At 37.4% G+C, this 72,089-nt stretch overlaps 2 protein-coding genes across 4 annotated transcripts; both read left to right on the top strand.

Annotated features, from left to right (window-relative positions):
• Positions 1 to 21,404: 21,404 nt before the first annotated feature.
• Positions 21,405 to 31,088, top strand: Casp1 (caspase 1). The gene is made up of 10 exons (XM_032910338.1): positions 21,405 to 21,509; positions 22,061 to 22,327; positions 22,580 to 22,642; positions 25,212 to 25,324; positions 25,766 to 25,939; positions 26,330 to 26,564; positions 26,988 to 27,128; positions 29,863 to 29,972; positions 30,407 to 30,506; positions 30,988 to 31,088. Exons 1-9 carry the CDS (start codon positions 21,503 to 21,505, stop codon positions 30,503 to 30,505), a joined length of 1,209 nt encoding a protein of 402 aa, XP_032766229.1. The 5' UTR covers positions 21,405 to 21,502; the 3' UTR covers position 30,506; positions 30,988 to 31,088.
• A 1,699-nt stretch (positions 31,089 to 32,787) lies between these two features.
• On the top strand, positions 32,788 to 67,679 carry Casp4 (caspase 4). Of its 3 annotated transcripts, none has more exons than XM_032910154.1 (9): positions 32,788 to 32,861; positions 44,727 to 44,981; positions 46,616 to 46,713; positions 47,337 to 47,510; positions 48,498 to 48,732; positions 50,569 to 50,712; positions 56,457 to 56,566; positions 66,247 to 66,350; positions 66,752 to 67,679. In XM_032910154.1, exons 1-8 carry the CDS (start codon positions 32,855 to 32,857, stop codon positions 66,343 to 66,345), a joined length of 1,122 nt encoding a protein of 373 aa, XP_032766045.1. In that variant the 5' UTR covers positions 32,788 to 32,854; the 3' UTR covers positions 66,346 to 66,350; positions 66,752 to 67,679. The 3 variants fall into 3 exon arrangements, 2 of the variants coding, with proteins under 2 accessions (XP_032766045.1, XP_032766046.1); XM_032910155.1 differs by lacking the exon at positions 66,752 to 67,679 and adding an exon at positions 65,651 to 65,773 and having other exon boundaries at positions 66,247 to 66,345; XR_004388809.1 differs by lacking the exon at positions 56,457 to 56,566.
• Positions 67,680 to 72,089: the final 4,410 nt, after the last annotated feature.

The raw sequence follows: 72,089 nt of genomic DNA, 5'->3' as shown, positions 1-72,089 counted from the left end.
CATGCACATATTTATACATGTAATTTTTTCATAATTATTAAAAAGAATAAGTAATGATTAATAGTTCTAAGTTCATTGCTTTTCTTCTGGGGAATCACAAAAATGTTTACCTATCAGTAGATAGCAAAATATTATACTTTTATATATACTCTCACTGTGTAATTTTTAAACTTGTTTTCAATCTTTGATATAGAAAATGACATCATTTAGGTTAAGTTTTGTAAAAGTGCAAAATTATCCCTGCACTGTGACCTCAAGAAATGTGTACATTTAGCAGTCTGTTAATTTCACAGTCATTGAAAACCAAGCTCCCTTCAATACACTGTGCAAATATCCAAATCCAGTTATATTACCTAAAATATATAATTAGCATTAGAGGACTTTGATAATATAAATACTAGTAATTTATTTTCTTTATGAAGTATGTCACTTTCTTTATGCTCACTCCTCTTCCACTTTAATAGCTGAGCAGAACTCATTGACAAAGACAGGAACATAGAATTTTCACAGCACAACTAGGGACTGTAAAGCCTGGAATATTAGAGAAAATGTGAGAAAATGCTAGAAGATATGATGATAACAAATTACAATCATATAAATTCTTTTAGGGAAATATATCTTTCATGTTAATGGGTCAGAAAATTAGGAAATTAAGACATCATTTTAAAAAGTTAGTATTTATACAAATAGATGAAAGTCTCTTGGATTCAAGGACAAAACCTCAAAAGTGTTTTCCACAAAGAATAATAGAGGTATTCTCTTGCTAAGATTTTGAAAAATGAAGAATAATGCTATTAAACAAATTTCTTTTTCCCTCAGGGAATATCTTGGACTAATATCAGTAATTCTGCCTTGGAAATCGATAATACAGTGTAATAAAGCATGACAAGGACATCAAGAAATAAAGTCAAGGGTTGGTTGGATGATCAAAATAAAGAAAATCAAGATACTTTGTACAATGGAAAGGACATGGCTTTCGAGGAGTCATTTCCTTATTAATGTCAATGTGATTAACAGGTCTCCTAATAACCCATCAAGAAGAGTCATCCAACTGTAACTCAGGAGACAACCAACTGTAAAGAAATGGGCCTTTTCTTAATTGTATGTAGAAGTATCACTAAGTGATTGATATAAATTATCACAAACCAATGTTGGCTATTTCTTATTTTGACAGCGCTCCTACTGCTGCCAGATTCAAATGTTTGTACAGGACACAAAGAGGAACTTGAAACCTGAGTCTAAGCACAAAATGACTAGTTCTACACAACGTATATTTTCTGAGCTTTCAAAACCCTTGTGGTCAAAACCTTTCAGATGTGCACGTTGATTAATTTTCAGTGTTTTAAAGAAGCTTAGCACTGTTCTTCACAAAAATTGGTGGTATTTTTTTTTTGAACCTGACATATAGGCTTTCCTGTTTTATCTCTGCTTTTAGCAGCACTATTTTTTCCTTTCCTTTCCTTTTCTTTCCTTCTTTCTTTCTTTCTTTCTTTCTTTCTTTCTTTTCTTTCTTTTTTTTTTTACTTTCTGACAATAGCCATTGTAACTGGTGATGATAGCTCTTTGTGGTTTTGATTTCCATTTCTTTGACCACTAATACAATTAAGGTTTGTTCATTTTTCCCACAAACATGCTGGCTGTTTTCTCTTGAAAACTATTTATTTATAACATTTGCCCAGATTTAATTGTAGTTTTCTTGTAATTGAGCACTTTCCATTGTTTTGTTCATTTATTTTGTTTCTCATTACCTCTTTGATCAGACTTTTATTCAAATAGGCTGTTTTCTCTTGGGAATGAAACAGATTTTGACAGTTCCTGCAGCACACATTGCTCTTGCAGTATGTTCCTTGTCTGCTGGTTGCTTCTCAGCTATTGGTCTCTTAGTAGCTGCATGCCCTTTCTCTCCGCTCTAAGGCATATTTGGCTTCCTGTGACCCACATATGTCTTGCCTATCTTGAACTTTGACTTCTGGGCAGACACCATGTTTGATTTGGTTTGCAGGTTGCTAACTGTTACTTTCACTTTTTTGATTGAAGTTTGTGATATCTGGCCTGGAGATGAATGTCATTCCTGTGTATAGTCTTTGTATAAGGGTCCAGTTTCAACATAAATCTCATGTTTCTCACTTTATTCTTTTTCAAACCTTCTTGGGTGGTCATGAGCAGTGGGCTCTTTGGATCTCTGGGCTTTTTACATTTCTGTTAGTGTCTGTGTTTATCAATCTTGTGCATTTGGAGGTTATCATTTCTCTTGAGGGAATCAACCCTATACCACATTCCTTTCAACTCATATAACTTTTGGAAAGCACTTTTGGTCGAAACACAGCAATGCTCCATAGGCCCACCTGGTGATATTTTAAAATGCTCAGCTTGGGGTTGGGGATTTAGCTCAGTGGTAGAGCGCTTGCCTAGCAAACGCAAGGCCCTGGGTTCGGTCCCCAGCTCCGAAAAAAAAAATAAATAAATAAATAAAATGCTCAGCTTGCTTACATTAAGCAGAATAAAACAAGGGATGTTTCTGAAGCCCCTGCACTGGATATGTGTTCAGGTCCTTATTTTGCCTTGCCTTCTCTCTTTCGCTGAGAGGCACAGCAATAGATGTCAGTCCAAACTTTAAGTTCTTAAGAAGTAGAGCAGCATTTTCAGTCATCTTGAAGTGGTAAGCACCACTTTCAATCTCCAAAATGGTTCAGAAACTTCCTCAACATGATTACATTTTGGGTATCACCAAAGCTAGGAAGACCAAGTCAGCCAAGGAAGAGCAGAGGACTTTGGGGTTGTGTTCACTCTGAGGTGGGAATGACACCAAGTTTCAGTTGGTATCAATTTGTAGCCCTGGCCAGAGCAGTGGGTTTCACCACTTCACACCACAGGATTAAGTACCAGACTGATAGCCTGCTAATTCACTGTCTTACAACAAAGGGCTATTTGTTGTTTTTCTGCCATCTGGTGTGAACAAAGGTCACAAAATCCGGTCAGATGGGATTGAAAACACCTAGCAATGCAACATTTTTGCCAGATAGTTCTGCCTTTTCAGAGTACACCAATGTGAGGAGGCTGGCATAGACTTTGGTGGGAAGAAGAGACATTGTTTTATTTAGCCTTTTAGAGACAGAGCATCACCTTGCAACTTTGTCTGGCTGAAAGTGCCAGGTAGCCCAGGTTAACCCCCAAATGTATATCTTATTCTATCTTGACCTCCAAAGTGTTGTGTGTGTGTGTGTGTGTGTGTGTGTGTGTGTGTGTTTCACTCAAACTCTTGTGACTTCAGTAAACACATTGGTTTACTACATTTAAGTAGGCAATAAACAACAAAAACATAGAACATATAATAAACTGTACTATGCCAGGACAGGGTATGGTAACTATACCACGATAAATTGCATATTTTGTGAGCAATTAGGAGTAATTACCTCTAAGTTTTCAATACTGGAAAATAATGATAAAAGGATAAAAACAGTATGTTAATAAAGAGTTTTTAGTTTAAAGTGTGTATAATAGTGCAAAAAGTAAAGTTAACTTTTGAAATATTTTGATATGTCAAATTATGATATACTACTACACAGTAAATTTGTACAATCAAAATATAAACATACTTATTCTAGTCAATAATTTGTTTATCAGCCCCTGAGATTACATTTATGAAACATATATTTTAGACTTACTAATAGCACACGTATTAGTTGCAGTCCAAAATCAGTATGAAAATTATTAAGTAACCTAATTTTGGCATTAGTTATATATCATCAATCCAGAACATATCATCCCAGCAGAAACCCCACTATTGCTCAGGCAAGATGTGCTTTGTATTCTACTGAGCAGGAAATGCTATAAGGGAGCTCATGCTAAAATTTTCTTTAATCCTTCATTTCAAAATAAAGCAACAGTCCAGTCTCATAGTAATAGAAGCAAATTTTCTGACCTTTGACTTAAATCATTTCTTACTGCATTCCAATAAACCATAAAAGAAAAGAGAACCTAGTGGTTTGTGTTAGTAAGAGGAAACAGCATCATACCAAGGGGCCCAGCAAATGGGAAGGAGAAGTTTGGCTACTTAGTTTACTTTGTTGGGCAGGTCTACTTCAGCTGAGCCAAAATGAAGTAACTGTGGACATTTTCAAGGTTTGATTTTTCCATGTATCCTTTGTGCCTGGCCCAGGCAATTTTCTTATGTTTATTTTTGTCTGATTTATATTTATATTTGATTACTTTTCCTATTGCTGTGGTAAACATTGTCATAAAAGCTACAAAAGGGACAAAAAGTTCAGGCACACAGTCCATCAAGGCAGAGCAGTCAAGGGCAAACAACTGGGCACATTATGTCTACAGCAGGAAAGCAGAGAATAATGGGTAGGTGTACACAAGCATTTAGCTCCTTTCTATATGTATATTGTTCAGGGTGGAAATGGCCCCATCCACAATTAAATAGACCTTCCTACATCAATTAATCTCATCAAGATAACCCCTCACAGCCTTGCTCAGAGGCCATCTTTTTGCTGATTTTATATTTCGTCAAGTTGACAATACTATCATGTCTCATTACTTCTTGAATGATACTAGGGGAAAGAAGCATTTAGACTAGTATTTTAAACCTAGAACATACAAACAAACCCCATTGTGACCTTATCACAATGTCAACCACATGTACAGGTAGAGTCAGAGAATCTTTTTTTTTTTTTTTTTTTTTGGTTCTTTTTTTCGGAGCTGGGGACCGAACCCAGGGCCTTGCGCTTCCTAGGTAAGCGCTCTACCACTGAGCTAAATCCCCAGCCCTTTTTTTTTTAAAAAAAGCTTCTGTAAATTTCAATGTTATATCAACAAACCAGAGCTTAGTGAATGCTATACTTGCTGGGATGCTATTTCAAAAAAAGAGGTATGCTTGGGACTTTCTCTAGCATAATCTGCAAACTGAAGTTCATTGTCCTCTTAGAATTCCTCTCATGTGGTTGCTGCCTTGCTTTAGTGAAGGGATCATGATAAGTTTTCCTGTTTCTTGGTGTTATGAGTATATTTTTCAGGAATATAATGGTATACAGAGCTTGATGGAAGTCAAAGTATGTTCCAACTGACTGTTGGGACTTGCGGTTTTTGAATCTATCTTACTGTCAAGTGACTAAAAACATATATGTGGTTGCATGCTTGACCAGTACCATGTTATGTTTTCAAAGATCTGGCTGTGGATGAGGAGAGAGAGAGAGAGAGAGAGAGAGAGAGAGAGAGAGAGAGAGAGAGAGAGAGAGACAAAGACAGAGACACAGAGAGAGAAACAGAGAGAGAGAGACAGAAAGGCAGACAGAGAGAGACATAGTGTACACTCAAGCACCCATGCCAGTCCAAGGAAGCCAAAAGACTGGCACCCAATTACCCTCCATGGAATGACACTAAGATGTATATAAGTGTGATAGAGAGGGGGGAAAGATAGAGTACATGGTGGAGAGAAAGGAAAGCTTAGTGGATTATACACTGTGGAGACAGAAAGTGAAGACCCTTCAGCTGTGAGAAACAAGCATATATTAGGAGGCCATGATGAGTTCCTTCCCTGGGGTGCTGCCAAGAGCCATGTCTAAGTCCATGGTCTTGCTGCAGCTAGGGTCTGTATTGACATATGTGGCCTAAGTTACTACCAAAGGCTAGTCAGATGTCCATAGTTTGAACTGCCACCAGAGAACATGTGGTTATCTGACAACCATGCTTACTCAGAGGAGACATGCTGACCTTAGTGCTATGCTGCCACCTGTGGGCATGGGGACATCCAAGCACATGCTGTTGTCAGAGGCCATGTCTGAGTCCATTTCCCTATGGCATCTGGGGTTTGTGTTTATGTAACCTGGCCCATGGGAAACAAAAAGGCATACATATATCCCTGATCAGGACTGCTATGCTTAACTGATCCTGTTCCTTGCCAACCACCACACATAGGAGACTAGTCCCTGCACTTCACCTGAGCAGCACAGTAGAGTTGACTCAAGGACATGAAAGCAAGACAGCTGACCCTGTCCATTGCTGGCTGTGGCATCAGGTGAACTAGTACGGGCCTTGCTGCAGAGCTCACCCTGATGGTGCTGGAAGGCTGACTAACTCAGATATTTGACCAGATCCAGATATTTGATTTGGCCCACCCCAGCATTTATTCCATGTATGATCTGCTGGAGAAAGTGAAAGGGTCAGGCCTGTACATCCAAAATTGTGAGATCTCCATGACGTGAAGCAACAAGAGGATAATCAGGAGAATTTCTCATGAAGATCCAGTATTAATAGTGTAGCAGCAGCCAGAGGCCTTAAAACAAATTAATGACTCATTGCAGTGAACATTTGCAAATGAAGAATATAGTGTGACACTATCAAATTCTGCAGTTTCCAGGACATCATTTGGTTGCTATTGATAATGGTGGTGGTGGTGGTGGTGGTGATGGTTTTCCTTATTTTCTCTGTAGGGGGAATATGAAGTGACAGGAAGATGAATGGAATTGTGGCACATGATATGAAATTCACAAAGAATCAATTACTTTTTCCTTGAATTTAGACCCTATCAAGAAAGTTATATCTTTAATATTGAATTTTTTTTGATTTTTTTAAAAAGAAAAAACATGCTAATAATAAAGCCTTTGTCTAAGTTTCTTTTATGAAATATGAGCCTTCTAGGTAATGTGCTTTGTGAATGAATATGTATGGATCAAGAACTTACTGGTATACAGAGAAACACTTCTTCATAGGCTCCAGATGGCCTCATTGATAAAAAGAATACTTGTGTTTGTTTGGGCATTTTATACTTCAACCACAAGGAAGTAGTTGCCTGTACATTTAATGGTGAGATATCAGTGATCTTCATATGCAAATGAATCATGTAACAGAGAAAACTTGGGAAGTTGTGTTATACTCAGTCATAAATGAGGACATTTATCCAGCTAAAATAAAAGTCTTATGGTTACTGAGCTTGGATAATGCAAGTTTTGATTCCACGAGTCAGGAGACAGAGAAAGTTGGTTATCTATGAGTCAAGGTCAGTGTGGTATACACATCTTTCAGGAAAGTTGGGCATTTGGGAGACAGTAAAAAAGAAAAGTTGCTAGTTAAAAGACAGTTTCTAGGCTGTTATTGTGAAATTTGTAGAATATGGCTTTCAATAAGATAAGTAAATAAGGGCATTTGATATTGTTCAACTATGGGTATTATTTCAAGGAACCATGGAGCAGATACACAATAAAAAAGAGAAAAGCAAAGAGTATGAAACAGCAATTTTGCTAATGCTATCTGATTCAGGCCATGATAAAGGGGCTGTGTTTCTGACCTAAACACTCTTTGTGTCCTAAACAGATGACATTCTAAGGGCAAAGAAGCTGTTTGTTTTTTGTTGTTTTTTTTTTTTAATTTCAGTAAGTTTAGTGATGAGTGATGGTTTGCTTGACAAACTTTTGGAATAGAAATTGCTGAACCATGAGGAGATGGAGAAAATAAAATTTGAAAAGACCACTGTCAATGTCTTTGGGAAAGACCTGAGTTTGGTACAAAATGGATCTATTTGCAGTATTCTACATACTGACATCCAGGGTTTCCAGCATCTTCATTTGGTGAAGATGCTTTCTTTTTTCCAATGTATATTTTTGGCTTCTTTACTAAATCAAATATACGTAGGTGTGTTGATCTACATCTAGGTCTTGGATTAGATTTCATTGACTAATCTGGCTGTTTGTATGCCACTACCATACAGTTTTTTTTACTCTTGTTTTACTGGATAGCTTGAAATCAGGGATGGCGATACATCTGAAAGTTCTGTTATTATACAGGATTGTCTTAGCTCTCTTGGGATTTTTGTTCTTCTACATAAAATTGAATATTGACCTTTCAAGGTCTGAAAAGAATTTATTGGAATTTTGATGGATATTGAATTGAATCTATAAGTTGCTTTTGGTAAGTTAACCATTTTTACTAAATTATTTTACCGATCCATGAATATGGGAAATCTTTCCATGTTCTGATATATTTTATTACCCCTGAATATAATATAAGAGAAAGTGAGGAATAGCCTTTATTGCATTGGTACAGAAGACAACTTCCTGTACAGAACATGTGTAGCATAGACACTAAGAGCAAAAACGAATAAGTGGGACCTCTTGAAACTGGAAATTTTCTGTAAAGCAAGCACACCATTAACAGGACAGAATAGCAGCCTGCAGAATGAGAAAAGATTTACCAACTCCACATCTACACAGGGCTAATAGTTAAAATATATTAAAAAACTCAAAAACCAGCTAACAAAAAATCAAATAATCCAGGCCAAGACGCCATGGCAGGACAATGGAGGCTGACGTAAAGATTTCGCTTTGTGTATTTACAGGTTGTTATCAATGTTATTAAGGGATGGATGGTACTGGGCTTTGTATGTTTAGGTGGGCAATTATATCTTATCAATTGAATCTAAGATTATTGTGTTGTGTGATCTTTTATGTGAGGGTTTGAGTGTAGGAAAGTGTGTGGTGGCTGGAGACACTAGGAGGCCCCGGCGGAGTTGGGATATGTTTCCACCAAGATATCTATCAAGTATCTTGGGGCACTGCAGTGCTGAAGCTAGCAAGGTAAAACACAACCATAGTTTTTTTATTTTTTAGATTTTTACAACAACAGATGGTGAACCAGTGTCATGGGCAAGAATCCATTAGTAATCCTAAGAGTTGAGAGAAAGTTTTTATTTTCTAAGAGGAGGCCAGGGCCATGTTAAATCATGTGATACCTCAAGCGTGAGGAAATTAACAAAGAAACAGGGAAATAGCCTGGGCTGTCAGGTTGTCAGTCCTAGGCTGTGTAATAAGTATTGGCAGCTCAGAGAGTTAAAGATTAAAAGCTGCTTTTTAAAGAAAGTTGTTTAGAAAGTCTTTCAGGATACTCATATTCTTTTTAACGTGGGCTCCATGGGAATTTGGGGTTAGTTTCCTGATATCATAGAGTACAAAAGCCTACCAGGCTCATTGTTTAGCTTGCTTCCTTTTTTAAAAAAATTGTTTAGTCTTCATAATGGGTGTGACTTTGAGTTTTATGGTTATATTATTACTCTGGGAGAGAGCAAGATACAAGCTTTTCTGGTTACAGATTAAGGAACACAGTATTTTGGGAGAAAGATTTTGTCTTTGTGTTTTTAAAAAGTGTGATTAGGCTATGGAAACCTCACAGAGTCATACTGATCAGATTTGATAGAGGTAGACTGCCTGAAACATTAATGCAGGAGAATCAAACAAAAAGATATTTCGATTCTAAACTTTTGTCTTGAGAGTTGTATTTTACAGAGTGTGCCTACTAGGATTCTTGGTCTCATGGACTTTCAGCTGGATCCAGTCAGGACACATCGGCTACAACATTTATTTCATTCTTCCTACCCCCTACCTTCAAGGATATCTCAATGCCCATGTACAGCTTGAAGAAGTTATAGAGGAGTCATCACCCCAATTCCCTGAAAGTGGTTATTCTAAGGTTGTTTTTACAAGGAATTTAGAAATGATTGTAATTTAACAGGGAGGAATTAGCTAGATTGAGTTATACGGTCGTAATGTCATTTGTTAACTAAGGTAAAATCATATCTTTGCTTTGATATAAAATTTATTTGTTAAAAGTTTAAAAGTATAAGGTTTAGAGCCACGACTACTATTTATGTCATTACAAACTTCTGAGTTGATTACACATGTGAGTTAAGGGCCAACATATTGCTGACCTTGTAAAAATACTTTCAAGATATTATTAAGATATAAAGACAATAGTCCAGATTGTCTTATATAGGTAGATGGTTCTCAAAAACATCAGAAATCCATAAAATTTGAGATTTAAAGTTATTTATCTTTTGTTGAGACGTATCTGCTCCGAATAGTCCCCTTTGGCGGATATAACGAAGAATTTGAACATCTCTACCTCCAGGTAAGGCAATGCTTTGTGGCTAGGCAGCCACTAGACAAAACTGCCTGTTTCATCTGAAGACTATGCTGTCCAGAAAAGGACAAATTATGCAGAATAGTTGACTGATAAACTCTTACCAAGACAGGGTCATCAGCCCTTCAAAATCTGCATTTCAAGAGTCTGTCAGTTAATTTTGGGCCAGAAAGCTGAAGACTTGCACTCACATGTTGCTAACAGGGACTGTGCTAGTGGAGATTTGTCTTTACAACCTCTCAGTTCTAGAAGCCATGTTAGGCTTCCCATGTGTATAGATATTTGGTCATTCTCAGATTTCTGACGGGATTGAAGACTGGTTATAGTCTCATAGCCTATCAGGCTGTTTAACTCTGAATATACATATTTTATTAGATAGTTATCAGGTAGTATACAAGCTACCCCAGATATAATATAGATTTTAAGCCTTTCTTAAGCTGGAATGGATAACTAAACGTTCTCTTTAACTGATATAGTGTTGGACTGGCTGTTAGATATATTTTATGCTTTTAATTACAAAATGATAATAGTTGTATTCAGCTTATATTTGAGAGAAAAGTTTGTTGTTTTTTTTTAATTAGACAGAAAGGGTAAAATGTGGGATGATGTCACAGGTGAGGCAGGTACAAGATAGAAGGAGGCCTGTCATTGGATGAGAAGGAAGGATGGGTGGGAGAAAATTCTGAAGGAAGAGGAGGAGACTGGAATGAAGAGACAGGAAGAGAGGAGGAGGAGAGGCTGAGAAGCCATGACAGGAAAATGGAGGCTGACATAAAGATCTCACTCTGTGTATTTACAGGTTGTTATCAATGTTCTTAAGGGATGGATGGTACTGGGCTTTGTATGTTTAGGTGGGCAATTATATCTTATCAATTGAATCTAAAAAAAATTAAATAATCCAAGTAAAATAGGGTACAGTTCTAAAAGAGAATTCTAGAAAGAGGAATTTCAAATACCCAAGAAATACACAAAGTAATGTTTAACATCCTTAACCATCAAGAAAATGTAAATCAAAACTACTTGAAGATTCATTCTTATACCTGTCAGAATGGCTAAGATCAATAACACAAGTGATATCTGAAGCTGATGAGAACTTGAAGAAAGGGGAACACTTGTCCATAAGATTAAGCTCATGAGAATGCAAACTTGTACAGCCAGTATGAAAATCAATATGGCAGTTCCTCAGAATGCGGGAATCAATCTACCCTGCTATACTACTCTTAGGTATATATCCAAAAGACATTCCACCCTAACACAAGGATACTTGTTTAGCTAGATTCATAGAAGCTTTATTCATGGTAGTCAGAAACCGAAAATAACCTTGATGTCCTTCTATCAAAGGATAGAATAAAAAATGTGGTAAATTTACAAAAAAGGAGTATTACTCTGCAGTCAAAAACGATAACATCATGAAATCCACTATGCACATAAATAGAACTACAAAAAAATTATAATAAGTAAGGTAACCCAGGCCTGGAAGACAAACATGTACTACCTTATACATGAATATTAGCCAATAGAGGATAATTATGTTATAATGCACTGACCCAGAGGTGGTAAGTAGCAAGGAGGGCTCAAGATTGGACTCCTAGTTCACCCATGAGCTGAGAAATAGATTTTAAGTATGGACTTGGAATAGATGAGGATTAAAGTAGGAGATATAGGGCAAAGGGTAAAAAGAAAAGAACACTGGTTGACATAATTGGAATATATACATATCCACATATATGTATATTACTTCAATTCCCAGTTATTCTGCTCCTGCTTTGTGTCATGGAGATCCTGTCAATTATCAATGCCATTATTGGTCCTCTGTTTCTAATAATTTCTGATTCTTTTATACATTGTTTCTTATGTTTCAAATTATTACTCCCATCAAGATAAACTAGTATCAGTACAGTCTGTAAGGGACTGACAAACATTTGTTAGTCCTCTAGTCTGTCTTTGTGTCTTTTTCAGGATTCTCTTACAATCTGAAGACATACCAACTGTCTGCTTTGAGATTTTTAGGCAGTGTGAGCTACAGCCTGAAAAACAACTAGTCTTCATTCTGAATTTTCAGTAATGTGTACGTAGACATAGATACACACACACACACACACACACACACACACACACACACACATACAAACAGAGAGAGAAAGAGAGAGAGAGAGAGAGAGAGAGAGAGAGAGAGAGAGAGAGAAAGAGTCTGATATAATGTTTTAGATCTGGGTCTACAATATTTATTAAATACTTAACTATAATTAACAAACCTTACTTGGAATCCAACAGAGTAAACCCAAGGAATCCCTTGTCAGAAGCAGACTATCTTCAAAATATATGATTTTGAATGTATGAATGGGAGGGTACTCCTGATGCAGCATGCTCTCTGGGGAATACAAATAGACAGAGTTAGTATAGCATGGTGACTGACTAAGACGCCACATCCTTCCTAGGAGAAAAATCAGCATAATTTTGCTTAGTCTGACCTCTATTTGCCTATATTCCAAAGCATGATCTTGTAGAAAGCTCAAGAGAGTTTCTAACTCATTAATTCCTGCCAATTTCAATTTTTTTCTAGCACAGAGTATCATATATAGTATGTGGATGGTACTAGAAATGAAGACTAACACATTTACTGGAGTTTTCAGTTACTGAACTTCTGATGAGCTCTTCATAGAGCTGAAATAAAATTCAATGTGTTTCCTATTGTATTGAGTTTCCCTACTATGATGGTTTGTATATGCTTGTATATGTTCAAGGAATGGTAATGTTAGTTGTGGCCTTAGTGTATCATTTTGAGCATGGGCATGGGCTTAAGACCCTCATCCTAATTGCCTGGAAGTCAGTCTTCTATTAGCAGCATTCAGATGAAGATGTAGAACTCTCAGCTCTGCCTGTACCATGCCTGCCGAGTGCTGCCGTGTACCCACCTTGATGATAATAGACTGAACTTTTTTTTTTTTTCCTTTTTTTTTTTATTAACTTGAGTATTTCTTATATACATTTCGAGTGTTATTCCCTTTCCGGTTTCCAGGCAAACATCCCCTCCCTCCCCTTCTTTATGGGTGTTCCCCTCCCCATCCTCCCCCCTTGCCGCCCTCCCCCCAACAATCTAGTTCACTGGGGGTTCAGTCTTAGCAGGACCCAGGGCTTCCCCTTCCACTGGTGCTCTTACTAGGATATTCATTGCTACCTATGAGGTCAGAGTCCAGGGTCAGTCCATGTATAGTCTTTAGGTAGTGACTTAGTCCCTGGAAGATCTGGTTGCTTGGCATTGTTGTACATATGGGGTCTCGAGCCCCTTCAAGCTCTTCCAGTTCTTTCTCTGATTCCTTCAACGGGGGTCCTATTCTCAATTCAGTGGTTTGCTGCTGGCATACGCCTCTGTGTTTGCTGTATTCTGGCTGTGTCTCTCGGGAGAGATCTACATCCGGCTCCTGTCGGCCTGCACTTTTTTGCTTCATCCATCTTGTCTAATTGGATGGCTGTATATGCATGGGCCACATGTGGGGCAGGCTCTGAATGGGTGTTCCTTCTGTGTCTGTTTTAATCTTTGCCTCTCTATTCCCTGCCAAGGGTATTCTTGTTACCCTTTTAAAGAAGGAGTGAAGCATTCACATTTTGATCATCCCTCTTGAGTTTCATTTGTTCTAGGCATCTAGGGTAATTCAAGCATTTGGGCTAATAGCCACTTATCAATGAGTGCATACCATGTGTGTTTTTCTGTGATTGGGTTACCTCACTCACGATGATATTTTCCAGTTCCGACCATTTGCCTACGAATTTCATGAAGTCATTTTTTTTGATAGCTGAGTAATATTCCATTGTGTAGATGTACCACATTTTCTGTATCCATTCCTCTGTTGAAGGGCATCTGGGTTCTTTCCAGCTTCTGGCTATTATAAATAAGGCTGCGATGAACATAGTGGAGCACGTGTGTTTTTTATATGTTGGGGCATCTTTTGGGTATATGCCCAAGAGAGATATAGCTGGATCCTCAGGCAGTTCAATGTCTAATTTTCTGAGGAACCTCCAGACTGATTTCCAGAATGGTTGTACCAGTCTGCAATCCCACCAACAATGGAGGAGTGTTCCTCTTTCTCCACATCCTCGCCAGCATCTGCTGTCACCTGAGTTTTTGATCTTAGCCATTCTCACTGGTGTGAGGTGAAATCTCAGGGTTGTTTTGATTTGCATTTCCCTTATGACTAAAGATGTTGAACATTTCTTTAGGTGTTTCTCAGCCATTCGGCATTCCTCAGCTGTGAATTCTTTGTTTAGCTCTGAACCCCATTTTTTTTTTTTTTTTTGGTTCTTTTTTTCGGAGCTGGGGATCGAACCCAGGGCCTTGCGCTTCCTAGGCAAGCGCTCTACCACTGAGCTAAATCCCCAACCCCTGAACCCCATTTTTTAATAGGGTTATTTGTTTCCCTGTGGTCTAACTTCTTGAGTTCTTTGTATATTTTGGATATAAGGCCTCTATCTGTTGTAGGATTGGTAAAGATCTTTTCCCAATCTGTTGGTTGCCGTTTGTCCTAACCACAGTGTCCTTTGCCTTACAGAAGCTTTGTAGTTTTATGAGATCCCATTTGTCGATTCTTGATCTTAGAGCATAAGCCATTGGTGTTTTGTTCAGGAAATTTTTTCCAGTGCCCACGTGTTCCAGATGCTTCCCTAGTTTTTCTTCTATTAGTGTGAGTGTGTCTGGTTTGATGTGGAGGTCCTTGATCCACTTGGACTTAAGCTTTGTACAGGGTGATAAGCATGGATCAATCTGCATTCTTCTACATGTTGACCTCCAGTTGAACCAGCACCATTTGCTGAAAATGCTATCTTTTTTCCATTGGATGGTTTTGGCTCCTTTGTCAAAAATCAAGTGCCCATAGGTGTGTGGGTTCATTTATGTGTCTTCAGTTCTGTTCCATTGGTCTATCAGTCTGTCTCTGTACCAATACCATGCAGTTTTTATCACTATTGCTCTGTAATACTGCTTGAGTTCAGGGATAGTGATTCCCCCTGAAGTCCTTTTATTGTTGAGGATAGTTTTAGCTATCCTGGGTTTTTTGTTATTCCAGATGAATTTGCAAATTGTTCTGTCTAACTCTTTGAAGAATTGGATTGGTATTTTGATGGCGATTGCATTGAATCTGTAGATCGCTTTTGGTAAAATGGCCATTTTTACTATATTAATCCTGCCAATCCATGAGCATGGGAGATCTTTCCATCTTCTGAGGTCTTCTTCAATTTCTTTCTTCATAGTCTTGAAGTTCTTATTGTACAAATCTTTTACTTGCTTGGTTAAAGTCACACCGAGGTACTTTATATTATTTGGGTTTATTATGAAGGGTGTCGTTTCCCTAATTTCTTTCTTGGCTTGTTTCTCTTTTGTGTAGAGGAAGGCTACTGATTTATTTGAGTTAATTTTATACCCAGCCGCTTTGCTGAAGTTGTTTATCAGCTTTAGTAGTTCTCTGGAGGAACTTTTGGGATCACTTAAATATACTATCATATCATCTGCAAATAGTGATAATAAGAGTAATTGTGGCTTCATAGAAGGAATTCGGTAGTGCTCCATCTGTTTCAATTTTGTGCGTTTGGTGTTTTGACTATTATGTGACGGGAGGTGTTTCTTTTCTGGTCCAATCTATTTGGAGTTCTGTAGGCTTCTTGTTTGCCTATGGGTATCTCTTTTTTAGGTTAGGAAGTTTTCTTCTATGATTTTGTTGAAGATATTTACTGGTCCTTTGAGCTGGGAGTCTTCACTCTCTTCTATACCTATTATCCTTAGGTTTGATCTTCTCATTGAGTCCTGGATTTCCTGTATGTTTTGGACCAGTAGCTTTTTCCGCTTTTCGTTATCTTTGACAGTTGAGTCAATGATTTCTATGGAATCTTCTGCTCCTGAGATTCTCTCTTCCATCTCTTGTATTCTGTTGGTGAAGCTCAGATTCTACAGCTCCTTGTCTCTTCTTTTGGTTTTCTATATCCAGGGTTGTTTCCATGTGTTCTTTCTTGATTGCTTCTATTTCCATTTTTAATTCCTTCAACTGTTTGATTGTGTTTTCCTGGAATTCTTTCAGGGATTTTTGTGACTCCTCTCTATGGGCTTCTACTTGTTTATTTATGATTTCCTGGAATTCTTTCAGGGATTTTTGTGACTCCTCTCTATGGGCTTCTACTTGTTTAATTATGATTTCCTGGAATTCTTTCAGGGATTTTTGCGATTCCTCTCTGTAGGCTTCTACTTGTTCTCTAAGGGAGTTCTTCACGTCTTTCTTGAAGTCCTCCAGCATCATGATCAAATATGATTTTGAAACTAGATCTTGCTTGTCTGGTGTGTTTGGATATTCCCTGTTTGCTTTGGTGGGAGAAATGGGCTCCAATGATGCCTCTGATGGTTTCTGTTGCTTCGGTTCCTCTGCTTGCCTCTCGCCATCAGATTATCTCTAGTGTTACTTTGTTCTGCTATTTCTGACAGTGGCTAGACTGTCCTATAAGCCTGTGAGTCAGGAGTGCTATAGACCCGTTTTCCTGTTTTCTTTCAGCCAGTTATGGGGACTGAGTGTTCTGCTTTCGGGCGTGTAGTTTTGTCCTATCTACAGGTCTTCAGCTGTTCCTGTGGGCCTGTGTTTGTTGTTCACCAGGCAGGTCTCTTGCAGCAGAAAAGTTGGTCTTACCTGTGGTCCCGAGGCTCAAGTTTGCTCGTGGGGTGCTGCCTACGTGGGGTGCTGCCTACGACCTCTCCGTGGCGGCAGCAACTGGGAAGATCTGCGCCTCTCTTTCCGGGAGCCTCCGTGCACCAGGGTTCCAGATGGCTTTTGGTGTTTTCCTCTGGCGTCTGAGATGTGTGCAGAGTGCAGTCTCTTCTGGTTTCCCAGGCGTGTCTGCCTCTCTGAAGGTTTAGCTCTCCCTCCCAGGGGATTTGGGTGCAGAGAACTGTTTATCCGGTCTGTTCCTTCAGGTTCCGGCGGTGTCTCAGGCGCCGGGGTCCTGCTGCTCCTGGGCCCTCCCCCACGGGAACCTAGAGGCCTTATACAGTTTCCTCTTGGGCCAGGGATGTGGGCAGGGGTGGGCAGTGTTGGTGGTCTCTTCCGCTCTGCAGCCTCAGGAGTGCCCACCTGACCAGGCGGTGAGGTCTCTCTCCCACGGGCTTTGGGAGCAGAGAGCTGCTGCGGGCTGGGATCCAAACTAGACTGAACTTCTAAACCTGTAGCCAACCACAATTAAATATTGTCCTTATAAGAGTTGGCTTGTTCATGGTATCTGTTAAGAGCAGTAAAATCCTAAGATACTCACCAGAAGTCTTAGTGTGAAATCACTTTAGTTTGAAGCCAAATACAATATTGAGTATTTCCAATATTTGTTCCATAGAAGGTTGTGACATTAACAGTGAATTTGAATTTATCTGAGAAATATTCGACAGTATGTTGAAAGTTTTACTAATGACATGAGTTCTTTGAAGAACATCAAATATCATTTCCAGGATCAAGAGTTCTGTCTAGGTTCAACGCAGGATAATCATAGGCTGTGTGGCCATGTGAAGTTTTCTCACCCTAATTTATCCATGTGTAAAATGGAATTAACACTACAGTCCACATGCAGTCCCTTAGAGAACTACAAGATCTTTTAAAGGCCCAACCCATTGCTTGATAGAAGCAGAATCAAAAACAGTGAATTTTTCTTCCAAATATACTATATTTATTGCTCTTAATATCTATAGAAACACAGAGTCATGAGATTGAGTAAAAGAAGATCTAGAAAATATGCATTATAACTTCTTTTGCAAAGATGGCAACTGACTCTCACTTAACATCATGAACACTACAAAACTTAGAATTATTAAAATGAACATGTAAAGCACATGTTCATTACAAGTAAGTTCAAAGAAAATTAAAGAAGTTTTGGAGAGGCCTCATATTCAGCAAAGCTATGAAAGCAAATGAGGGGCTCAATGTTCCAGCCATGTGCACAGGGCAGCCACTCTTGAGCACTAATGGTAATGACAGTGCCTCTAAGAACAGGCTCAAAGCAGGAGTGTCTGACCTCCTCCACCTAATCTAATTCGTTCTGTGAAGTTCAGAAACTCTTAGTTAACCCTAATCAAGATATGTGTGATGTAAATGAAATTTAAAACTTTAAGAGAGGGCAGTTTAAAATGGTTGCTTTAGTTTCTTCATTCACAACTTCCTTAATCAAGAAAGCTCTCTTTCATAAATATGACAGAGTTCCACTTGCAACTAGAACTTTCCTATTGAAATGAATATTTCATTTCAAATAGCTTCATTTAATAGATTTTAAATATGCTTTCAAATACTAGTTCTCTGTTGCCAGCTTACCTGCTACATTTGTTACTTTTATCAATGTTATGACAAATACTTAAAAATAACAAATGAAGAAACACAAAATTACTTTCACTCACAGCTAAGGTAGAGCACAGTCACCATCAAGGGAGGCCAGAACATGTGAACATGAGACCCTGGTCCTATTACTATCAAAGTCATAAAGCAGCAGCTGTCAAATTCCAGTAATTCAACTTGTTACCACCCTTTTTATTTCTTTTGAGTTTTAATGAACATGATGGCTCTGTCTTCTCAAGTATACTTATGGAATTAAGGAATTCTCATTGTAAGCCTCTGTCGTACTGTTTGCATCAAAATCTGACTTCTCTCATCAGGATACTCTCCTTGAACTCACCCAATATACCCACAGCTACTTGCACAGACACTGAAATCTTGAGTTCTCACTCCTCTCATGCAAGCTGTAGGGGAGCCTTTACTATGTCCTTCAGCATCTTAAACTTCAGCATCTAATCCAATATCCCTCACACTAGTATCATATCAATTACTGTCCAAAATACCTGTTCTTCTTATTAAATCTTAACTTTCAATTTTTAAATTTATTTGTATTTTCATAATTGTCTGTAGTTTGGTTATAAAAGAAAAAAATTTTAAGCACACCTAAAAAAAGAGTAAAAGGATTATTATCTAATCTAAGCATTATAAGGATTTATATAGGGCTTGGTTTGGACCTTTGCACCCTAAGATTATAGGGAAGCAAGGTTACTTGATTTCCTTATTCCACAGTAAACATTTACAAGACTATGTCAAAGTGAAGAGGCTCTTTTTTCCTTTTGCTTGTGTCAAGTTGATATAAAACTAGGGAGGACAACACCCGAACTCACAAGCTACTGTAAATTGTTTCTTTCCTTGAGTGTATACCCTAGCATCCCAATCTTTCATTTACCACCTGACTCTGCATTGCCTAGCTTCTGTATTGCCATGTCTTTCCCCTAATATTTGCTCAATGGAATGTGTTTTCTAGATCTCTGTCTTCCTTTCTAGACTAGAGCTTCTACCTTGAATGAGAAGCAAGAAACTATCTCTTGAAACTTCAGTAATAGTGTTGTAGATATAGCTCATAACAGGTAAACAAAGCCAGTAGTTGAGGCCAGCCCTTTCTTTTGTTAAGAATTTAAGTAAAGCTTATATTTACTGAATTTGTATGTTACAGTAACCAAAACAAAGAAGCCAAGAACTAAGGCATCTAATCACAAGGGTGAAAGAAAATCCCAGAAATGAAGTTATATCTCGCTATGAACAGAAACTTCCTGGAATAAGGTTTTGTGTCTGCAGAGATGGACAGACCAATTGGAATAGCTGTACTGTAGAAATGTTGGAATTTTGTAGGTTCAGAGGCTGATTACTTCATCTTAGACTAGTGTTAGCCTTCTAGAAAACCCATTCCTGTTCCACTCTACACCTGAAGTAGCACCTTATGATAATAAATTAAAACCTCACAGAAGCTAGTAACATAGAAGAACATGCGATTTAACCAATTAGAAAGGTAAGATTGTCATCAGATGACACTGTATGACTATAGCAAAGCTTTTCCCCACATCAGTGTGTCTGTATCTTCTTCTTAAGCTTGCCAATGCATTTTAAACTTACCTTGATTTATAACTTTCTTTGTTCTCCAAAACTAGAAAAGCATTATGAAACTACTTCCATATTGGAAATTGGAATTTGGGGTAAACTAAATCTGTGTACTTGGGTGCTGGTCATTCAAAATGGCTTCAAAATGAACTATCTCTCCCTTGTTACCTTTAAGGTGAAAGCTGTGGTTTTTTTGATGACACAAGCAGTTCACCTTGATGTATCCTTATTACCCTACCAACACCCTTTGTCCTCCAATGCCTAGCAGGCACCCTTGCTAATTCAAGGGCCTCCCCCACGAGGGAAACAAGTAGTTTGATATCAAACACACACCTCTCCTTCTGCTCCTCTGAGTCCAATCCTGCTGTCTTTCTTTCTTTTTTTTTTTAAATTTAGCAAAAGTATGCATTTAATTTCAGATTCATTATAAGAGAGACGAAGAATGACATTGTTGGTAATCACCTATAAAGAGTTTCCATTGGTAAATGCATTATAAATTTTGGTGATTTGTATTTTTGTTGTTGTTGTTGTTGTTTGTTTGTTTGTTTTTTCTCATACTGGGTACTTTTTATTAACATTTCAAATATTATTCCCTTTCCCAGTTTCCCAGACATAAGCCCCCTATCCCATTCTCCTCCTCGTTTCCTATAAGTGTGTTCCCCTCCCTATCCTATCCAACACCCGTTTTGCTCCCAGCCCCAATATTCCCCTACACTGGGGATCCAACCTTGGCGGGACCAAGGACTTCTTTTTCCATTGGTTGCCCACAAAGCCATCTTCTGCTACATCTTGTGCAGCTGGAGTCATGGTTCAGTCTATGTATAGTCCTTTGGTAGTACTTTAGTCCCTGGGAGCTTTGGTTTGTTGGCATTGTTGTTCTTAGGGTATTGCAAGCCCCTTCAGCTCTTTCAATCCTTTCTCTAATTCCCCTAACGGAGATCCTGTTCTCAGTTCAATGGTTTGCTGCTAGCATTCGCCTCTGTATTTGACGTTCTCTGGCTGTGTCTCTCAGGAGACATTTATATAGGCTCTTGTCAGCATACACTTCTTAGCTTCATCAACCTTATCTAGTTTTGGTGGTTACATATGGCCCTGCTGCCTTTCTAACTCTGCAACAGAACAGGAACAGTAGCTTCAGGAACCTCTTCTGACCTGCCTCCTACCCTTTTTTCCACTACTCATTGCTTAAATCTAGCCCCCAACTGCAAAAGGCACCCCTGCTAGCCAACAGGTCTCACAAGCCAGACAGTAGTATACTGACTACAGATCTTCTCTTCTCCCTTTGTTCTCCCACCTCCAGTCTCAGAGTCTCAGCACCAGGCCTGCAGCAGAAACACCTGTGGCAGCCTTTCCTGCCCACTTGTTCACTTGTTCGATCTCCTGTGAAACCACAGGTCTTCTACCTTCTCTTCCTGGGCTTGTTGCTTTGTCATAGCTCATTTCTTTCTTGATGGCTAAGATTCACTCCCTTCCTTTCCTGAGCCCTTCCAAGTGTTGAGGAAAGATCATTATCAGGGTTACCCCTTGGCACTTAAACTTAAGTTTAATTAGAGAAATAAACATGCGCACACAGCAATTGTGGTTATTTCTCAATCTGCATTCCCGCCCTGTTGGAAAGGAAGTAGCTAGATGCTTTCAGTTTCAGTAGCTCTGCATTATAGGAGAGAAACGCCATGGCTGGTGAGTTTTCTCAGTTGTTAAAGGGGCTCGTTTGGGGAATAAGTCAATTGGAAAAAGACTCACTTCTCTGAAAGCCATCATTAGTTTCTGGAGTTATTTAGCTGAGCTGAATCTGGGCAAAGGGAAGACTGTAGATGTCTGCACAGAAGATTCTTGAAGCCGTAGTGTCTGGCTAAGGCTAGAAAGGAAATGGTGTTTTACTTGTATTCTGCCATCGTTGCCATCATTTTTGCAATCTTTTCTTTTAAGTCTCTAATCTGACAGAGGGAAGTGGATGAGTAACAGAGATGGTGACAGCAAAAGAAAATGGTTTATGCTTCTTGAGTTCTAACAGAAAGACGGTAACTCGGTACATGTGCCTCACACTGTATGTTTTTGTGTAATATTAAAGGGCAAATGTGAAGCAGAGATAGAAAAAAGGAGCAGGGGAAACGATGTATGTGAGAGGGACATTATGCTGATTCACTCTGAAAGAGAGCAGGCCTTCTTTACTACATGAAAGGAACATTCAACTGTTTTCTTGACTTGAGAATTCTTTGTGCCTTAAACAGACAAGATCCTGAGGGCAAAGAGGAAGCAATTTATCAACTCAGTGAGTGTAGGGACAATAAATGGATTGCTGGATGAACTTTTAGAGAAGAGAGTCCTGAGCCAGGAAGAGATGGATAAAATTAAACTTGAAAATATCACTGTTATGGACAAGGCACGAGACCTGTGCGATCATGTCACTAAAAAAGGACCCCGGGCAAGCCAGATGTTTATCACTTACATTTGTAATGAAGACTGCTACCTGGCAGGAATTCTGGAGCTTCAGTCAGGTAAGAACCTGCATCTTAGACCAAGTGGAGAGTCTATATATTTGGATAAGCAAAGTCTGATGTATACATTTCTTATGTGATTTCAAGACAACTCTCTTAGCTCCAACTCCAGACTCCCATTTTTATGTCTCTGGTCCTGTTGTGTGTCACATGACTCCTTTACTCATATTCTTTCTGCCGTGTGTCCTGTAGGTTACATCTGCCTCAATCTCACCTTGCTATGGTGAATTAATTTCCTTTGTCTCTCTTCAGGTCCATCAGCTGAAACTGTTGTTGTTACAGAAGATTCTAAGGGAGGACATCCTTTCTCCTCAGGTACACATACTGGAAGAGGAAAAACACCCAGTAGACCCTCATCTTGTTTGCCATTTTCTCATGGGGTAAACAGAGGTTGGGGTGCTATGCGTAACTAACATTTTCCTCTTCTTATCCTCTGTATATCTTGCTGAGCAAAGCAGTTCTTGTATATTTATACTAAAACTTTCTTAGTCTATAGCCAAGTATTAACTTGCTCATTAAGTACCAAACTTTACCATTCTAGTACCTAGTATATATATTCCCATTTTCTCTGGGCATTTTATCTAAACACCCCCCAAAGATAAACTTGTCATTCTTCCCTATCCCACTTTTAGCAGTTTTTTTAGTAATGTAATTTAGTAATTTGAACACTGGCAGTTGTTCAAATGTGAAACTCAAAATGCAGCCTACCACTTCTTTCCCCTCCCACCTCCTTTCAGTCTGTGGCTAGGTTTTAATGACTTACTCTTTCAAATCTTCAACCACTTTATCACACATCTGTTATCATAGCACATAGTAGCTGCCAATCATGAATCTCCAGTTATCTATGGCAATTATAATTTCCTTGGTCATTAGAGGAATAATAGTTATCATATACCAACTGTACTCCAGACATTACTCTGTAGAGTGTTCAAGAATAAGTATACTTTTGCCTGAACTGAACTTGCATAAATAAATAATAAATGAATATTTATTTAAAACTATCACTAAGTTAAGGCTACTAGCATTTCAGGCCTAGAAATGATAATGCAAACTCTTATTAAGGTAATATTGAATGCAGTAAGAAAGTCAATATTCACCTTTGTTCTTACATGGTTAGAAGGCAGTTACTTTTGCATGATGATTGTAAAATAGTCATTCTCACTAAGCAAAAAGCCCTCTTCCATGTCAGACATCTTCTACGCTGTGTCACATACTTACAGCTGACAGAACTAACAGAACTATGCTTACAGTTTTCCTTTAAGGGACATTTAAAGAATATGAGTAGGTTATTTGTAGAAGACATTGTAAGCTCAGCCTAGATGTGTCACACAATAAACACATGTGCATCTTCTATTGACTACAGCTGATCACACAGACAGGATACATTCTGGAATGATGATAACAATGACAGCTTGGTAGTGTAGGGTGGTGGAATCCTGTGGACACTGAGTACAGATTCTGAGATTGTACAATCAACTTTACTAAACAAAAAGCAATAATAAGCTTCATTTCACACAATATATAGAATTCCCACAAAAAATTACTTATGTCCCAAATGACAAAAGAACACCTATTGGAGTGGTCTACACTGAAATGTTCACTCTACATTATGGAAGCTGAGGTAGTCAGGACACATACATCCCTCGCTTATAGTTTTACTTTTGAGTAAGTTCATTTCTTTCTTAAGAAATAACTAAAGCTGTAAGTTACAAGAGCAGTTTTCCACCATAGTTCTGAAATAATTTAATTTAGAAGACAATCATTTCTCCCCAGGTCAGAAAGTCAAGTGTTTAAAAATATCAATTATCCACTGGATAGTGATTAATAGTGATTAATCCACATGTTTTCTCTGATATTTCATCTGATGTGACATTTCCATATAATTGAATACTTTATTGCATTATTGAAAAAATTCTCTAGTGTAAATAAATATTTGCTTAGTTTGTTGTTGCTTTAAACATATTTGTGTAAAGGCAAGATGTTTTACAAATTAATGAATATTTTAACATTTTTCCAGTATACTAATTCTAAGTAGCATGAATTCTTTTCTACAACAAACCGATATTTGTGACTTTGTTTAACTTGCTAAACACAAAACAATTTATCTAAATGCCTTTTATAATTAGTTAAAATCTGTTCATTATGATTGATTAATTTCTATTCTCCAGGTAGCTAAGTGAATTGTTTTTATTTTTAAATAATCCAAGTTTATAGCAAATCATTTAGAAGTTTATCATCTTGTTTGATGATACTGAACTTCGAATCTAATAAAAGCCTTAGGAGTTACGGACATAAACTATTGTAAAACACTTATTCAGAGATAGATACAGTCAATAATGAGTGATATGAATTCATAAAATTTGTAAGTTAACTTTATCACTTACCCTTCTATTCTACCTCACTTTCCTTCTAGTTCACATATTCAATATTGTATTCCTTTTTTCATTAATGTGTAAACACAGTAGAAGGTGATGCTGGGGCAGAGGATCATTTCTAAAAAGCACTTGATGCCTACTAGTATGCATAATTTTATAAAAGAATAAGCAAAAATATTTTTTAAAATTATTACTATAATCACATAAATATTTTCTACCCATACCCACCACTTAAATTTTTCTCCTAGTCTCAAATACTTTCTAAAATAAATATTAAACATTTTAATACTCCTTGTTTTGTTTTTATTTAAAATATTTGTCAAAAAACTAATCCCAAGGTAAATTCCACACCACACCACTAGGGATCTCTGAGTGGGAATATGTATCTTGTTCTGCAATGTGGTAATGAGGTCAGGGTTGCCTGTCTCCACATGTAGCTAAGGCTGTAAGAGAATGGATTGGAGAACACTAGAGTTAAATGCATTTATTGAATTTTTCATCTCTTACAGAAACAAAAGAAAAACTGAACAAAGAAGGTGGCGCATTTCCTGGACCGAGTGGTTCCCTCAAGTTTTGCCCTTTAGAAATAGCCCAGAAATTATGGAAAGAAAATCATTCAGAGGTGCTACGCTCAGAATCTAGGATGGAACAAGCTCAAGAATACTGGGGGCATCCCCAAGGGTGGTAGTTCTGTGTCATGGCCAAGTTAATTGCAGCGTCTCAAATTTAGCGATTAGGAACCTAAGTCAGATGTGGAACCACGTTAACTCTACAGTTAATGAGCCCCCCATACTCCTAAGTCACACAATTTTACAATTCAGAGATCCTAGCTACAATCCCCCTTCATTTTTAAAATTTCAATTTCAAAATCAAGGTCAGATGCCCAGAACTCACCTGTGTTTCATAGATTCCATCAGCTTTCAGGTTCCTCCCTATTTTTAATCTAACTTTAACAGGATTGGTTTCTTGAAAGGATTAAGAGAAAGGAATTAGGAATTTTTATAAACACATAAAGTAGATAATGAAATAACAAGGATCTTCATTCAATCTGCTTTTCATACAGATTTATCCAATAATGAAAACACCCACTCGTACACGTCTTGCCCTCATTATCTGCAACACAGACTTTCAACATCTTTCTCGGAGAGTTGGAGCTGATGTTGACCTCAGAGAAATGAAGTTGCTGCTGCAGGATCTGGGGTATACTGTGAAAGTCAAAGAAAATCTCACAGCTCTGGTAAGACTTCTCAGGGTATAGAAACAGTGTTCGTGTCTTTTTTTTTCCCCCTTAGAAAATGCTAGAAGACATGTTATAGAACCTAAAGATTGAAGTTTTGCTAGTTCTGTACTGGTAATATCCTTTGGTGACTAGCCACTGAACGTAATGCATGCCTGTCAAATGCAAACATGGTTTAGCCAAAGTCTCACGTAATATCCAATTGTAAAAAGTTTGTATCAGTTCAATAATTTTGGATGACTTCCTATAATTTTATAGCCTTGCTTTATATAAAATTATAAATTAAAAATTTCATTTTCATGTCACTCACATTTATGTATTTATGCAAGGACTCCTTTTACTGTTCCTAGTAAAATCACAGCGTCAAATCACTTGTCTTGTCTCACACAGGAGATGACAAAAGAATTGAAAGAATTTGCTGCCTGCCCAGAGCACAAGACTTCTGACAGTACCTTCCTTGTATTCATGTCTCATGGTCTCCAGGAGGGAATATGTGGGGTCACATACTCTAATGAAGTTGCAGATATTTTAAAGGTTGACACAATCTTTCAAATGATGAACACATTGAAGTGCCCAAGCTTGAAAGACAAGCCCAAGGTTATCATTATTCAGGCATGCCGTGGAGGTGAGTGTTTAAAGTAACAGGGCATTCCCAGTGAGACTTTATCATTTATAGATAGACAGTACTCTTCAGTGTTTGGAGGTTGATTCTCAAATATTAAACATCTATTTTACCACTCATGTATTCTGTGAGTTTTAGTTCAAATTGGTAAATATTTGCTTCATTTTTTCACTAGTGAATATCACTATCAATAATCAGTGCATGTATATTGATCTTTGGGTATTATTGGAAAAATAATTAAGGGAGAAAGGAATTGTTGAGACATGGATTATAACAAACATTTTATACATATTCATAAACACACATATTAATAGATATAAATAAAAGGCAGACTAATGAGTTTAGAATAGGTTTAAGAGAAGTTACAAGACAGCAATAATTCTCTTGGAAATTGTTAGTAATATGAAATCAGTTTTGGTTTTCCAGAGAAACAAGGAGTGGTGTTGTTAAAAGATTCAGTAGGAAACTCCGAAGAGGGATTCTTAACAGATGCAATTTTTGAAGATGATGGCATTAAGAAGGCCCATATAGAGAAAGATTTTATTGCTTTCTGCTCTTCAACACCAGGTAAAGGGTTTTTTATACAGATCACTTTTGTCTCTGTTACTGTTAGAAAAAAAGACTCTATATATACATATAGCAATATATAAGACTTTTGGTTTTTTTTGTTTTGTTTTGTTTTGTTTTGTAATTGCATTAAGGTCTCCTAGGTCTCCTTATTTTATTTATTTTTATTGGATATTTTATTTATTTATATTTCAAATGTTATCCCTTTTCCTGCTTTCCCTTCTGGAAACCCCTATCCCATCTTCCCTCCCCCTGTTTCTACAAAGGTACTCCTCCACCCACTCACCCACTCACCCACTCCTGCCTCCCTGCCCTGTCATTCCCCTATACCGGGCTATCAAGACTTTCCAGAATCAAGCGTCTCTATTTCCATTGATGTCCTACAAGAGGCCATCTCTGCTACAGATGCAGCTGGAGTCATGGGACCCTATATGTGTATTTTTTGGTTGGTGGTATATTGCTTGGAAGCACTAGGGGTCTGGTTGGTTCATATTGTTGTTCTTCTTATGGGTTGTAAACCCCTTCAGATCCTTAAGACCACCTTTTTTTTTTTTTTTTAGTTCTTTTTTTCGGAGCTGGGGACCGAACCCAGGGCCTTGCGCTTCCTAGGCAAGCGCTCTACCACTGAGCTAAATCCCCAACCCCAAGACCACCTTTAAACTTCGTATCCAATCCCTCTTATCCGCACAGGCAAAATATATGTGTCTTTTTTTCTGAACTAGTAAACTCTTCATGCTGCATATTTCTCCTCGAGCTATAAAAGTTAACAGTTAAATAGATGAACATCCTCCCTAAAGTTCCATAAAATCTTAAAGGTGTACATCACAGAGTTTAGTCAGAACACAATTGTACACAAGTATCAAGTAATTACAGAATCCTGATGATGGGGTTATGGAAACAGGAAGATTGATCACTTAACCTGAGATTCTCAGAGACTATGAAAACCTGGACATTCATCTGTAATCTCAGTGTTCCTATGAGTAGTTAGGAGCGTTGATATAGGCCAATCTCTTCAAATCATACAGACCAGCTAGTTTATGTTACGTATTAGAGGATAAGAAAACTTTAATGTGAGACACTTTTATACAATAAAACAAATATTGTAAGTAATTAAAATGTATGCTAACTGGTTATATTCAGATTATATTCTTGCATTCCCATTTATTACATCTAAATTAAGTATAATTCTTTCATCATGCTGAAATTTCTTCAAATTTCTCACCATTATATGTTAATATACTGTTATTGTGGCAAGGACTGAATGAGGTGATATTTGTGAAATATTGAAGAATTCCTAAAACATTAAGTTACACTTATTATTAAAGTTCTAATTTGAATTCTAACTTAAGTTACTATGTTAAGGCTTAATTAAAACTCATTTGATTCTTTTATTTTCTGAATTTTACACTTTTTGAGGCCTACATTCTTTTACTCAAATATGTCCTTGAGGTCTCACATCTAATTAAATAGCTTACAAATTATATTGCTGACTATGGTTACACCCTCCAGATATAGCCTACTTCTACATTGGGTGAACCATGCCTTGATGTATATATCCCTATATTTTTTCCTATGTTAAAATCACAGTGGCCATTGATACATTCTTGGACAATAGGGCCTTACTGAACTTTTGGCTAATAAATTCTGGCAGATGGATAATCATCTGAAGAAATATACCAATCAGTAAGCTCATGAGACTCTGTTACATAGATATCATACACATGGTCACTCAGACATTCCTAATTATATTCAGTGCATCACTAAAAATACAAAAAAAAAATGCATGCAGGAACGACATATAAGGGAGAAGAATTGGTTAATGAGTGAAAAGAAGTTAAAGAGAGAACAAGTCATAAACATAATCAGATGCATTTTACACATGGAAGAAATTGTCAAAAATAAATGTATTTAATTTAAAAATACCATACCAAAGCACCCACAGGTTTCCAGCTTAAGAATGCAAATAGCTTTAATATTAGATGTAACTGTTCCTTTGAATAATTTCCTTTTGTCTTGCACCATATATTGATCTCTAGTTCTAGAGTCTTCTGCACTCTTGCCATCCCCAAATTGAATTCTGCCTTCCTTTTTCTTGCCTTCTTCACTATCCCCTATACATGATTCAGACTCTATACTCTTTTACTACCAAAACCCAGCTGCAATTTGCCTGTGTAAATGCCAATCACGTACTAGGACTTTTCTGAAAAGAATCTGGCCTTTTACTCTTTTCAACAAACAAAGTGCTTTCAGAGATATCTGTTTCCACTCCTTTCCATTTCCTTTACGTCGCTTAGATATTTGTGATTTGTCATCTATTCTTCAAATATCTCTTTTAGTAGAAATAATTATTCTCACATTATAGTTAAGAACATTGCATTTTAAAATGTACAATGAACTTCTATCATAGTCATTGAATTGCATGCTAGAGACACAGAGTCAGATACTTACTTTCCCAAACCTAATCACATTCCCTTCTTTAGTTAGCCTATCTCTCTATTAGATTTTCACCTCCTTGAAATTAGAAGCTACACTGTCTGAATGTCTGCATTGTTTACAGCAACCATCTTGAGTAAGAGGGAAAATGTTCCCATTGAATTTTGTATACACTGAAAAATTAGCAGGCAGTATATAAAATAAAGTATAAACTCTACAATGTGTCCACTTAGAGTGGAAAGGCTGGATCTATATCAAGGGTTAGGTCTATCCTAAGATTTGGAATGTACTTTATTTACAGATAATGTGTCCTGGAGACATCCTGTCCGGGGATCTCTCTTCATTGAGTCACTCATCAAACACATGAAAGAATATGCCTGGTCTTGTGACTTGGAGGACATTTTCAGAAAGGTGGGGCTCTAGATGCTTTTCAATTCTACTTCTCTGGTCTTTGGCTCCTCAAACTGCTTCCAATGAAAAAGTTCTATGCATGTTTGTCATTCTTTCAAAAGGGATGTTTATTTATTTACTGGTTAGTCAGCAATCCATATGTAATGTCAATGTTTTATGATTAGGTGCCTCAAGAAATAATTATATATATTAACCTATATCCTTATCTTGGTAGAATATGGAGCAGAATTTACTATATCTGTACCCATCATATTTGTCAACTACAGAAAGAGACTTAATAGTCTGGGAAATATTCTCATAACTTTAGTTCTTATATTACCATGGGTTATTGTTTCATTACTTATTGTCATGTCAGTCAATGCAGTCTTTGTCCACCTTGAGTTGAGACTGTACTCTCTGAAAATTATCACTCCAAACCTTGCTTTCACTTCTAGGTTCGATTTTCTTTCGAACAACCAGACTCTAGACTACAGATGCCAACCACTGAAAGGGTGACCCTGACAAAACGTTTCTACCTCTTCCCAGGACATTAAAGTATGTCATACCAATGTATTTGTTCACTTGTGTGTTTATGCATTTGTGTTTGTGTGTACATGTGTATCTTCATGTGCTTCTGTGTGTGTGTGTGTGTGTGTGTGTGTGTGTGTGTGTGTACAATAAGGGAATGTTGAATAAAGTCCACTGAAGAGTAATAAAACTGATTCGGATGCAAGTTTCTACATCTGGTATAATATGGTGAGAACAGAGACAGACTGAAGGGACACCATTTGTCTACAAATTACTTTGATTTTTTTTAACATTCTCAGATTTTCATGGTTCTTTCTCAGAGTTGGCTGTTACGTAACAAAATTTTGAGAAGCCCATGCTCTATGTGTCTGCATTTTTCTCTCAGTAGGATAAACACACCTTAGGCTCTCTCTGTTGTGGGTTTATATACCAGCATTGCAGTGTGATACTGTATTCTGCATACATCTCAGCAGAATGCTCATGTTTTTGTTATTTCTCTTTTGTATAGGAATCCAAGACTTCATTCTTATGTACCTGTGTTGGGAATCATGCCAATAAGAAGCCAATAATCCCCAAAATGATACAATAAATTTCAAAACAAAACAAAAAGGCTATCCTGTTTGTTGTGGCTGTTGCTATTAGATTTTCCTTTATTTGACTTGATTTTTAGAGCAAAAGAAGAGCAACTTAAGTCTTTATTATTCAACTTATTCTTAGAAAATTTTACACATGTATAAAATGCATTCTGATTACTACACCCTTATATCCTCTATAGTATTCTTCTATCCCTACAATTATTCTCTTCTCTAAAATTCCCATTCAAACACCCATATCTTTTCTTGTTTTTGAGACTCACTTAGTTTAACCAGAATTACCAGTGTGACCATGGGAATGGAGTGTCTCCTGGATACTGATAGATAACTTCCTGGAAACACAACTGAAAACAGTTTACTGCCTCTCTCCCAGAATCCCTCAGTAGTCACAATATCAGCAGGATTCTTAGACTTTATTCTTAAGGAATCATACACTTTTTTTTTCCTGGAGCTGAGGACTGAACCCAGGGCCTTGAGCTTGTTAGGCAAGCGTTTTACCACTGAGCTAAATCCCCAACCCTTAGACTTTATTCTTAAATACAGCTCTATCTGATTGGCATTATTTCTTTTTACGATATAATTTGCCTGTTTTTTCCTATAGTCATATAGATACCACAGCCTTATGAATTCCAAGAATTTAGCGCTCAGCAGTAGATTTGTATAAAATAGACCTGGGACATGATAGACAAAATAATAAATGGTATCTCAAAATGGAGTATTTACTTATTACTTTGGAAGCTTTGAGCACAACAAAGAAACCTCTACATGCTATTATGCTTCATAGATCCCAAAAAGTCATGGATCAAAGAATATTGATTTAGCCTAAGAACCTTAAAATTTCACACTCAACAAATAAGCAACCAGGGAACAATTACCAAACAAGCATGACATTGAGCAGAAGGGCAGTAGTGTCATTATTTTATCCAGTCTCTCAGCAGTATTTGTTAAGTGCAGGAGGAGCTGAGGAAGGTCACTTCCTTTAATCCTGCCTATTTAACCCAATATTCCCTAAAGCCTCCAAGTTCAACACACCACAGCATTTGTCTTTTCCCTTTCTCTAATCATTCACCTGATATACCTCTCTCCCAAGATCATGTGATCATGCATTCATTCTCTTTCAGCCTGCAACTGCCTGTATGAGTAGCCTTTGTTCAGGGGGTACCAACCAGTAGAAGTATTCAATCACTTGAAGCAAAAATTTTTGCAAAAAGATAGTCTTGCACAGTTAATGGAATTCTTCCAGGGGTGAGGAGACAAAAGGCTTGCTCTGAACTATGTCTAATAAAAGACTAAGTCTGTAGGAATATGTATAGAAAGGTTATACTACTGTGAACAACACACTGAAATAGGAAACAATTGCTTAATTCTCCAGTAGAAATGAGACTGTTAAATTGCATGGACTTAGAACTGATGTTTTAGAAAGCAAAGGTCGAGTTACTGAAAACCAGAAAAGAAAAAAACAGTTCTGTGTCTTACTGGGGCCTTGAAGAATAGAGAAAAAGGAAAACGCGTTCAAAGGATGAGACATCCACGGCATTTTTTTTCTTTTTTCTATTTTTGCAGCCTATGTAGTTGTGTTTGCTTGTTCCCAAGAGATCAGGAAAAAGGAAGCCACTTTTATGAGTTACAGGGCATTTCCCCACAGCATTTGATCCTTTCTGAGTGGCTCTTTCACCAGCTCCTGGAAATCCCCGCCTCCATATGCTGATGAAATGCCCAAGTAACTTTCAGTTTATTCTCCGAAGCTCTCTGCAGGGTGCGAAAGAACTGAGGCTTTTCCTCATGGCTGGTGAGTCTGGGGGCTCTTGCTGAATAGGGATTAAGATTTGAGTACTAGAATTTAGTTTATCCTTAGCTTTGGGACAGCAGGGAATTAAAAAAAAAGTGTGGGGACAAAGCAGATCAGTAGCATAGAAGCCTGATTACTCTTCAGCCAGAAACTATGGTGTATAAGGAATTGTGGAGATGCTGAGATGTATGCAGCTTTGAGCCACAAAAAAAATGATCCTTTATTTTCCTGTTTGGAAATCAGAAGGGAGGGTCAAGCCAGAATAACACATATGAGACAATGCTAGAAGTCTGTAATGAACTCTAAAACTTCTTTTTTCCCAAGATGCTGATTGGCACATATTTGAAGTCACCACCCATTTCCCAAGCCTGAAGTTACCCTCTTGTTCCATTTTAAATGGTTTCATTTTTCTTGCTACCTCTCTGCTTCTGCTAAAACCAACTCTGTTGTAACTTGTTCTTAGATTCCTATCACAATGTTTTGACTCACTTCTTCCTTTTCACGTCTTAGCCTTCTGTTCCATCACTGGCATTGCTTTTAAATCACTCAGAAGCTGAAAAGGCATAGGACTGAAAATCACTTGGTGTTTTGGTAGCAAGTGTTCAAATGCATCTTATCACTTCTTTGGCTTTATTCACAAAATGTGTATGTGAAGATGGGCAGTTTCTGTTTTGTTTTTTAAAGATGAGCAGTTTCTGTTTTTTTTTTTAAGTGTTATAATTAAAGGAGTCATTAAGGTTTCAGGTAACTACTCTGCCCTCACCCTGATTAGTTAAATATTAAAGAGACTTACTGCAAACTAAGTGCAATTCTGCAGTTTGTTTAGAACAAATTTATACATTCCTATGTTTGGGATTTGCAGTAAATTTGTTCTCAGTTTTGACATTTTAGATATCTATTACTATAGTTTCTTACTCAAGATTATATGTGACTATCCTTTTCATTTAAACACACAGATAATATATATAGATAGATAGATAGATATAGATTATGACATAGACATATAATATAGATAGAGATAGATATAGAGAAAGATAGATGTAGGTAGATAGATATAGATATACAGACATAGACATATAATATAGATATAGATAGATATGTAGATGAATGATATACATAGAGATATCAACATTTCAGACAGATTTTCCTACCTGAAAAGATGCACTTTTCTATGTTTCTGTAGACCAATGAAAACTTGATTGCAGCCTTACAGAGAAAAACAAAGTCTTTACCCTACAGTTTCCTTCTACTGTGTTTTTCTACTCCTTTGATTTTTCCTGGTTGTAGTTCTTTCCATGTGCTCTATGTCTCATCTTCCAATGTTTAACTTAAACTCTAGGATGGCTTATTTCTCATGATGTCAGTAAGTTATCTGTTGAGGAAAGGAGTTAGGCTGTTGACAGAATTTTCTTGGAGCACATAATACAGAACACCTGCTCACCAGAGAAAGGAAAACCACAACAGACTAAAGTAACAATTACACCAAGCTCAATTGGCATGAACTTGAGTTTTTATTGAGGTTACTAACAAGAAATAGGTATGACTCAAGCACAACTGCATCATCAAAACGTTCATGTCATCATGGGTGATGGCTCTTGAAAACAGCAACTCTGGAGCTTTGCACTTGCTTGCAGGACACTGCAGTCTGAGAATCTCTTCTCTTTCATTCTGAGGTAAAGTCTCCTTCCTTCTGGGGAGCAGATGTTTATTTTTACTGGAAGCCTTTGAGGATCTTCCAAGTTTCCCTTCCCGCACATATGTGACATTTTGTTTAATCCATTTATACCTCTCAATTTCTTCCAGATGGAATGATTTTAAAGGTAAAACTGCTATATGACAAATGGTGTAGTCCCTAAATTAAATTCAAACCTGTTGCTGGCTGCCTCATAAGCAGGCATGCCATTTTCTGATTGATTAAGAGACTGAAATAACAGATAATCAAATAATAGGAAAGAGAAACAATGATATTAGACAAAACTAAGCCTAGTACCCTTATACATATAAACATCCATAACATTTTATTATACTGCTTGGTACTAAAACTATTGACTGGATGAATTTCACCTTCTAACTTTCCCCTTTAATTTCATTATTACTGCAAACCTACCTAAGTAAATAATTATAGTAGCAACAAAATAGTCTATGATTATTATAGTTGTAATATTTTTATGTGACTTCTATTTAATTGTCTGTGCCTTCATGTTCACAGTTATGTGAGCATGGTTGTATTACCATTGCTGTTTTATGGCTGATGAGAAGTTGCATTTGTGAGCTTAGGTCCAATGTCCTTTGAGCAGAGTAACCTTGTTTTCACACGCAGAACACCAATATTACCTTATTTTTCTGCAAAAATCTTTAAAATAAATACATGCATCTGATCATTGCCTTTTATGCTGCTGTTGCCCACACTTGACCAGAGTATCTGTTTCTACTACCCAGCCCCTCCAGCTTCCTGTTTACGTAAGACACTCTGGAGATACTTTCAGCCTTGCCAGGTCTCACTTCCTCCTGGGAGACACTGTGTTCTGATGGATGAAAACTTTTAAAAGTGATTTTCTTGAACACACATCAGCCATTTAAATGATTGTAGTGTCTTATATTTCATTTGTTTGAATAACTATTTTTACCTTTGCCCTATAAACTTTGCTGTACAAAGACTGAATTTCAAAATGGCATTGCCAAAGCTAGAAAACTATCATTTAAACAGAGATGTTCAATAAAAATTGCTGACTCAAGGGAAAGACCAACGCACCTCCCCTCAACTTGACATCTTCCAATGTGCTAGACTTCTTGTTTTAATATGCCAAGTCTACCGTGTTCTTAAATATTCTTAAAGAATGGAGTTCATAGTGTGTCTTCATATGTTAGTGATCAGTAACTCACAGAGAATTATTGAAGACTACATTTAAATCGGAAGTAATGGAGACTGGTTGATGGTACAGGGCATCCAAAGCATGGAATCTGATGGTGAAATGCTGATATTTAGGCTGGAATCATTATTATGAAACAAAAAATGCCAGATATGGGAAAACCAGGTACCTTATGACAAATACTTTGAAATTTGGAAACATGGAGGGAATTTACCAAATTTAGTGCTAACTAAGCTGAAATGTGAAGTATAAATTGAAGACAACACTAGAAGAAAGGAGCACATGGGAGTTTAAACCTTGCATATATTTGTACGTAATTTATATACTAAAAGAAGATTGTATGTTTAAAAATCAGTGAGCAAGACAGATGATAGCAGAAATGAAGCTGAGTGATAGGCTTAAATTTAATTTGAGAACTTAGAATATTCAATTTCATTGTGAATAATATATGAGAAACATGCGATTTTTCCAAGTCCACCAAGTAATTATGGATAGATTATCTCTCTAAATTGCTACCGACCCCACATTTCTATTCTTTTCCTGGCTGTAATCCTTTTATATGCCACGACTAAGTAAAATCATATTGTATTTTAGATTTGTGTGCATGGCTTGGTTTATTTCACCTAACACAATGTCTTACAGTTTCATCAACATATTCACAAAAGTCAGAACTTCATTTAAAATACTGTTTTATAAATGCTAAAACACTATCTCTATTCCTAGAGCTTTATCTATCTATAGCTACATCATCCCCATCTATTCTCTATGATCTGTTTCTTTACCTATCTATATTCTTTTCCTTATTTACTCATGTATCCACAGACATACTGTCTCTATATCATAGCTGATTAAACAATATTGCAATAAGCAGTTTGTAGTATTCGTCCACTATCCTTATTTCATAAAAAGGAGAAAAACAGGTGTGGATTTGATTGATCCGTGACAGTTATATATTATTTCTGAAGAATCTCCATGAATCATTTTTATTATTCTAATGAGTATACTTGTTTATACTGCCATCAATAATGTGCAAAGGATCACTTTCTTAGCATACTCTACATCACTAACGTTGTGTTTTCCTTTTTCATTTTTATTTATTCCTCTCTTGTAGAATAATACATCTTGATCATAGCTTTTGCTCCCTCCCCTCCTCCCAGTTCTCCATACCATGTCCAGTTCCCCCTAAATCAACTGTGTTCCCATGTCTCCCCTCAGGAAGAGCAGGCCTCCCAAGGACATCAACGAAACACAGCCTAGCAAAATTGAATGCGATTAGCACAAATCTTCGCTCTCATCAAGGCTGGACAAGGCAGCCCAATAGGTAAAAATGGGTCCAAAAAGCAGGCAAAAGATTCAGAGACACCCCTACTAATATCATCAGGAATACCCCCAAAACACCAAGCCAATACATGTAATATATGCAAAGGACCAAGAACAGACACATGCAGACTCTGTGAACACCCATGAGCCCTGCTTAGTTGATTCTGTGGGTTCTTCCATTGTCCTCCCTCCTCTCTGGCTCTCACAATCCTCCCCCATTTCAAGGGGCTTTCCACACTCTGAAGGGAGGGAACCAAAGGAGACCTTAAACCTAGGCTGTCTCTCCACCCATTGTTTGGCTCTAGGTCTCTGCTTCTTTCCCATCAACTGCCTGAGTTAGCTTCTCTAAGGATGACTGGACTAGGTCCCAGACCTATTAGGATAGCTCAAAACATCATTAGGAATCATTTCATTGATTTTTCCTTCATTGTATAGTCATGTTTGGTTTTACTCTATGTCTATCCAGCTTCCAGTTCCTTACCATCCAGGCAGTGTGAGGCATGCCTCTACTGGCATAGTGCTCAAATTAAACAGTCATTTGTAGGTCACTTTCTCATGTTCTGTGACATCATTGCCCTAGTAAATCTTGCAGGCTGAACAACTGATAGCATGAAAGTTTTATGCTGTTTTGGTGTTCCATTCTTGCCTGGATACAGAAGGTGGAGTGTTCAGGTTCAATATACTCCATCACTAGGAGTCACCACAAGGGTAGTCCTGACTCATACATTCCAGGGAGTTTACACTACACTAGGTTTCCACATCACCCCTACCCAAATGCCCTCTAACTCCGGTCATCTCTTCCTGTACCCCCAGCCTCCACTGCTATCTCCCTCTACCTCGTTCTTCTTAGTCCTATCCCCAACCTCCCTAGTCCACTTGCAAAGTCTATTTCCTCTTCCCCAAAAGATAAATGTATCCCCTTTATGGATCTCCTTATTACTTATCCACTCTGGGTTTGTGGATGTAGCCTAATTAACATTTATTAAATGTGTAATATCCACTCATAATTCAGTACACACTCTAGTCGTCTTTTTGTGTTTGAGTAGCCTCACTCAGGATGATACATTTTAGTTCCATCCACTGTTGTGCAAATTTTATGATGCCATTTTTAACTGCTGAGAAATACTTTATTGTGTAAATGCACGATAATTTCTTTATCCATTCTTTAGTTGAGGGACATCAGGGTTGTTTCTAATTTCTGGCTGTTATGAGTAAAGTTGCTATGAGCCTAGTTGAGCAAGTGTCTCTGTGGTATGCTGAAAAATCCTATAGGTATATGTTCAAGATTCACACAGCTAGGTTTTCAGGTAAATCAATTCCAAATTTTCTGAGAAACTGCCATATCTATTTTCTTCATTTTAATGATTTGTTAATTATTTTGTTTATTTGCATTAATTAATTAATTTCACTCAAGATTTTATTCCCCTCCCGATCCACTCTCTTACTGTTCCAGATCCCATACCTCCTCTCTGACCCCCTGTCTCCACTAGAAGTAGGATCAACCCCTCCAGACCTCTAAACTTTCTGGGGCCTCCAGTCTCTTGAGTGTTAGAGGCATCTTCTCTGACTGAACCCAGACCTGAGAGTCCATTGCTGTAAATGTTTTGGGGGCCTCATATCAGCTAGTGTATGCTGTCTGGTTGGTGATCCAGTGTCTGAGAGATCTCAGGGGTCTAATTTAATTGAGACTGCTGATCCTCTTATAAGGTTACCTTCCTCCTCAGCTTCCTCCAGCTTTTCCCTAATTCAACCACAGAGGTCAGGAGATTCTGCTCATTGGTTGGATGCAAATATCTGCATCTGGAACTTGAAGCTTCTTTGTGGGTCTTTCAGAAGACAGTCATGATAGATCCCTTTTTGTCAATGCTCTACAGCCTGAGTAATTGTGATAGGCCTTCAGACCAACCCTTGAGCTGGAACCCTTTTGGGGCCTGTCTTTGGACCTTCTTCTTCTCAAGCTCTTCTCCATTTTCATCCATGATGTTCTTTCAGATAGGAACAATTATGGGTCAGAATTTTGACTCTGGAATAGCAACCCCATACCTCCAGCTCATCTCTAAGGGTCTCTGGTGCATTCTGGAGGATCCTCCCAACCTCCTATCTCCTGAAGTTTCCATCCTTTCTGATGACCCTCAGATTTTCAGACCTTTTCTCCCACCCAATACCAGATCATGCTCCCCTCTCACAACCCTCTTCCCCTTTCCCTCCCTGGGCCCTCCCTCTCTCCACATTTGTGGTTGCTTTCTACTCACTCCTAGTGGGACTGAGGCATCATCACTTGGGCTCTTTAGCTTGTCGAACTTTTTGAGTTCTGTGAATTGTATCTTGGTTATTATTTATTGTTTGTTTGGTTGGTTTTGGCTAATATCCACATATTAGGGAGTACATACCATAACTGTCCTTTAGTTTCTGAGTTACCTCACTCAGGATGATATTTTCTAGTTCCATCAATTTGCCTGTAAATCTCAGGATGTCCTATTTCTAAATGACTGAGTAGTATGCCATTGTGTAAATGAACCACCTTTTCCACTTTTTCTCTATCCATTCTTCTTTGGTGTAACATCTGGGTTGTTTCCAGCTTCTGGCTATTACAAATAGGGCCACTATGAACATAGTGGAATGCATGCTCCTGTGGGGCATTTTTTGGGTATATTCTCAAGGGTGGTAGTGTTCAGTCTTTAGGTAAATCTATTTCTAATTTTCTAAGGAACCTCCAAATTGATTTCCAGAGTGGTTGTATCAGTTTGCAATTCCACCAGCAATGGAGGAGTGTTCACTTTCTCCACATTCTAACCAACATGTGCTGTCACCTGAGGTTTTGATCTTAGCCATTCCGGTTGGTGTAAGGTGGAATCTCAAGGTCATTTTTATTTGCATTTCTCTGATAACAAAGGACTTTAAACATTTCTTTAGGTGCTTCTCAGCCATTCAAGATTCCTCTGTTGTGATTCTCTGTTTAGTTCTATGCCCTATTTTTTGATAGGGTTGTTTGAGTTTTTTTTGGTGGTTAGCTTCTTGAGTTCTTTAAATATTTTTTTGGATATTAGCCCTCTATTGGATGTGAGGTTAGTAAAGTTTTGTTTTCCCAGTCTATTGACTGCCAATATGTCTTACTGACTATGTCTTTCGCCTTACAGAGGGTTTCCAGTTTCATGAGGTCCCATTTATCAATACTTGATCTTAGAGCATGAGCCATTGTAGTTCTGTTTAGGAAATTTCCTCTTGTGCCAATGATTTCAAGGCTCTATCCCACTTTCTATTCTATTAGATTCAGTGTATCTGGTTTTATGTTGATATCCTTGATCCACTTGGACTTGAGCTTTGTGCAAGGTAAAAAATATGGGTCTATTTTCTTTTTTCTACATAGAGACAACCAGTTAGACCAGCACCATTTATTGAAGATGTTTCCTTTTTCATTGTAAATTTTTAGCTTCTTGTCAAAGATCAAAAGTGCATAATTGTGTGGTTTTATTTCTGGGTCTTCAATTCTAGTCTATTGATCAACCTGTCTCTATACCAGTACCATACAGTTTTTATCACTATTGCGCTGTAGTGGAACTTGAGGTGAGGAAAGTTGATTCCCCCAGATGTTCTTTTATTGTTAAGAATTGCTTCTCTATTCTGGGTTTTTTGCCTTTCCAGATGAATTTGAGGATTGCTTTTCCCATGTCTCTGTGTTGGAATTTTGGTGGGAATTGCACTGAATCTGTAAATAGCCTTTGATAGGATGGTCATTTTTACTATGTTAATTCTACCAATCCATGAGCATGGGAGATCTCTCCATTTTTTGAGATCTTTGATTTCTACCTTGAAGTTATTTACATTTCAAATGTTAACCCCCTTCCAGGTTTCCCCTCTGTAAACCTTCTCCCACTGATGCCAGACAACGCCATCCTCTGTTACATATGCAGCTGGAGCCATGGGTTCCCTCCATGCATATTCTTTGGTTGGTGGTTTAGTCATGGGAGCTCTGGGGAATCTGATTGGTTGAATTGTTGTTCTTTCTATAGAGTTGCAAACCCCTTCAGCTCCTTCAGTCTTTCAGCTAACTTCTCAATTGGGGTCCTGTGCTCAGTGAATGGTTGGATACAAGCATCAACATCTGTATTGGTAAGGCTCTGGTGGAGTCTCTCAGGAGACAGCTATATCAGTCTCCTGAGAGAGCAATTCATGATATCAGCAATAGTGTCTGGTTTTGGTGGCTTCACATGTGAAGGTCCTCAGGTGGGACAGTCTCTGGATGGCCTTTCCATCAGTCTCTGCTCTACTCTTTCTTCCTGTATTTCATTTAAGCAGGAGCAATTTCGGATTAATATTTTTGAGATGGGTAGGTTGCTCCATTCCTCAACTGGAGGCCTTGCCTAACCTTTGAATATTGCTTCTACAGCTTCTCTCTTCCCTTTGTTGGGTATTTCAGCTAACGATATCCTTTTTTGGCTCTTGGGAGCCTCTTGCTTTCTTGGCATCTGGGACTTTCTGGTGGCTACTCCAAGTTCCCCACCCCCCCCCATTGCTGCATACCTCTATTTAATTTCCTGACTTTCTATACATCTTCCCCCATCCCTGTCTCCTCCCATACCCTCTTTTCCCTTCCCCCTCCTCTATTCCTTCCAAGTTCCTCTCACTCTCTACCTCCCATAGTTATTTTCTTTCTCCTTCTAAGTAAGACCAAAGCATCCACACTTTGGTCTTTCTTCTTCTTGAACTTCATATGGTCTGTGAATTGTATCATTGGTATTCTGAGCTTTTTTCCTGATATTCACATTTCAGTGAGTATATACCATATTGGTTTTCATGGAGACTATAAAAATTTGTGTCATGTTAATTATGATCAGTCTGTTACTCATCAGATGTTATCTTACTGTGGCTTTAATATTCATTTCCTGATAATTAGAATTACTGTTTGTATTTATACATACAACATGCTACCTGTACTTTTCTGCAAATTTATCTGTTTAGTTCCTGTCACTATTTTGTTACTCTATTTTCTTGCTATTAAAGCTGTTAAGTAGGTTGGCTCTCTTATATAATCAAGGTATTAGCTTCTCAAATTGCAAATCTGTTCTTCAGTTCCACAGGCTGTGTGTTAATCCATTGTTTCCTTCGGTTTCAGCTCAGTTGCTTTATTGTTTTTGCTTATTTATTTGTTGTTTACATTGATTTACATTAATTTGTCTTAACTGCACTTAAGATTATTAGGGTGAAAATCATTGCACAGAGTAATATAACTGGAAAATCCTCCTGTGTTTTCTGGTGTTATATAATTAGTGGTCTAAACTGTAATTATTGAGCTACTTTTCTTTTTGTTTGGTCTGCCATTTAGAAGTAACTTTATTCCTCTACAAGCGCATACATAGTATTTACTGAGGAGGAAATCTTTACCCATTGCAGGCAGGTTCAAGTGCTTTGGTTGAAAAGTATCTGAGGAAAATCTTTGGCTATAATTCCACCCTATTATATGGGCTTTTATGTTTGCTTCTCTGTGGGCCTCATTTCACTTTGATTATTTTAGCTTTGTAGTTACATAGTGTTTCTTCTCTTGTCATTTAATATTTTAGTCATGATTTCTTAGACTATTTTTATTTATTTTGATATTAAAATTATAATAAAATTCCATCATTTTCCCATTTTCTTTCCTCCCTGCAAAGCCTCAAGTATATCTCTCCTTGCTTTCTCACACATCCTTGTGATCTAACTTTTCTTGTTCTCTTTCAAATTCACAGTCTCTTTTTTCATCAATTCCTGTTATATACAAATATGTACTTTGAGTTTTACAAGTTGATGTGCTATGAATTTTAAAAAGATTTCTACTTTTATTAAAATGCCATTTGATTTTTGATAGATATCATGTTGAAATTATAGTCTGCTTAGATGTTGTGGCTATTTTAAACAATTTTGACCCTTCAATTCCACAAACACAGGGTATCCCTCTATTTATCCATAACATTCATTTCTTTTTCTAATATGTATTAGTTTTCACAGTATATATCTTTCACTTCCTTGGCCAAATTCATTCTTGTGATGATTTTTGTAGCTATGTTTAATGGAATTTATTTTTTAAATTACTTTTCAGATACATATTGCCATAGAATGGGTAGCATTTTTACATTGAATATTTTCATATATCTATTGAAAAAACTTTCATATACTATATTCTGATCAATGTTTCCATTGCTCCAACATCTATCTGATCACACTCTCTCTCTCTCTCTCTCTCTCTCTCTCTCTCTCTCTCTCTCTCTCTCTCTCTCTCTCTCTGTCCTTAAAACAAAAGAGCAAAAACAAAAACAAAAAACAAAAAACAGAAAATGAAAAAAAAACAAAAAAGAAAAAAAAAACCCAAACCAACCCTCCAAAAAACAGGCAAGCAAAATATCAAAGTAGAATAAAAAAAAAAACAACAACAAAAATAGAAAAAAAAACTTAAAAAGTACACACATAAGTAAAACTAATATAAACATAAAATTAAATATCATAATATGTATCAAAATACTAGTACTGTAAAAGGGCAATATGAAACAAAATACCTAAATATATACACTTGAATTTATTTTGTATTGGACATTGACGGCTGAGCATGTGACTACCCTTAAGAGTGGTTTGTATATCCAATGAGACTCCATTGGAGAAAACTAATTTTTAAGTCATATGATCTACTAGTACAATAAGTAGTTTGTTTTTATTATTATTTTTTTAAGTTGGTAAGCTTGTGGAAACAGGCACTCACTATATATCCAAGGCAGGCCTCACATTTGTAGTCATCCTTTTTTCTCAGTTTTCGAAGGGTGAGAATTCAGACACCTATATTACACCTATTAGTTTCTAAAGCTTTGGTAAAAAGTTTGAAGTTCCTGGTTATAAGACTACTTTCTGTTTTCCTAGAATCAGATGCTCTCTATTTTGTTTTCTGATTTCTAGAATTTTCAATATTTTATACAACAAAAATGTAGAGGATAACTTTGTTTCTTATCATAGTAAAATTATGTTATTTGTTGACATTGAATATGATGTTATCTATGGTGAATGACATATTTATGCATATATATAATTTCCCATCTTATTAATCTCTTTATTTTCTTCTATTGATCACCCATTCAGCACTGTTCTTTTTTGAATATTCAAATTGCTACAACAGAGGACCAGAGTTTAGGCAAAGTAGATGCTTCAACACTAGCCTGAGTTCTATTTACATTATCAAACTCCGTGAGATGACGTTTATAGACTATCATCCAAGACCAAACATCTCTTCATCTCTTCTATATAGAATTGACACTCATACCAAACACAGGTTTTCTCTTTTCAGTGTCTTGAAACAACATATTAGTATGTTTTCAAGCATCTCTTCACCAAATGACATGGAATACCATATGCTGTTAAAAAGATTGTCTCTAATATCTGAGCTACCATATTCTGTTTAATTTATAGCATTTTTATGATTTGATCAATTAATAGCTAAGTGCTCTGTGTATAGGGTGTAAGTCTTACTAACATCTTTTTCACAAAAATTGTTCTTGTGACATCTTGGGGAAAGCATTCATCTAAAGAGTTGGCGCAATGGCAAATCAGAAATTTTTATTATTATAAAGCCTATGTCATGGTTGAGTATTTATTATCTTAATTTGTATATTTTATAGTAACTTCTTAATTAACTGATTTTATCTTATATTGTTGACAGAAAACAACCACCCTGATAAACCACTTAAGGTGTTGGAAGAACTGGGCAAAGAATTCCTTACAGAGTACCTAGAAAAATTGGTACAAAGCAATGTATTGAAATTAAAGGAAGAAGAGAAACAAAAATTTAACAATGCTGAACGCAGTGACAAGCGCTGGGTTTTTGTAGATGCCCTGAAAAGGAAACACAACCAAGTGGGCAAAATGCTTCTCCAGACATTTCTTAATGTGGACTCAGGCAGCCACCATGGTGAAGGTAAGATCAGAATGCATTGTGAAGAGTTCAGGATAGCCATGATCTGTTGTCAGGTCCAACACTTTATAATTATCTAAATTATCATTTTTCTGTAAATAGACAACCTTTCAGAAAGTGTTTTGACTTTCATAGGTGGGATCCAGTTTCCAACGTGGTAAAAAAGCTAAGTCCTGTGTTCAAGCTATTTTGAGAAATAGCGAGTCACCTGACAATTATAGAATGGAACCCTAATCCTAAAGTTTATCACTTTGTGAATTTTGTGACCCTTATCAGTCTTAGCATCTGTCTAAGCATCCTAATACTTTCTCTCATGTTTTTGCAGAACTAGAAACATAACTCAACAAATACTGGCTCTCATCCAAGGTTCTTTTCTGAACTACATATTCACTTAGCACTGCCTGCACAGTTAGTACTTCTGAGCACATGTTCCATTGTTTCATGAAATGAACATGTGTACAGCTAAGCATGGTCTTCTCCCATTAAGTCAATTAGATGCTTTCCCACAAACTGAAAGAATCACAAGGATAAAACTAAACTAAAAGTATTGCATGCAATAAGGATCAGAATCATAGGAAAATGTTCAAAATATTTTTAGTAATTTCAGAAATTACACAGAGGTCCAAACTCTGAGCTTAATTGAATTGAATTGAACTGAATGTTCAGCAGAGAGGAGGTACAAGTATGCACTCTCTTGAAGAACTCTGGGCTTTGTCTGGATTGGAATCTCCAAGACAGCATGAAAGCACTGGTCCAGTAGACCAGGCCACAAGGGAGAATAGGTGCAGGCTCTGGCTAGTCATTTGCATATGGACTTAATCCTGACGGTCTGACAAAAGAGAGTGAAGGATAGGAGGAATCCAGTATATTTGTATGTTTACTCTGAACTAATTTATGTCAGGAACTTTTAAACAGAAAGAAGCACTTGAGGTTCTACTGACCAAAAATTACATATTGTCTTACCTAAGAGGAATCCTTCATTTGTTATATTAATTCGATAGGATTTCTTTCCAGTTTATGGGAATCAAAAATTAAAAATTTATCTGAATTCATATTGTTTTATAATTTCTTCCCCTTCAGAGAGGAGCTAGGAGACATTTGCGCAGAGTAACACATGTCCAAATAGTAAAATGTGTGATACATTGCACTGAAGAGTATAAGAATATTACTAAAATTATTTCCTTGTTTTTCCTTACATTTTATATGATATTAGAAAAGTTAAACTGGAATATTAATTAAAGTGATTTTCTAGTGGATAACACTCTGGTAAATAAATTATTTTTGGCAAAGATACAATTGAAATAGACAAGGATAAGGTGGCTTTTAAGAATAAAATCATCAGAAATTTAAAGTTGTTGAGTATGGAAAAGTCAGGTTTGACCCCCAAATTACAGTGGCATTCTCCCAAGAATTACCAGAACTCGGGGTCTCATTGTTGGGCTTCTCTGCTTTTGAATCAACCTCCTCCCTCTGCAGTCTTAGTTGTGCTGTCGTAACAGTAGTGCTGATGACTGTCACTCATCGTTACATATCAAGAGTCATCTTCACTTCGTTTTCTTCTAGACCATTCTGCCCAGCCAACAAATCAGGTCTCTAAATAGGACTGAAACACTCACATTATCTGATATATTTTACAGCTAATTTGGAAATGGAGGAACCAGAAGAATCAGTGGACACTCTCAAGCTTTGTTCCTCCGAGGAGTTCACAAGGCTGTGCAGAGAAAAGAAGCAAGAAGTACTGTCCTTTGCTGTTGGCATAGAGACACCAAAACAATTCTTCATACTAAAGACAGTTTCTTAAGCCTCTGAGCCCAAGGGATAGTGATATAACTGGTTTAAATTATGGTTTTTATTGTGAACAAATTCAATTTTTAATTCTTTTAATTTTTTTAATTCAATGATAAAAATCATGGTGTTCATTTAGTTCTTTATTTTCTTCTTTTTTCTTCTCTTTTTCTCTCTTTTTTCTTCTTTTTTTTATTTTCTTCTATTCATAAATTACAAAAATTTTATCTGCAGTCATGGAATCAAAATATAAAATAATACAGTTGACTAATAGTTATCTGTAGACTGGTTTAGAAGAGCACACATAGTGAAGGTTTATTACAACAGTATACAAAATATAATATTGACAATATTATACAGTAATATTACTAAATGCACTTTGTTTCATAATTTTCTTGACATGAATTGATCATATCTTTGGATTTTATAGCTAAGCTAACCCTTACAATCTAGGAAATTTGACTTTAGCCCTTGAGAAGGACATAGATAATATCTTTCAGTTACAAGTTGAGCAATATGGAAGCTATATGAGATATTAATAAAGCAATGTCAATGTATGTCTATTTTCTACAGATTTACCCAATAAAGGAGACCAATGGCCGTACTCGAAAGGCTCTTATCATATGCAATACAGAGTTCAAACATCTCTCTCTGAGATATGGGGCTAACATTGACATTAGTGGCATGAAAGGCCTTCTTGAAGAGTTGGGCTATGATGTGGTGGTGAAAGAGGAGCTTACAGCTGAGGTAAGAGCCATTGAAACCTTCTATGCTGGGAACATGAAAAGTTTGATTCACAGGTAAACATAATGTTAAGGAGAATCCTCTACCAAACTCAAATTAGGAAAATGAAATCTGTGCCTTTTGTAAGTTTCAAATATTCTATGTACCATACAAAAGTGCCCACCAGTGTGGGTTCATGCAGTATTCTTCTTTCCAAAGTGGAGCAATTGAGACTCAGTGTCAGAACATGACAATGTAGCAAGCACTGAATAGGAAGCAGGCAATCCACATTTCAGAATACAATGTAGCATACAGAGTGACAATCAGCCATACAAAACATATCTACAGAGAATAGTATATGTGCTTATCTATAAAACTTAAAGTGAATGCATGTTAACTCAAACTGAAAGGCGGGAAAGGAAAGGGGAAAGAGTTGGAGAGTGGAGTTCAGTAAAAGATGAGGCTGTCTAGAAAACCTTAATGAAGATAACGAAGACACTGAAATGCATTACTTGAGCAAGGGGCACTGAAAAAGTATCAACAGGGAGACTTTCAATTTGCGAGGGGTGCATAAGCTACATCTAGAGAAATGATGTGAGAAGGTACAAGATGATGCTAAGTGTCTGAGAGACACAGGAGATGAGAAATATAATGAGACTGGATGCCTAAGTTTAGTTGTTCTCAAAGCACATAGGAAGGCCTTTTGAGGGCAATATTTAGTACTAATAGAACAGTCCAATGCCTACAAAATAAAAGATATCATACACATGAAAAAGGAAACATAATAAGAGACATGACTCTGAGTTTTCACCAAAGCAGCTCACACAGTGTTACTAAGTATGGGGCCTCGAAGTACTTCTAAGAACAAAAAGCAAACCAACTATGATTACTGGGTACCCAGCAAGTAAAGTAACAGATTTTTTTGTATGTTCCCAGTGTTGGTTTTATGGAAATGAGGAGGTAAGATATATCTTAACTATCATCCTAAAGGAAGTCATCGGTTTTTTCCAGGGCATGGAATCAGAAATGAAAGACTTTGCTGCACTCTCAGAGCACCAAACATCAGACAGCACATTCCTGGTGCTAATGTCTCATGGCACATTGCAGGGCCTTTGTGGAACAATGCACAGTGAAGAAACTCCAGATGTGCTATTATATGATACTATCTATCAGATATTCAACAATTGTCACTGTCCAGGTCTACGAGACAAACCCAAAGTCATCATTGTGCAGGCCTGCAGAGGTGGTAAGGTTTTGGTGGAACTGTGAACTCCTAGGATGTTAGCTATGCAAGATAATGCCACATAGGCTTTGTGTCTAGGAGAAATAACTTTAGGCTCTGTTTAGTTTTCAGAAATTAAAGGAACCAGTAAGAAATGCCTTCAAATGTGCCAGTACAAAAATTTGTCTGGTTAGTGGAAAGATTTTCATATAAGCAGTACAAGTGATTAAGAACTTTTCTAGAATCCCTGAGTCAATTGAGAGAAGTATATAAATATTAGAGCAAAATCATTTTAATGTTTGATATACTTGTGGTTTTTATATTATCATTTTGAAATTTGTATTTGAAAGTAGGAAAATCACCAATACCATTATTGTATCTGAGTTTAATACCCTATTCTCATTAATGTAAGGATCATAAGACCATACAGAAATAAAGTCAGCAAAGAAACACCAGGGTTAGACTACATTTTACATCCAATGGGAATCAATAATATCTACAGAATACTGTGATCAGCATATACAGAATACATATTTGCAATCCCAGTTCTGGGAGAAAAGGACAGGTAGATAACTGTAGAAGACAGCACAGCACAGTGGACAAATATCGCAATATATTGTCATGTTTGTGGCTAGTATATAAAATGTATATATAATACATTTACTCTTCACCAAGATTACCATTCAAAATATTCCTCATGCTAACTTTTTTTTAAAAAATATAGTAAAATATAGAATCAGCCCAGGTTACCTTCAACACATGACTGGATAAAAAAAATGTCTTTATGCTTAATTAGGTACTGCAAAACCATAAAAAGAATAAATTCCTGAAATGTGAAGGAAAATAAACATAACTCTATATCCTCATGTTAAGCAAGAGGAATCAATCACAGAATGGTGATTGTCCATGCTAGTATTCAGATTCCTATATATGGACACTGAATAAAAAATATAAAAATGTGATCTGAAGGTATAAGAGTGTTTGTATGTGAGGAACCATATACATACCGTATATAGTAGCTGTATTCACACACACCAGAAAAGGCCATTGGATCTCAATACAGATGGTTGTGAGCCACCATGTGGTTGCTGAGAAATGAACTCAGGACCTCTAGAAGGGCAGTCATTGCTCTTAACTGCTGAGCCATTTCTCCAACACTCCAACCCATTTACTTTGAAATAATAAAATTCAGGTCTTCTTTCATTACATAATGCTTTCTTGTGTGCATTAATCTCATTGTTCTATACATTTAATTATTAGTTAGTAGCTATGCTGATATCACATTTTGGATATAATTAATAATAATAGGGGCATGCATATACCTATTATATACTTAATTTTATTTACATTGAAACAGAATTTTGCTGTATATTTTCCAACTTGTCAGAACTCATAGTAATCTCTTGCCTCAGTCTCTGAGAAGCTGGGATTATAGTTGTGTACCATCATCTCCAACATGTAGGATGCCCATAGGCTTGTATGACTTTAAATTCATATAACCATGGACTTTTAAGTAACTAAAGTAGAAATAAATTCTCTATAGCCAGGTGTTGTAAAATGAAGCAGATCTAAAAGTCCTCTGCTGATTTTAGTAAACAAATTCTTATAATTTTTGTCTCTGCCCTTATTTTTTCTTATCATGTAACAAATCTCATTTATCCTAGCGAAAAAGAAATTCACTCTCAGTCTGTTTCTCTGCTCTGTCTGAGTGTGTGTGTGTGTGTGTGTGTGTGTGCTCTTACTTAAAGTGCTTGTAAGTATATGTGAAACTAATTAGAATGAGTGCTTAAAATGACTGAGGTAGAAAACTGGAAGCCCTACTGAGTGTGATCAGTGCTGTAGAATGTATTGTTTCTCCAGGAAACCCTGGGGAAGTGTGGATCAGAGAGTCTTCAGGAGCCCACTCCTACAGAGCTGTAGATCTACCTAGGAATATGGAAGCTGATGCTGTCCGCATGAGCCATGTGGAGAAGGACTTCATTGCCCTCTACTCTACAACACCACGTACGTGTTTTCTCAACTATACAGCTTTGCAGATCAAAAGCCATCTTTTTATTAGATTTTTTTGTATTTACAATTCAAATGTTATCCCCTTTAATATCTGCCCTTGCCCCTGTTTCTATGAGGGTGCTCCCACACCACCAGCCTGGCATTCCAATTACACTAGGGAATCAAGCCTTCACAGAATCAAGAGCCTCTCCTTGTACCCACATACTGCATATGTAGGTAGAGTCATGGGTCCCTCCATGTGTACTTTTTGGGGTTTTTTTTAAGTTACTCATTTTTCTTTCTTTTTTTTCTTTTGTTTATTGGAGTTTTTTACTTATATTTCAAAAGTTATCCCATTTCCCGACTTCCCGTCCATAAGTCCCCTATCTTATCCCCCTCCCCTTATTCTACAAGAGTGTTTCCCCTTCTCAACCATCCTCTCCTTCCTGCCTCCCTGCCCTGACATTCTCCTACATGGGAGGAGAGGGGTACAGCCTAGGCAGGACCAAGAGCTTCTTCTCCCATTGGTGCCCAACAAGTCCATCCTCTGCTACATACGCATCATGGGTCTATCGATGTGTAATCTTTGGGTAGTAGTTTAGTCCCTGGGAGCTCTCGTTGGTCAGTATTGCTGTTCTTGTGGGGATAAAAGCCCCTTCAGTTCCTTCTATCCTTTCTCTACTTCCTCCAATGGGGACCCCGATCTTAGTTCAAGGGTTTTCCTGCTAGCATATACCTCTGTATTTTCACGCTCTGGCTGAGCCTCTCAGGAGACAGCTATTTCAGGCTCCTGCCAGCATGCACTTCTTGGCTTCATCAATATGGTCTAGAATATATATATGCTGTCTCTACTACAAACTTTGCCTCCATATCCCCTTCTATAAATATTTTTGTTCACACTTAAGAAGGACTGAAGCATCTGCACTTTGGGCATCCTTTACTTCTTCTTGAGCTACCTGTGGTCTGTGGACTATATCTTGTGTAATTCGAGCTTTTAGGCTAACATCCATTTTTCAGTAAATGTATACCATGTGTTTTTTTTCGTGCTTGGGTTACCGCACTCAGGATGATACTTTCTAGGTCGATTCATTTGCCTAATGGTTTTCACGAAGTCATTGTTTCTGATAGATGAGTAGTACACATCGTGTAAACATACCACATTTTCTGTATTCATTCCTCTGTTGCAGGGCATCGGGGTTCTTCACAGCTTCTGGCTATTATAAATAAGTCTGCTATGAACATAGTGGAACATGTGCCTTTTTGTATGTTGGATCATCCTTTGGGTATATGCCCAGGAGTGGTATAGCTTGGTCCTCAGGTGGTCCAATGTCTGAGGAACCTCCAGACTGATTTCTAGAGTGGCTGTACCAGCTTGCAATCCCACCAACAATGGAGGTGTTCCTCTTTCTTCACATCCTTACCAGCATCTGTTGTCACATGAGTATTTGATCTTAGCCATTCTGACTAGTTTGAGGTAGAATCTCAGGGTTGTTTTGATTTGCATTTCCCTGAGGACTAAGGATGTGGAATATTTCTTTAGGTGCTTCTCTGCCATTCAATGTTCCTCATTTGAGAATTCTTTGTTTAGGTTTGTACCACATTTTTTGAATAGGGTTATTTGATTTTCTGGGGTCTAACTTGTTGAGTTATTTATATATATTGGATATCAGCCTTCTATAAAATGTTAGATTGATAAAGATCTTTTCCCAATCTGTTGGTTGCCATTTTGTTCTATTGACAGTGTCATTTGCCCTACAGAAGCTTTGCAATTTTATGATGACCTATTTGTCAATTGTTGATCTTAGAATTTAAGACATTGGTGTTCTATTCAGGAAATTTTCTCCTGTGTCCATGTGTTTGATGCTCTTTCCCATGTTTTCTTCTATTAGTTTCAGTGTATCTGGTTTTATGTTGAGATCCTTGATCCACTTTGACTTGAGCTTTATACCAGGAGTTAAGTATGGGTAATTTGCATTTTTCTACATGTTGACCTCCAGTTGAACCAGCACCATTTTTTGAAATTTTTTTCCACTGGATGGTTTTAGCTCCTTTATCAAAGATTAACTGACCATAGGTGTGTAGATTCATTTCTGGATCTTCAATTATATTCCATTGATTTACCTGTCTGTCTCTGTACCTATGCCATGCAGTTTTTATCACGATTGTTCTGTAATACAGCTTGAGGTCAGGGATGGTGATACCTTCAGAAGTTCTTTTATTGTTCAGATTAATTTTCACTCTCCTGGGATTTGGTTATGCCAAATAAATTTGAGAACTATGTCAACTTTATGAAGAATTGAGTGGGAATTTTAATGGGGATTGCAATGAACCTTTAGATTGCTTTTGGCAAGTTGACCATTTTTACTATATTAATCTTGGCAATCCATGATCATGGGAGATTTTTCCTTCTTCTGAGATATTTTTTTCAATTTCTTTCTTCCATGACTTTAAGGTCTTGTCATATAGATCTTTCATCACACCAAGGTATTTTACATTATTTCTGACTATTGTAAAGGGTACAGTTTTCCTAATTTCTTTCTTTTTAATATCTCCTCCCTCTCTCTCTCTCTCTCTCTCTCTCTCTCTCTCTCTCTCTCTCTCTCTCTCTCTCCCTCTCCCCCCTCTCTTTCTCTCTCTATGTTTTGTTTATTTGTTTATCAGCTGTAGGTGTTCTCTGGTGGAATTTCTGGGGTCACTTAAGCATACTACCATATCATCTGCAAATAGTGAAATTTTGACTTCGTCTTTTCAAATTTGTATCCCTTTGACCTCCTTTTTTTGTCTGATTGCTCTGGCCAGGGCTTCAAGTACTATATTGAGTAAGTAGGGAGAGAGTGGGCAGCCTTGTCACTGTGGTAGGTTTCCCGTATGCAGCAAAATGATGGTTCCTGTTTATATATCCAGTCTGTTAGTCTATGTCTTTTTATTTGGGGAATTGAGTCCGTGATGTTGAGAGATATTAAGGAACAGTAATTACTGTTGCCTAATTTTTTTTTGTTGTTAGAGAGGAATTATGTTTGTATGGCTATGTTCTTTTGGATTAGTTGAAAGGAGATTATATTCTTGCTTTTCCTAGGGTGAAGTTTCCCTCGTTGTGTTGGAGTTTTCCATCTATCATCGTTTGTAGGACTTGATTTGTGGAAATACGTTGTGTAAATTTGGTTTTGTCATGGAATATCTTGGTCTCTCCATCTACGGTCATTGAGAGTTTTGCTAGGTATAGTAGCTGGGCTAGCATTTCTGTTCTCTTAGGGTTTGTATGACATGTGCTCAGGATCTCCTGGCTTTCATAGTCTCTTGAAGAAGTCTGGATTACTTCTGATAGGTCTGCCCTTATATGTTACTTTGCATTTATCCCTTACTACTTTTAATATTTTTCTTTGTTTTGTGCATTTGGTGTTTTTATTTTTAAATGATGGAAGGAAATTATTTTCTCCTTCAGTCTATTTGGAGTTCTTTAGATTTCTTGTATGTTCATGGGCATCATTTTCTTTACATTATGGAAGTTTTATTCTATAATTTTGTTGAAGATATTACTGGTCCTTTGTGTTGGGAATTTTCTCTCCCTTCTATACCAATTATCAGTAGGTTTGTTCTTCTCATTGTGTCCTAGATTTCCTGGATGTTTTTTGGGTTGGAGATTTTTGAAATTTCTTTTTAACTGTTTTGTTTTCCTTCCTTCCTTCCTTCCTTCCTTCCTTCCTTCCTTCCTTCCTTCCTTCCTTCCTTCCTTCCTCTCTCTCTCTCTCTCTCTCTCTCCGTCTCCCCCTCTTTTTTCTTTTTTGTTATTTTTTTTTGTATCTTCTGCACCTGAGATTCACTCTTCTATCTATTGGAGATGCCTATGTCTTTGACTCCCGATCTCTTTCCTAGGTTTTCTATCTCTAGGCTTGTCTCCCTTTCTGATTTCCTTATTGTTTCTATTTTCATTTTAGATCCTAAATGGTTTTGTTCAATTCCTTCACCTTTTACATTGTTTTTCCTGTGATTCTTTAAGGAATTTTTGTGTTTCTTCTTTAAGTGCTTCTACCTGATTACTTGTATTCTCCTGTATTTCTTTAAGGGAGTTATTTATGTCCCTCTTAAAGTCCTCTATCAGCATCATGATATGTGATTTTAAATCCAAATTTTGCTTTTTCCAGTGTCAGTGTATCCAGGACTTGCTTTGGTGGGAGAACTGGGTTCAGATAATGCCAAGTAGCCTCGGTTTCTGTTGCTTAGGTTCTTGTGCTTGCCTCTTACTATCTGGTTATCTCTGGTGTTATTTGTTCTTGATATCTCCAACTAGAGCCTGTTTTTTCTGTGAGCCTTGGTTTTTAACTGTGTCAGCACTCCTGCAAGACAGTTCTTTCTGGATGGAATTTGGGTGTGGAGAGCTTTGTCACAGAGTTAGTTCGGGCTTTATGGAGACCACAGGGCTCTGTGGTTCCTATGCTTTGTGCGCTCCTGGTGGATCCTTCTTTGGCCAGTTATTAAAGGAAAAGTGGTGGTCTCCTCTGTGAGCTTAGGACACCACTCTTGGGAGACCAGCTCTCAGGGTGGAATTTGGGTATGGAGGGGCGATGGGACAGCCTTAGCTCCAGGATATTGACAGAGACCCAAAAGCCATCTTTATATAGCAATGGTCTGACACAAATTTTGAGGCAAACTTTATGTTAAATAAATGTGATTTTTTTTTTGAGGACATGTACTCTTTTTACACGACTTTTAAGACTGGCTTTTTACTATAATTAAAGAATTGTATTATATATTTATATACAATATATAGTAAATATATATAATTATATTATATAATTATATAGTAATATATATACATATATGTGTATATATATATATATATATATATATATATATATATTCAGGATATTTCTGTCCAGAGGATACTCTTCGTAACTTTTAACAAACATGATTGATTCTTTTTTTAAATCAAATTTCTTCAACATTCTTACATAAAGGTCATAGATCACAGAATTATCTGCTTCTTTTCAAATATTCAGGCACAAAGACATTTTGGCCAACATTCTGTCCAATTCTAGATAGATCAATTTAACGACATGGTTCACTAGGAAATGGTATCCTGTTAAAGAAGATGAAGAAGTCACATTTGCAGGTCTCAAGAACTGGCACAGTGTTGATTGTTTGACCTGTGTATGTGTTCCCTAAGGTGCTTTATGTCTACTTTTTAAATTTATATATTTTTCAGGGTTCTTTTTAAAAATAGTTTGTGGAGGCAAACTTGACAACCTCAAGCAGCACAAGTTTAATGTTTGCACTTAATGAGATTGAAAATTTATGTAAGACACCATCAGCACAGAGTATATCTGCTGTCCTCTCTCCTCCCAATATATATCAGTCTCATCTATTTTCCTTACTGAGGATTTTTTTATGAAAACATTGTGCATACAATCTACACTTTACAGATCATTATTGTTATTTGTGATCTATATGTGATATATGGAAATCCAGTAGACCCTATAACTTATTCATCTCCTGTACCTAAAATATTGGTTCTGTATAGTATTTTGTTATTATATGGTAAAAAACAAACAAACAATCAAAAAATCAAAATGACATAATCTATAAAAAAGAAACACTAAATGTTGTCTATCAATAGAAAAAGAGTTACTATACAAAATGAGTTAGTGTAGGCATATCTATACTTCCCTTCATTGCAAGTTGATTGCTAGGCTCTGCTTAAAAAAAAAAAGTAAAGCACAGAAAATCCATAACACATTGTATGACACTTTCTGTTTTCACAGACCACTTGTCCTACAGAGACAAAACAAGAGGCTCTTACTTCATCTCCAAACTCATTTCCTGCTTCCGGATACATGCCTGCTCTTGTCATCTATTTGATATATTTCTGAAGGTGAATGTTTTACAGCTCATTTATATATATATATATTATTTTTGCCTTCTCATGTTCCTCTAAACAACTCTTTTTTTTTTTTTTTATTAACTTGAATATTTCTTATATACATTTCGAGTGTTATTCCCTTTCCTGGTTTCCGGGCAAACATCCCCCTCCCCCTCCCCTTCCTTATGGGTGTTCCCCTCCCCACCCTCCCCCCTTTGCCGCCCTCCCCCCAACAGTCTAGTTCACTGGGGGTTCAGACTTAGCAGGACCCAGGGCTTCCCCTTCCACTGGTGCTCTTACTAGGATATTCATTGCTACCTATGAGGTCAGAGTCCAGGGTCAGTCCATGTATAGTCTTTAGGTAGTGGCTTAGTCCCTGGAAGCTCTGGTTGCTTGGCATTGTTGTACATATGGGGTCTCCAGCCCCTTCAAGCTCTTCCAGTTCTTTCTCTGATTCCTTCAACGGGGGTCCTATTCTCAGTTCAGTGGTTTGCTGCTGGCATTCGCCTCTGTATTTTCTGTATTCTGGCTGTGTCTCTCAGGAGCGATCTACACTTCTGCACTTCTTTGCTTCATCCACCTTGTCTAATTGGGTGGCTGTATATATATGGGCCACATGTGGGGCAGGCTCTGAATGGGAGTCCCTTCAGTCTCTGTTTTAATCTTTGCCTCTCTCTTCCCTGCCAAGGGTATTCTTATTCCCCTTTTAAAGAAGGAGTGAAGCATTAACATTTTGATCATCCGTCTTGAGTTTCATTTGTTCTAGTCATCTAGGGTAATTCAAGCATTTGGGCTAATAGCCACGTATCAATGAGTGCATACCATGTATGTCTTTCTGTGATTGGGTTAGCTCAGTCAGGATGATATTTTTCCAGTTCAACCATTTGCCTCTTAATTTCATAAAGTCGTTGTTTTGATAGCTGAGTAATATTCCATTGTGTAGATGTACCACATTTTCTGTATCCATTCCTCTGTTGAAGGGCATCTGGGTTCTTTCCAGCTTCTGGCTATTATAAATAAGGCTGCATGAACATAGTGGAGCCATGTCTTTTTTTATATGTTGGGGCATCTTTTGGGTATATGCCCAAGAGAGGGATAGCTGGATCCTCAGGCAGTTCAATGTCCAATTTTCTGAGGAACCTCCAGACTGATTTCCAGAATGGTTGTACCAGTCTGCAACCCCACCAACAATGGAGGAGTGTTCCTCTTTCTCCGCATCCTCGCCAGCATTTGCTGTCACCTGAGCTTTTGATCTTAGCCATTCTCACTGGTGTGAGGTGAAATCTCAGGGTTGTTTTGATTTGCATTTCCCTGATGACTAAAGATGTTGAACATTTCTTTAGGTGTTTCTCAGCCATTCGGCATTCCTCAGCTGTGAATTCTTTGTTTAGCTCTGAACCCCATTTTTTAATAGGGTTATTTGTTTCCCTGCGGTCTAACTTCTTGAGTTCTTTGTATTTTGGATATAAGGACTCTATCTGTTGTAGGATTGGTAAAGATCATTTCCCAATCTGTTGTTTGTCGTTTTGTCCTAACCACAGTGTCCTTTGCCTTACAGAAGCTTTGCAGTTTTATGAGATCCCATTTTTTCGATTCTTGATCTTAGAGCATTAGCCATTGGTGTTTTGTTCAGGAAATTTTTTCCAGTGCCCATGTGTTCCAGAGGCTTCCCTAGTTTTTCTTCTATTAGTTTGAGTGTGTCTGGTTTGATGTGGAGGTCCTTTATCCACTTGGACTTAAGCTTTGTACAGGGTGATAAGCATGGATAGATCTGCATTCTTCTACATGTTGATCTCCAGTTGAAACAGCACCATTTGCTGAAAATGCTATCTTTTTTCCATTGGATGGATTTAGCTCCTTTGTCAAAAATCGAGTGACCATAGGTGTGTTGGGTTCATTTCTGGTTCTTCAATTCTGTTCCATTGTTCTATCTGTCTGTCTCTGTACCAATACCATGCAGTTTTTATCACTATTACTCTGTAATACTGCTTGAGTTCAGGGATAGTGATTCCCCCTGAAGTCCTTTTATTGTTGAGGATAGTTTTAGCTATCCTGGGTTTTTTGTTATTCCAGATGAATTTGCAAATTGTTCTGTCTAAATCTGAAGAATTGGATTGGTATTTTGATGGGGATTGCATTGAATCTGTAGATCGCATTTGGTAAAATGACAATTTTTACTATATTAATCCTGCTAATCCATGAGCATGGGAGATCTTTCCACCTTCTGAGGTCTTCTTCAATTTCTTTCTTCAGTGTCTTGAAGTTCTTATTGTACAGATCTTTTACTTGCTTGGTTAAAGTCACACCGAGGTACTTTATATTATTTGGGTCTATTATGAAGGGTGTCGTTTCCCTAATTTCTTTCTCGGCTTGTTTCTCTTTTGTGTAGAGGAAGGCTACTGATTTATTTGAGTTAATTTTATACCCATCGACTTTGCTGAAGTTGTTTATCAGCTTTAGTAGTTCTCTGGTGGAACTTTTGGGATCACTTAAATATACTATCATATCATCTGCAAATAGTGATATTTTGACTTCTTCTTTCCGATCTGTATCCCTTGACCTCCTTTTTGTTGTCTGATTGCTCTGGCTAGAACTTCAAGAACTATATTGAATAAGTAGGAGAGAGTGGGCAGCCTTGTCTAGTCCCTGATTTTAGTGGCTTCAAGTTTCTCTCCATTTAGTTTAATGTTAGCCACTGGTTTGCTGTATATGGCTTTTACTATGTTTAGGTATGGGCTTTGAATTCCTATTCTTTCCAGGACTTTTATCATGAAGGGGTGTTGAATTTTGTCAAATGCTTTCTCAGCATCTAATGAAATGATCATGTGGTTTTGTTCTTTCAGTTTGTTTATATAATGGATCACATTGATGGTTTTCCGTATATTAAACCATCCCTGCATGCCTGGGATGAAGCCTACTTGATCATGGTGGATGATTGTTTTGATGTGCTCTTGGATTCGGTTTGCCAGAATTTTGTTGAGTATTTTTGCGTCGATGTTCATAAGGGAAATTGGTCTGAAGTTCTCTTTCTTTGTTGGGTCTTTGTGTGGTTTAGGTATAAGAGTAATTGTGGCTTCATAGAAGGAATTCGGTAGTGCTCCATCTGTTTCAATTTTGTGGAATAGTTTGGATAATATTGGTATGAGGTCTTCTATGAAGGTCTGAAAGAATTCTGCACTAAACCCGTCTGGCCCTGGGCTCTTTTTGGTTGGGAGACCTTTAATGACTGCTTCTATTTCCTTAGGAGTTATGGGTTTTTTTAACTGGTTTATCTGTTCCTGATTTAACATCGGTACCTGGTATCTGTCTAGGAAATTGTCCATTTCCTGTAGATTTTCAAGTTTTGTTGAATATAGGCTTTTATAGTAAGATCTGATGATGTTTTGAATTTCCTCTGAATCTGTAGTTATGTCTCCCTTTTCCTTTCTGATTTTGTTAATTTGGACACACTCTCTGTGTCCTCTCGTTAGTCTGGCTAGGGGTTTATCTATCTTGTTGATTTTCTCAAAGAACCAACTTTTGGTTCTGTTGATTCTTTCTATGGTCCTTTTTGTTTCTACTTGGTTGATTTCAGCTCTGAGTTTGATTATTTCCTGCCTTCTACTCCTCCTGGGTGTATTTGCTTCTTTTTGTTCTAGAGCTTTTAGGTGTGCTATCAAGCTGCTGACATATGCTCTTTCCTGTTTCTTTCTGCAGGCACTCAGCGCTATGAGTTTTCCTCTTAGCACAGCTTTCATTGTGTCCCATAAGTTTGGGTATGTTGTACCTTCATTTTCATTAAATTCTAAAAAGTTTTTACTTTCTTTCTTTATTTCTTCCTTGACCAGGTTATCATTGAGTAGAGCATTGTTCAGTTTCCACGTATATGTGAGCATTCTTCCCTTATTGTTATTGAAGACCAGCTTTAGGCCGTGGTGGTCCGATAGCACGCATGGGATTATTTCTATCTTTCTGTACCTGTTGAGGCCCGTTTTTTGACCAATTATATGGTCAATTTTGGAGAAAGTACCATGAGGAGCTGAGAAGAAGGTATATCCTTTTGCTTTAGGGTAGAACGTTCTATAAATATCCGTTAAGTCCATTTGGCTCATGACTTCTCTTAGTCTGTCTACGTCTCTGTTTAATTTCTGTTTCCATGATCTGTCCATTGATGAGAGTGGGGTGTTGAAATCTCCTACTATTATTGTGTGAGGTGAAATGTGTGTTTTGAGCTTTAGTAAGGTTTCTTTTACGTATGTAGGTGCCCTTGTATTTGGGGCATAGATATTTAGGACTGAGAGTTCACCTTGGTGGATTTTTCCGTTGATGAATATAAAGTGTCCTTCCTTATCTTTTTCGATGACTTTTAGTTGAAAATTGATTTTATTAGATATTTGAATGGCTACTCCAGCTTGCTTCTTCCGACCATTTACTTGGAAAGTTGTTTCCCAGCCTTTCACTCTGAGGTAGTGTCTGTCTTTGTCTCTGAGGTGTGTTTCCTGTAGGCAGCAGAATGCAGGGTCCTCGTTGCGTATCCAGTTTGTTAATCTATGTCTTTTTATTGGGGAGTTGAAGCCATTGATGTTGAGAGATATTAAGGAATAGTGATTATTGCTTCCTGTTATATTCATATTTGGATGTGAGGTTATGTTTTGTGCTTTTCTTCTCTTTGTTTTGTTGCCAAGACGATTAGTTTCTTGCCTCTTCTTGGGTATAGCTTGCCTCCTTATGTTTGGCTTTACCATTTATTAACCTTTGTAGTGCTGGATTTGTAGAAAGATATTGTGTAAATTTGGTTTTGTCATGGAATATCTTGGTTTCTCCATCTATGTTAATTGAGAGTTTTGCAGGATACAGTAACCTGGGCTGGCATTTGTGTTCTCTTAGGGTCTGAATGACATCAGTCCAGGATCTTCTGGCCTTCATAGTTTCTGGCGAAAAGTCTGGTGTGATTCTGATAGGTCTGCCTTTATATGTTACTTGACCTTTTTCCCTTACTGCTTTTAATATTCTTTCTTTATTTTGTGCGTTTGGTGTTTTGACTATTATGTGACAGGAGGTGTTTCTTTTCTGGTCCAATCTATTTGGAGTTCTGTAGGCTTCTTGTATGCCTATGGGTATCTCTTTTTTTAGGTTAGGGAAGTTTTCTTCTATGATTTTGTTGAAGATATTTACTGGTCCTTTGAGCTGGGAGTCTTCACTCTCTTCTATACCTATTATCCTTAGTTTTGATTTTCTCATTGAGTCCTGGATTTCCTGTATGTTTTGGACCAGTAGCTTTTTTCCGCTTTTACATTATCTTTGACAGTTGAGTCAATGATTTCTATGGAATCTTCTGCTCCTGAGATTCTCTCTTCCATCTCTTTGTATTCTGTTGGGGAAGCCAGATCTACAGCTCTTGTCTCTTCTTTTTGGTTTTCTATATCCAGGGTTGTTTCCATGTGTTCTTTCTTGATTGCTTCTATTTCCATTTTTAATTCCTTCAACTGTTTGATTGTGTTTTCCTGGAATTCTTACAGGGATTTTTGTGTCTCCTCTCTATGGGCTTCTACTTGTTTATTTATGTTTTCCTGGAATTCTTTCAGGGATTTTTGCAATTCCTCTCTGTAGGCTTCTACTTGTTCTCTAAGGGAGTTCTTCACGTCTTTCTTGAAGTCCTCCCGCATCATGGTCAAATATGATTTTGAAACTAGATCTTGCTTTTCTGGTATGTTTGGATATTCCATGTTTGTTTTGGTGGGAGAATTGGGCTCCGATGATGTCCTGTAGTCTTGGTTTCTGTTGCTTGGGTTTCTGCGCTTTCCTCTAGCCATCAGATTTTCTCTAGTCTTACTTTGTTCTGCTATTTCTGACAGTGGCTAGACTGTCCTATAAGCCTGTGTGTCAGGAGTGCTGTAGACCTGTTTTACTGTTTTCTTTCAGCCAGTTATGGGGACAGAGTGTTCTGCTTTCGTGTGTGTAGTTTTTCCCCTCTATAGGTCTTCAGCTGTTCCTTTGGGCCTGTGTCTTGAGTTCACCAGGCAGGTCACTTGCAGCAGAAAAGTTGGTCTTACCGGTGGTCCCGAGGCTCAAGTTCGCTTGTGGTGTGCTGCCCACGGGCTCTCCGTGGTGGCAGCAACCAGGAAGATCTGCGCCGCCCCTTCCGGGAGCCTCCGTGCACCAGGGTTCCAGATGGGTTTTGGTGTTTTCCTCTGGAATCAGTAATGTGTGCAGAGAGCAGTCTCTTCTGGTTTCGCAGGCGTGTCTGCCTCTCTGAAGGTTTAGCTCTCCCTCCCACGGGATTTGGGTGCAGAGAACTGTTTATCCGGTCTGTTTCCTTCAGATTCAGGCGTTGTCTCTGTCAGGGGTCCTGCCGCTCCTGGGCCCTCCCCCACAGGAACCCAGAGGCCTTATACAGTTTCCTCTTGGGCCAGGGATGTGGGCAGTGGTGGGCAGTGTTGGTGGTCTCTTCCGCTCTGCAGCCTCAGGAGTGCCCACCTGACCAGGCGGTGAGGTCTCTCTCCCACGGGTTCTGGGAGCAGAGAGCTGCTGCAGGCCGGGATCCGCGGGTGTCATTTATATTTTTTATCAAGACTTCACTATACTCACTGTTCACATTTCAATAACATAGTTAGACATGCAAAGGAAAATGGGTTCTGTTTTTTATTCACTTGTTTAAAATATAGCTTAGAAAAATATATTAATATATTCCAGTGAAAGTTCTAAACAGATTAGAAAAATACAAATATAAGCTTACATATTATGAATTGTCAGACTAAATACTAGGCTCTTTCACAAGAAATAGTTTTGGAAAGAAAGAAGATTATTAACATGAACAAAAGGGAGGATAGATGTTTGTGAATACAAAATTATAAAAGACATTACATATTTGTGAGAAAACAAACACATTTTTACAAATTAGAGAAAGTGGCTTTCTTACAGTACTTGGGGTATCTGTGAAGAGAGACCTAGGAATTCAACTTTTCAATTGAAAATAGATTATTTTAATAAATAATATATCCTGATTATGTTTTCTCCTTGCTCTACTCCTCCTAGTTCTTCCCCCCACCTCGAAAGCAAACAGGCTTCTAAAAGATAATAAAAGAAATAAAATATAACAGCAATTTAATAAAGTAAAGTCGGATTTTGGTGGTGATGGTTTTTGTTGTTGTTGTTGTTGTTTGTGTTTGGGGATTTTTTTGTTATTTTTATGTTTTGTTTGTTTTCCTTGTTTGATTGTGGAGTTTATTGTTGTTTGTTTGGTTTGGTTTGGTTTGATTTGGTTTGGTTTGGTTTGGTTTGGTTTGGTTTGGAGGATTTATAAATGTAGCATATTGTTTTATTCTAGTTCTCAGTGATATCTAGTCTCAATTTCAGATATGGGCCCTAATACATGGGATGGAAGTTTAATCAAATAACTTTTAGGTTGGCTACTCCACAAATTTTATGCCATTATGTACTAGCATATCATACAGGCAGGACATTATTTGAGTAATATTTTTATATTAACCCTGGACCAGATATGGAGAAAAACTTTATAAAAATCATTCTGCCTTCTATAGGTGATTGGTTTATCTAAATAACAGAGTCCATTGCAATAAAAAAACTTTCCAGTTTCATGAGTTCCCATTTATTAATTGATGACCTTAGTGCTTGATGGTGTAATGTTCGGAAAGTCCTGGTCCAGTGAGTTCAAGGCTGGCCCTTCACTTTATCTTCAATTAAGCTCAGTGTAATCTATAGTATTATGTTGAGGTCTTCGATCTCTTTGGAGATATGTTTTGTGCATGGTGATGAGTATAGATTTATGTGTATTCTTCCACACCTAGTCATCCAGTTAAACAAATATTTGTTGAAGATTCTATCTTTCATCCAATGTTAATTTCTAGCTTGTTTATAAAATACCAGCTATTTTAGACTATGTTATTATTTGAGACTATGGTAAAAGGGGTTGTTTCCCTGATTTCTCTTGTTCATCATTGTATATGGAAGGGCTACTGGTTTTCTTTGTAAAGAAATTGTGTGTTCAGATGCTTTGCTAGAAGTGTTTATCAGCTGTAGTAATAAACCACTAGAGTTTTTATGGTCATATATTTATTTGCAAATAAAGATTCTTTGATTTATTTATTTCAGGTTTGCATTTCTTTTGTCTCTTCAGTTGTTTTATAGCTCTAGATAATACTTGAAATGCTATATTCAGTAGACAAGAAGAGAGTAGATAACTGTGTCTTGTCTTGTCTTGTTCCTGGTCGTAGTGTAATTGTGTTTTGTTTTTTCCATTTAAGTTGACTTGTCTATGTGCTTGTCATAAACTGCCTTCATTGTGTTAATGTATGTCCCTCGTATCCCTAATCTCTCTAGCACTTTTATCATAAAGTGGTATTGCAATTTGTCCAAGTGTTTTCTGCACCTAATCATGTATGGTGAATCTTGTGGTTATATCATTCAGTTTGTTTATTTAGAGGAGTTCATTTATCACTTTACATATAGCAAACCATAAATGCATCTTGAAATGAAGCCTACTTGATCATGGTGGATGATTGTTTTGATATATTCTAGGATTCTGCTTGTGAAATTTTTATTGAGAATTTTTTGGACCTAAGTTCAATAGAGCAACTAGTCTGTAGCTCTTCTTTTTAGTTGGGACTTTATGTTGCTTTATTATTAACTGTGGTACTATAAAATGGATAGGGCAATATTTGTTCTGTTTCGTGGAATAATTCAAGATGTATTCAAATTTGTGGGACATGTTCTACCTGGGCTGCCTGGCCTGGCCTCAGTGAGAGATGAAGCATCTATCCTTGCAGAGATTTGAAGTGTGAGAGTGAAGGAATATCCATATGGGCCCCACCTGCTCAGAGAAGAAAGGGAGGGCTATGGGGGAAATTTGTGGAAAGAGATAAAGGTGTGGGGATTGAGTGGGATGTAAATTGAATAAGGAAAAATTAAAATTAAATTAAGAAACAAAAAGAAGTCAGTGAGATTTTAATTTACTTCAATGAACTCTCATTTTGGCTGCTACTTAAAAATAGGCCATGAATAGGAAAGGGAATTAAGGTTGGATAGTCTCAGATTAGATATGATGTTTATTTCTATGTATAGTAATCTTATAAAGCCCAATTGACTCTGTTTTCAAAGAAACACCATTTTGTGCAAAACCATGGGCTAACCTCCAGTTCCAGAAAGAAAGTTCATGTGAGCAAACATCCTATGACAACGCCACCCCCTTAACAACAGCCAGAATATAATAGCAGGATCAAGGTACATAGAGACATGCTGCAGAAAAATACATAACCTGACCATCCTGTTTGTCAGGTGGTTCTGCCCTAGTGTTCAGTTCCTGCTGATTATGCCAGGAATGCAGTTTTTAAAATATTAACTTTTAGACTTAGATGGAGATTCCCCAAGCTTGCTGAAACCATAATAAAAAATCTACATCCCTAGACTCAGGGCTCTTACTCTGACCCAATGCAACTGTGAAACTCCTGAGCCCTTAATAAAAGACCATTGTGCATTTGTATTGAAATTGGCACCTCGGTGTTTTTAGGCTCCCTGTGACTTGGACATAACAGTCTTACACAGAATAGTACAGTAATGTTGAGTTAGACTTTCCATTAGCTTCCTCCCAATAACTCCTAAATTCTTTTCATCCCTATAGTTTTCTGCACTGCAATAAAGTATGTCTTCTGTCAATCTTGAAGCTTATACAATGCATATTTTATTTTTGGTTTTAGGTGCAACAATCATTTGAAAAGGCAAGTATTAATTCCCAGATGCCCACCATTGATCGGGCAACCTTGACAAGATATTTCTACCTCTTTCCTGGCAATTGAGAACAGTAAGTAGATTTCCTTTTAGAGAAATGACTACTTAGCTTGGTTGGCCTAGTTCATTGACTCCTGGCACATTTATACTTCTGTACTTTTAGATTCTATTTATCACTTCAAACAATCAAGCAAATGATAAAGGTTATAAGAAAAACAAAGATAAAACAAAAAAGCAACAATAAATGGTGGAAAATTTAATTTGACAATTATTGAAGTAAATTAGACTATGCCCATATGTTTATTAACATTTTTATCATTTCTCTCTTGCGGTATATCTTTTTATCGCCTGCATAAACCACAAAGAATCCAAGTGGATATCAAGGGGATTGACAGTAAAAGAAATGAGTGAGGGAATGGATTCTCTGTGGAATAAATATACATACCATCTATGCATTCTTTTTCTCCTCTGCAGAAGCAGCTTGAAGAAGTGATCTTGGCCAAGGATTGTGATATATACCTGCAATTCCAGGATTAGGGAAACTGAGGAAAGAATAATTATGAATTCAAGACCAGCCTCAGCAATACTGTGGGATTCTGTCACATAAATAAGCAAACAAGCAAAAATAAAACAAACAAACAAAAAACTTTACCAAAAGGGAACATGTATTTATTTGTGTATAGAAATTTAAAAATTTAAAAAGCAAATAATTGTCTTAAGTTGGGTTCTTTAGTGGAGAATGTTTAAGTTAAAATGGTAGTAAATTGAAGTGATAGGGAATAGCCAACTGTAGTTTCAACTTTAGGGCTCACATGATTCCACAATATGTGAAAAGAAAAGCAGGGAAGTTACCTCTGGAAGGAGGATGAAAGAAAGCTGTGATTGTAATGGTCAGCTTTTATTACCCAACTTGACAGAATCAAGAGTATCTTGGAGTCAAGCCTCTGACCATGCCAGCGATACATTATGTTGAGTAAGTCAAGTGATGCAGAGATGCCTAGCCTAATAGTAGGAAGGATCATATCCTAAGACTGAGACCTGGAAAGCAAGCTGTACATGAGAACTTATCACTTTCTTCTTGGTTATGAGCATAAAACCCTAAGTTCCTGGAAAATTAATGTCCATCATGATAGACTGTACCCTCAAAACTCTGAAGCATGGTAAACCAACTCTTCCTTCAATTGCTTTTGTCATAACATTTTAAAAATAAGATTGCAAGTAGATAAGATATAAATGATTAGATGATATGCCTTGCACACATTTAGATATTATTAAAACATATATCAGAAAGGCTGTTGAGGTGACTCAGTGAGTCAACATACTTACTGAGGTAGGTGAAGAATTCATTCTGGTCCTTGGGTCCTGCATAGTAAAAGGAGGAAAATAAAAATGACTAATTTCACAAGTTGTCTTCTTGTCTCTATACAGGAGTATGTAACACACACACACACACACACACACACACACACACAGAGAGAGAGAGAGAGAGACAGAGAGAGAGAGACAGAGAGACAGAGAGACAGAGAGACAGAGAGACACAGAGAGACACAGAGAGACACAGAGAGAAACAGAGAAAGGAATAAAAGTTCTAAAAATCTTAATAACATGTATTAGCAATGAAGTGTTGTAATCAGAATCCTGCTGCACTATTGGCTGTGGTGAGTTGTTTTATAGCCAGATAGCCAGCATGACACACAATATGGTGTTTATGCATTACAGGGACCAATCTGTGTATTTAAACAAAATGATTAAAAACAAAACATCAAAGAAATATTTTAGTAGTTTTATTCATGACAGTAACATCCACAATATTAAAACATGGCAATAAATCAAAAGCAAATGGATAAACCGAATGAAATGGCATTCTACTCAGTCTGCAATGTGAATGTTATTCACGTTTAAAACAAAGAGTATTCTGCATACTGCAATATCAGTGGCTACTGTGGACATAATACTGTGCAATGAGAAAGAAAGAGTGTAGAATTGCTCTGAAAACTTAGACTAATCTGACTCTTAAAGAGACAGAGAGAAAAGCAGCAATAGCAGACACTACAAAAGGAGGAAAGGAGTACTGTTTAGTTTTGGGTTTTTTTTTTCCTTTTAACTTGCATTATGAGAAGGGAAGCTTGACAGTGGTCTTTAAAGAATAAAGCAATTCCTTTGCTTTGGGGTTCTGGTAAAAAGAGGGATGAAGCATCATCTTGGCACAACTTGTCTATATCACAACATGGAAGAAACACTAGAAGGGAAACATCTGAACATACAATGGATCAAGCCCATTATCCACAGAGACCAATATCAGCAGCTCCTATGGGTACCAGCCCAGTGACAGAATTTATAACTGTCAACTTTATTTTCTAATAATTTGTCTTTATAAAACCCAGCATTATGTAAAAATGATCCCAGCACATAAATACTGACATGTTCAGACCATAGTAGATGATAAATGTTTAATTGGTATAGTGCTTTAGTTTTATGAATGAAAAAAAAACAAGCAAAAAATTAAAATAAAATCTAAGAATGAATGCCAAAGGGAGCAAGGTAGTCTCATGAACAGTTGTGAATTACATTGTAGTCTAAAAGTTGTTCAAGATGGTAAGCATATTATTTACATTTCTCCACAATTAAAACATGAATACCAAAATGAAGTATGATAACAGGGAAGATGAAGAATGGATCTCAATTTATGTACACAGAAGAAAGTGAAGTCACTTGTTAATATTGTAACATAAAAAGGAGGGTTAAGTGTATTTTCAGGTGAGGATGCTGGTACAGCCTACAACCTTAGCACTCATGAGGCCAAGGCCAGAAGATCAGGACTTTGAAATCAGACTGGGGCTATAAAATTTTTCCTCAAAAAATAATTAATTTTAATTTGGTGAAATAAAAGGCATTAAAAGCCATGGTATCAACACCGAGAAAGAGATTAGTCTAGCTATAGTTTGCTTTTATATGAACTAGGCAATGACAGGAAATATATTAATTAAACATACTGAAGTACCTGAAAATGTACAGATGTACAGTAAAAAAGTGAGTGAGATATGCACGTGGAGCTGGCCCTGTGCCACAGATCTCTGTACCCAAATCCCATGGGGAGAGATCTGGATTCTCAGAAGAGTGGACAATCCTGAGACCACAGGTGAGACCACCACTTCTGCCCATATCCCTGGCCCAAGAGGAACCTGCCTTGCGCCCTCTAGACACAGGAAAGGAATAGCACTCTGGAACAGGATCCTTCTAGTTGCTGCCTATGCCTGGAGCTGAACCTGTGCTACAGTTCTCTGTACCAAGATCACACTGGGAGAAAGCCAGTCTCCAAGAAGGCTGGCAAACCTGAAAGCACAAGTAAGACCATCACTTCTGCTCTGAGGCACCCGCCCAGAACACTCAGAACTCAGGAACCAAGAAACAGTCAGGGATAGGATCATTTTGAATTCACACTGTGCTCAGAGCTGATCCTGTGCCACAGCTCTCTGTATCCAGATCCCGATGGGAGAAAGCCATTCTCCAGGAGTGTTGACACACAGGCTTACAGGAGGGTCAAACTATTGTCAGAGACAGCAAGCCAGCTAACACCAGAAATATGCAGATGTCAAGAGGCAAAGGCAAGAACCTAAGCAACACAAAGAAAGGCCACTTGGCATCATCAAAATTCAGTTCCCACCAACACAGCAAGCCCTGGATTGCCCAACACACTGGAAAAGCAAGATTTTGATTTAAAAATCACAACTCATGTTGACATTAGAGGACTTTAAAGAGGACATAAATAACTCCATTAAAGAAATACAGCACAGCACAGGTAAACAAGTAGAATCCCTTAAAGAGGAAACACAAAACCCCTAAAGAATTACAGGAAAACACAACCAAACAGATGAAGGAATTGAACAAACTGATCCAGGATCTAAAAGCAGAAATAGAAACAATAAAGAAATCACAAAGAAAGACAACCCTGGAGATAGAAAACCTTGGAAAGATAACAGGGGACATTGGCACAAGCATTACCAACAGAATACAAGACAAAATGTCAGGGGCAGAAGATACCATAGAAAACATTGATGCAATGGTCAAAGAAAATGCAAAACACAAAAAAGCTCCTAATCCAAAACATCCAGGAAATCCAAGACATAATGAGAAGATCAAACCTAAGGATAATAGGTATAGAAGAAAACAAAAATTCCCAACTGAAAGGGCCAGTAAATATCTTTAACAAAATTATAGAAGAAAATTTCCCTAAACTAAATAAAGTAAGCTTCATTTCAGGGATGCAGGACTGGTTCAATGTATGGACATCCATCAACATAATCCAATTCATCTCATTAGTTGCTGCAAAAGCATTTCAAAAAATTCAACACTGCTTCATGTTAAAAGTTTTGGAAAGGTCAGGAATTCAAGGTCAATACCTAAACATAGTAAAAGCAATATATAGCAAACCAGTAGCCAACATCAAACTAAATGGAGAGAAACTTGAAGCAATCCCACTAAAATCAGGGGCTGAACAAGGCTGCCCACACTCTCCTTACCTATTTGATATACTACTAGCAGTCCTAGCCAGAGCAATCAGACAACAAAAGGAATACAAATTGGAAAAGAAGAAGTTAAGATATCACTATTTGCAGATGGTAAGATAGTATACTTAAATGACACCAAAAAATGACACCAGAGAACTCCTAAACCTGATAAACAACTTCAGCAAAGTAGCTGGATATAAAATTAAACAAATCAGTATCCTTCCTCTACTGAAAGGATAAAGAGCAAAAGAAAGAAATTAGGGAAATGACACCCTTCACAGTAATCATAAATAATATAAAATATCTTGGTGTGACTCTAACCAAGGCAGTGAAAGATGTGTATGACAAGAACTTCAAGTCTCTGAACAAAGAAATTGAAGATCTCAGAAGATTGAAAGATTTCCCATGCTCCTGAATTGGCAGGATTAATATTGAAAAATGGCCATCTTGCCAAAAGCAATCTACAGATTCTGAAAGACCCCTGAAGTGAGGAGACCCTCACTCAAGTCTCAGGAGGACACGATCCCCCAAGAACTCATGAGAGACCGATCTTGATGCAATCAACAAGAGGTTTATTGAGAGGGACGACAGAAAACAGTGCACTGGGGTCAAGACCATGTATCCACACAGGGGTCGAGGAGTTTGACCTCAAATGGTTGAAAGAAGGGGTATTTAAAGGAAAAACCATACTGAATCACAAGGAAAAACCTCCTGTTTCTCATGATTGTTTTTTAAGATTTTTATCTAACTTTATGGTTAACCAGTTCCTGCTACCATAGTCAACTGCTATTATGGTCAGCTGCTATAATGGTTAGCTAGTTCCTGGAACAAAGTGGCTGAACCAGCTGGTGCAATTACTCTTTCTGTGATCAGCTAGTTTCTGGAACAGGCAGTTCCAGGGCCTGCTTTTGGCTTCAACTTTTGTCTAGGGGGCAATTTTAAACTTTTTCCTTTCAAATCAATGTAATTCCCATTAAAATTCCAACTCAATTTTTCATGGAGTTTGAATGAGCAATTTGCAAATTCATTTGGAATAAAAAAAATCACAGGATAGCTAAAACTATGATAGGTGTATGCTCGCGGTCAATCATTGAACTGAGAATTGGGTCCCCATTGCAGGGTTAGGCAAAGGATTGAAGGAGCTGAAAGGGTTTGCAATACCATAAGAACAACAATACCAACCAACCAGAGCTCCCAGGGACTAAACCACCATCCAAGGTGTACACATGTACTGACCTATGACTCCAGCTGCCTATGTAGCAGAGGATGACCTTCTTGGGCATCAATGGGAGGAGAATTTCTTG

This window comes from Rattus rattus, chromosome 8, assembly GCF_011064425.1.
Source record: "Rattus rattus isolate New Zealand chromosome 8, Rrattus_CSIRO_v1, whole genome shotgun sequence".
NCBI lineage: Eukaryota > Metazoa > Chordata > Mammalia > Rodentia > Muridae > Rattus > Rattus rattus.
This window is presented reverse-complemented; position numbering and strand designations above follow the sequence as displayed.

What these genes read in the sequence shown, in the direction of transcription:
- Casp4 (XM_032910154.1), top strand. An exon ending in GCAGAGAAAAGAAGCAAGAA is followed by an intron (nt 46,714 to 47,336) that starts GTACTGTCCTTT and finishes TATTTTCTACAG; the next exon opens with ATTTACCCAATAAAGGAGAC. An exon ending in AAGAGGAGCTTACAGCTGAG is followed by an intron (nt 47,511 to 48,497) that starts GTAAGAGCCATT and finishes GGTTTTTTCCAG; the next exon opens with GGCATGGAATCAGAAATGAA.
- Casp1 (XM_032910338.1), top strand. An exon ending in AATTCTGGAGCTTCAGTCAG is followed by an intron (nt 22,328 to 22,579) that starts GTAAGAACCTGC and finishes GTCTCTCTTCAG; the next exon opens with GTCCATCAGCTGAAACTGTT. An exon ending in TATTCAGGCATGCCGTGGAG is followed by an intron (nt 26,565 to 26,987) that starts GTGAGTGTTTAA and finishes TTGGTTTTCCAG; the next exon opens with AGAAACAAGGAGTGGTGTTG.